Raw genomic sequence first — 66,840 nt, forward strand, 5'->3', positions numbered from 1 at the left:
GTGTGGGATTTGATCTGATCTGCTGCACTTTAAAGTTGTCGGTTCAGTCGAAGGTTCAGGTTTAACTGGAGATCCAGGTCAGCATTGACAGACTGAAGAATCTGTAAACACACAGGATGTCCCTTTTCCAAGCTGCTGGTGTCTGTAAGTTGTTTGTGCAGCAGCAGGTTCCTCTGGTGTTGGTGGGGGGGCGGGGGGGGGATCAGAGCTGCTCAGTGTAAACACAGATCTGAACTGCTGCAGATGCTGACGTTCCCACTCGATATTCCCCAGTCCTCACATCCATTTACAGGCATCTGTGTTTGGGACAAAATACCAACCACTGGGAGGGAGGGGGGTTCATTGAGTCCACCAAGAACTATTATTAAAGAATTATCTCAAAAGTTTAAGGTCATTGAATGTAAATGAAGTATCATGAATCATAACCTGTCATTGATAAAGAATCTATAATCTATAATGTTGGTTCGTTGGTTCAGAAACTACTGAGGGAACAAAGTTCATTATTATTGTTGATCATTAGATTCATTCATTAACGTGTTCATTATAATTATGTATCAGCTGACACAACCCCCCCCAAACCACCCCGTGACATCAGCTATGGCAGACGTGAAGCGGAAGCTTGAGGACAGAGATTTGACTCCTCATGGGGGGGGTTAGAGACGGCCCACAGTTGTGCGCAACATCCTTGGTGGTGAACTTGATCCGGATTCCTGGAAAGCTGCCAGGCCGCAGATGCCAGAGAAAATACCCCAGCTGCCTTATCTGCCCCTGCAGGGGGTTAAAGAGGAAACGCGCTCACGTCTTTCCCAGACTGCAGGAAGCCCCTCCGGGCGGGTCCGCATGACGCCATGGAAAACCAGACCTTTACGCACGGATCCGGATCCGGCAACCTGACCGTGGCGCAGAACCAGATCGCGCTGCCCATCCTGATGTTCGCCGGGGGGGCCGCCGGGAACCTGATCGCCATACTGGTCCTGTCGGTGTCCCGGCAGGACAGGAAGTCCTCGGCCTTCTACACGCTGGTGCGCGGCTTGGCGGTCACGGACCTGCTGGGCACCTGCCTGGCCAGCCCGCTCACTATCGCCAACTACCTGGACCGGCAGGTCCTGAGGTCGGACCGGGTCTGCGGGTTCCAGTCCTTCCTGCTGCTGTTCTTCGGCCTGACGGGGCTCAGCATCATCTGCTCCATGTCTGCGGAGCGCTACCTGTCCATCTGCCGGCCCTACAGCCACCAGCGCTGGGCCGTGGACCGGCGCTTCGCGCAGAGACTGCTGCTGCTCATCTGCGGCAGCCACGTCCTGTTCTGCGGGCTGCCGGGGCTCGGCCTGGCCGGCTCCGTCCTGCAGCCGTCCGGGACCTGGTGCTTCATCGACTGGGACACGGACGACCCGGCGGCCGCCGCCTACCTGGTCCTGTACGGGGCCGCCAGCCTGCTGTTGATCCTCGGGACCATCTTCCTGAACCTGGCGGTCTGCGGGGCGCTGCTGCTGATGAGGCGGAGGGTGGTCCGGCGGCCCGTGACCCGGATCAGCGTCCGGGACCGGTGGACGGCTCTGACGTCGGCCGCGGAGACCCAGATGATGACGGTGCTGTTGGTAACGTCAGCGGTGGTTCTGACCTGCTCCGCCCCGCTGGTGGTGAGTCCGACTCGGGTTGGAACAGGGAGAGAGCACAGTGGTCCAGATCCAGCTGATCCAGATCAGGATGACATTTAACCGAGCTCGGGGTCCGATTCACTCACTGATGTCGATAATTGACTCAGTCTGAGCAGAGAACATCCAGGACCAGGTCCAGGTCCAGGTCCAGGACCAGGACCAGGACCTGGACCTGGACTTCTTCCTGACTGAGGAACAGACATTGAAGTCTCGTTTTTCTCAGTAACTTAAAGGACCTGCAGGTCTCAACCGGGTCTCATTTGTCTCCTTCAGGTCCGGGTCTTTGCAAACCTTTTCACCCAGCTGTCTGACCCCCAGGCCGACCTGACCGCGATCCGGATCGCCTCGGTAAACCCGATTCTGGACCCCTGGATCTACATCCTGCTGCGGAGGTCTCTGTTCCGGCGGCTGCTTGGTCTGTCCAGACGGACCCCTCGGCCCTGATGAACTGTCAAATTCACTTCCTGTCGCACACCAAGTCTCGGACCTGAAACCGATTCGGGGCAGCCACAGGGGGACTGACCGGGACCAGCTGTCACCCAGAGCCGGACAGAGGTCCTGGACCAGAGAAGGATCCTGCACGGACACGGGGCCTACTGGACTGGGCAATTCTTGCAGTACTGACCCGCCGGTCCTGAATCCAACAGGAGAATCCTGTTGGACCTGCAGGTCTTCAGACTGGGTAAGACCAGCTGCAGTGAAGACCAAGATACATTTCTGCAGGACAAGACACCGAGACACAGAGACACAGAGACAGCAGGACTCTGAGACACCGAGACAGCAAAGACAGCAGACTCTGATCTGAGCTGAACTTTGAATTAAAGACTCATTTAAACTGAGTTTGTGTTAAATCTCTTTGGTTCTGGACAGTCTGTGTCTAGACAGACATGGTCTTTGGATCTGATGCTGAAGAGTCTTAAAGCTTCATGCTACTGACCATCAGAGAGCAACGCCTCTGGTCAGACTGTACTGAAGTCTATGGGAAAACGTCCCTCCTCCTCAGTAAATGTTTATGGTCTCAGTCTGAAATACAACTTGATGTTCATTAGTTTAGAAACAGAGCAGGAAGGAGGGGAGGGGTTCGGGGGGAGGCTACTGTGTGACTGACATACTGAACCATCCAATCAGGACAGAGACCAGAGCAGGCAGATCCACCTTCTCCTCCAAAGATGATTTTGATTGGTCTAAAAAAATGGCTAAAAGACAAATTACAAAGTGTATGCTTCAGATAGTGATGGTGATGTCACTGTGTGTGTGTGTGTGTGTGTGAGAGAGAGTGTGAAAGTTTCAACAACCCTTCAGGAAACCAATCAGACTTTAATCAAACTGAGTCCGTCAGCCACTAGAGGGCAGAAAATTCAAGGACACATGAACCATGATCTTTCTCCTCTTCATCATTGATAGGGAATCTAACTCTGCTAAACACATTCTGTAAAACTGAGTTGATGATGTTGGATTAGGACGTCACTGTTCAGCCGCACATTTGTGCCTTTAAATATTTGAGTGGTTTGTGTGAGACCTGTTCCAACTCCGATGGTGGGAAACCAGTTAAACTCAACAACCTCCGAGGCAACAGGAAGCAGCTGACCGTTTATGTTTAGTTTTCATGATGCATTTATTCCCCAACATTTAAAAATAGTTTTGACTAACATGAATAGACGAGGCCGTGCAGAGCTGCACCTCCGTACACTTTAAACCCCAACGTCATAAATAAAAATCTATAAACATCAGTTCAGTAAAAATTCTGTCTCAAGAATCATTAAAGACACAAAAATAATAATTATACAATTTATCTTTCTGCACCTGTTAACATTTACACCAGTGCAGCTTTACAGCAGAGTGATGTGACCACACAAACAGGAAACCCAACCAGAGGGAAAAAACCAAACGTCCAACAGGAAGCAGTTTAACAGCCTCACTTACTGTCTCATCAGCTGATGATTCCACTGGACGTTTTTCAAGATGATCTTTGAACAAACAGAGCTCCATCACTTCCTGTCATGTTTCACCTCATCATCAAACTCATCATTTTTAGAGATGATTTAAAGTTGGAGGTTTAAAACCATCAGAGTGTGAAGGACATGAAAGCAAAAAGCCACATGAATAAAAACAGAGTTGCACTGTTGCCTCTCTCTGAATCTACAGCTGAAACAAAAACGAATGGCACTGAAACAAAATTTTCTTCATGTTTCCACAAAAACCTACATTGATTCTACGCCTTTCTGTTGCAGCAGGGAGACACTGAGAGCGTCAACGAGAACAGCAGAAAAACTCTAGCTGTTTCTTTAAGAAGTGAACAATTATTATTAAAGATATCAATAATCATTAATAATAATAATCATCATCATCGGGCATCAAGTCCAACTGAAACTACAGCTGAATCTTCAATTTGCACAAACTCTGATTTCATGCAGGTCTCACTTTAAATGATGCCTGTCCGGTGACTGCAAACAGCAAAAGTTTGTTCACAATGTGAGAAGGAGACAATGACAGAACTGCTTTGGTTCAGGCTAAACACAAAAACCTCTGAGTGAGAAACTTTGCTGATCAATAAATGATCAATGAAAAATAATTATCCTGTTTTAACTTAATGTTTGAAATAATTCAGGATCATGATTTTTCTTCAGGCTTTTTTTTTTTTTTTTTCTCAAAAGTTGAAGTTGGAGCAGAACTGGCCTCAGTGAAGTGGATTCATCCTCTGGGGATCACGAACACAGTTGCCAATATATTTGAGCCTGGCCCAAAAAGCTGGACTCACCTGGTCTCAGTCTGATCAGGTTCTCAAACCAAAATCTACAAAATAACAAAAAGTCTACCACTGTCCAGACAGAATTGATCAGACTCCGTCAGAGTCCATGTCTGGACCAGCAGCGGATGATTCATCTGAGCTCGTTAAGTTCCTCCTCTTCAGGAGGAAGAATGAAGCTGAGCTCTTTTCTGCCAGGATCCTGATGTTTCCTCTGAAGACATGCTTCAGCGTGAGACAAACAGGTTTTAAATGTGTGAATCTCTGATGGACGTCCTCCATCGTCTCAGCTGTCCCACTCGTACCAGGTGACAGGAAGTGCAGTTTGGACAAGGAGGAGCTTGGAGTGTCATCACCACAGTCTTCCTGTCATCAGTCGTGAAGCAGGTGGGAAGACCGGGGAGGGGATGGATGTGTGTATGGATGTGTGTGTGTGTGTGTGTGTGTGCGTGTGTGCGTGTGTGCGGTGGGGGGCTCTACACAGTAATCTTCATGACAACGACTCAGAGTGAGGACAGGCCCCCCACCCCCCTACACCACGTACTGGGGACTGCTGTGATTGGCCGTGTAGGCATGCCTGCTGTACTGGAAGTGGTCAGTCAGCACGTTGTTCCAGCCGTGCTGCTCTGAGCTGTGGGGGAACGCCACTGAGCCGTTGGCTTGGACCTTTTCCAGGGCGGGGTTATCGAAGGACATCAGGTCCCGCTTGGAGCTCGGCAGCAGACTCTTCTGCTTATTAGCATCATATTTGGCCTGTGGCGGGAATTGAAGTGAAGCGTCAGTGTTTTATAGACAAACAAACTTGACGTGTGTTGAAAATGTTTCCCCTTAAGACCGAAAAATATCAGGCTTCTGCCCAATCAGCATTCAGACCCAAGTCACATGACTCTGCACAAGACAAGACATTTTAGCTGCTTCCTATTCAGCTCTTTCACTTGTCAGAACAGAGACACTGTGGGTTAGGGTTAGGGTTGCAACCTCTGAGCTACAGCCACCTCCCTCCACCTGAGGTCACAGTGAGCATGTCATTGCCCCGCCCCCTGACTGTCAGGAAGACTCACCTTGTTGTAGAGGAAGACGCCAACTATGGCTGTCATCATACCCAGGACGTTGGTGAAGGAGACAGGGTTACGCAACATTAGCAGCGAGATACTGATGACCATGATCCTCTTGGTGGCATTGGCCACTGCGTAGCTGAGGGGACTGACCAAGCTGAGGATACTGAAGGCGATGACGTTCTGGGCAAAGTTGCAGAATCCACTGATGAGCAGGAGGATGAAGGTGCTGGTCCATCCCGACATGTCGGACTGAGAAGACATTTCATCAGTGGTCACTAATTTAACTCAAACTGAACACAGCAGATTTCTGAGTGGCATGTGAACATGTTTTTTTTTTTAAAAAAAAGGCTCCAAATATTCCAAATCTTTACGGAATGGGACCCCCCCCACACACACACAGTTCAAACTCACCAGGTCTCCATTGACCAGAAACACCGACAGGTCCACCAGGACCCAGGTGGGCAGCATGAAAATCACAGCGTTAAAGCCCAGGATGTTGAGGAGCCTCAAGTGGTGTATCCGAGTGTCCCGGAGCACCTTTTAATGAAAAAGTGAAACTGTTGGAAAGAAGTTTTTTTTTTTTTAAAGGTTCAACAGCACAGAAGACAGATAGTCTGAAGGAAACTGCTTATTCTTGTGTTTCTGCTCGACAGCTGGAAAAGGAGAGACCGTTAATTAAAAGTTAAATACCTACAAGAAAATGAATTGAAAAACTGATGAATAAACTTCACATCATCACTTAAATACACAATACCAGGATGCCCCTGCCATCCCTACCTCTAGCAACCGCAGTCCCACCCTGATGACTTACCTTCTTGGAGAAAATATTCTGCAGAGAGAAGCAGAGCGTAGCAGCCAGAGCGCTGATCAACCCGGACACATCAAAGGACAACTCGGTGACGGTGGCCAGCAGAACGCCGCCGATGATCGGGATGAGAGAGACATAGATCTGCAACCAGGACCACAGAGACCAGGAGAGTCCAGATTCAGCCAGAAAAGACCAACAACATTTCAGAGCTTAGTATTTGCATCAACACTGAAGAAAAAGATTTTTCCAGGATGTCCCGTTAAGATAACAAAGAGCTGGCTGAGTCAGCAACCACACAAACACACCACAAATAAAAACACAACCCATAACAGTGATTACCACACGGACAACAGCAGAATCAAAAACAATGCAACCCATCTTCACAACGTTCTGAAAACATCACTCACTGTCAGTTTGTCTGCAGATTCAAGTCAAAGATCTCATGACAAGCTGAAGGACCTAACTGAGGGGTCAGAGGTCAGCTGGATGTTGAGTTGACATGTTGGTGGCTGAGTTCACATTCACTACATCCCATAATAAACCTCTGGTTGGCTGTTTCTGAAACTGAACACCTTCTTTAAACCAGAATGACCACTCAGTCTGATCATCAGGAGCTTAATGGAGATGCTGAAGGTCAGTGTGACTTCAGCTGGTTCTCTGATTGTCACAAAGAACCAAACCCAGACCTGCTCAGAGTCCTGAACTCACTCAGGTTTCATCCCCAAAACCAGAAGCAACCAGACTGGAACTGATTTTAGCCAGAAACTAGTGCTGATGCACAAAACAGGAATTTTTATGGTCAGGATGCGCAACACGGAAGTAGACCAGCTGCAGGTATTGACTTAATAACTATGTCAACATCTCCTCAAACTGGATCTGTCTCCAACATATCTGACTCACAGAGGAGACGGAGGCGTCTCCTTGTCTCACCTTGGTGGTTTGTTTCTCCCTCATGATGATTCTGGACAGCAGGACGACCCAGATCGGCATCGTGGCTTTAACTAAAGGAAACAGGAGAGAAAAAAAAAAAAATCAGACAGCTTCACTTTGTTTGCTTTTTGTTTTGACTGACATGAAGCAGCAGTGACGTTTGGACCTTCCTGCTGTGACGTCAGAGCCCAGCCCTCCGACACGCCTCCATCTTTGATTGTCTGACGTCAGCTTTTATTTTCAAGAGATTGACACATCATTACCTTCGATCCACAAAGGAACGAAAACCTTCATGAAGTTCTTTATCTGGACCAGAGTCTGAAGAAGGATCCAGGTTGGACCTTCTTCAGGACCGGGGCGTAAACTGGACTTTAAAGTTTAAAGTTCACCTGGTTGAACCGGAGCAGGCCTCATATAGACTCGATGAGTCAATCAGATAGATTGATCAGATTGATTCTGTTACTGTTGATGCTGTCTGACTCCGGTGAGAAACTCGGTGAATAAGTGTTTGTAAATAAACGTTTTTAAAGAGAAAAAGAGAATGAGAGGAGTGAACGTAGACCGGGTCCAGGACCGGACCCTCAGCCCCGATCAGGCTAACAAAGAGCGAACCGAGCGGGGCGGCCGGACCGTCCGCTGCCCGCACAGTGTCCACTGCGGCCGCGGCCTCAGCGAGCGGGGTCGGCCGGTGTTAGCACGGGAGCTAACGGACACATCACCGGGTCACCGCCTCCCTCAGCGGCCGGACCCGCCGTACTCACCGGTGTGGGCGTACGAAACAGGGACCTTCCAAATGCTGAAGTGGGCCGACACCGAGGCGAAGTACTTCCCGAAGGCGAGGGGCAGGATGTACCAGCGGTAGTACCGGCCCGGCAGCTCCGTCCGGGGGACTCCCCATGCCCGCAGCAGCGGCGGCAGGAAGACGACGATGGAGAAAATGTGGAAGAGAGAGACGGTGACCGGATACGGAAACCCGTTCAGGATAATTTTATTGACCACGTTTCCCCCCGAGCTGACCGTATACCAGCACACACACAGGGACACGATCCGGATCCCTTCCCGGACCGGGGTCCGCTCCACCGCGGCCATCTTCAGCGGAGTGACGAGTCACCGGTGCGATGAGAGCGAGTGTCCGCTTCCGCCGCACAGCAGACAACGAATCAAGCGCTCCTCTTCCGGCCGGGCGCTCCAAAATAAGAGCCAAGCACTTCTAAAATGGAACTGCTGCTTCTAAGATGGTAGACTGCGCTCACTACACCGATCATTACATATTTAAAACACACAGCATACAGCAGGCAAACAACCCAGACAAAGTGGAAATAATACAGCCAATATAAAGAGTTTTTTTTTTCTTTTCTTCAGCCCCCCCAATACGGTGGCCGGGAGGTGCAAACGAACATTACAAATTCTGAAACACTTTTCCAAAACTTGAGACAAATTTACATTTTGGAAAACATTTTCACACATCATCACATCACATCACTACCATAGCACATTTACATGTCCCGAAACAAATTTACATTTCAGAGAACAAACCATCATGGAGCTGCTCTGTACTGATACAGATTGGATGGCACGGTCTGTCAGTCACACAGTAATCCCGCCCTAACCCCTCTATTTGCCCCGCCCCGTCCGAAAACTTTTTTCCAAAGACTCCAACATAAGGGAGGAGGAGGGACATTTTCCCATTGACTTCAATGCGGTCCTGCCGGTCACGTCCCCCCCCTGATGGTCAGCGGATGGAATGAAGGTTTACAACAAGCTGATCACATAAACAGAAGCTGCAGTTACAGAAGAGAAATTGTAATGAACAATGAGAATTTTGTTCTGGATATTAAAAGTTCAAGAATGTCAAGGTGTCCAACTCTGCAGGAATAATCAAGATTTATTTTCAGACATCTGAAACAAACAACAGAAAACAGACAGACAATCACAGTTCTTGATGTTTTTTTATTAACACATATTAACATGTCCACTTAAAGGACTAAGTAGCAAATCTGTTCTCTTCCGCATTCGACTGAACACAAAAGGTTAATTTCTGTACATTCACTAAGGCTCCATCTTTAGGGAAAACACAGGTTTCCATAAGGCAAACAATATTTAAAGGAATGATATTAAGTACTTTATCCAGCATGTCAGTTTCTATCAGTTCTTCATGACAGTACAAAGACGAAGCTTGTAGCCTAATCTGTCATTTCAGTCCATATTTTACAACCTAAATACACAGTAAAGGGAGAAGCAGGTATAAAATAACAGTTTTCCTGTGTAAGATAGGTTGGTGCATCAAGTCTTGTTAATTCTGAACATGAATATAAATCTTTAAATGAATATGTAAATAAATATTATACACAACAGCCTCATGTCTTTATCTGCACAGTCAGTCTCAAGAGCATTCAAACAAAGACACAAAAACAACCCAAACAAAACAAAGTTGTTGTTTTCTGCTAAAAGTCGTTATAGTCGTGTGACGGAAACTCTAAAAAGGTGTGATAAGATCATTTTTGTGGACAAAAGAAGCAGAGAGCAGCTTTTACAGATAGAAGTTTGATACACAAAAGAAAATACCAAAATAGAAGTCATCTACTTCTTAAATCTATGTTCATATTACATCTCACTAAATTAGATTATTTGAAACCTAAAATTCAAATAAACTTAAAAACTACTGCTCTGTGACCTGAAGGTGAACTGACTCAGTCACTGTCCAGGAGACGTGTTGATAATATCAAATGAATGAAATGTGGCTCTGCGGTTTAAAGAGCTCTTCTAGAGAGTTCTTCTACAATGAAAACAAAAACAGTTGGTGAATCTTTACAGTTACTGAACAATAACTGAACAGGCCAATGACGAAGATGATGCATAGCCTCTTTCCTCCATGCTGTTCTCAGCCCATCAGGCAGCTCATTTTTTCCATTTTTAGCAACAGTGCAAACAGCAGCTTGCACTTACAGAGACACCTTCACATGTGTGTGATGATGGCTGCTCACCTTCTGACCTCCTGACCTCTGTGTCAGTCCAAACAGACGTACGGCAGTATGTTCAGCTGGCTCTCATCCCCATGAGGGTCTAGTGAGATGCACTCGGTCCAGTCGTACCAGTTACCCTTGGTGTCGTAGCAGCCGTTGACCCCGGACCAGTGCTGTGTGTGTAGCCTGCTGAGGTCTTGGCAGCTGACCTCTCTGCTGACCCCTGGGAGATCCTTGGCTGGTAGTTCTGTTGCTAACGCGTGTGTCTTCTTGGTGTCTTTACTTCGGTGTTCCTCTTTCTTTAGAAACTCAGTCATGAAAAAGTGTGCACCGGGAGTGTTGGTGCCCGATGATGTCAGCACAGTACTTTGTTGGCTGAGGTACAGCTGAATGATTTCGCTCCTCGACAGCGCTTTCCAGTCGGTCTGTTGGAAGGGACTGGGAGGAACTGGTGCATTCTGCTTCGGCTGTTCGGACCACTGAGCTTCAGGCCGATGCCCAAGTGTGACCTCGACCTCCTGGTCAGACTCCTTATGGTAGGAGGGCTTGATCTGCCCTGTCACAGGGTCAAAGGTCAGCCTCCTGTCTTTTAACCTGACTGGTTTCATGCTGTCATCTACAGTCTGTCCATCTAAATTCACCCTGTAGTCCTTCGGCCTGTATTTCTGCCTTTTTCTTTTCTCTGTATTGCTGACAGCATCCTCATCCTCCAAGCTGATCCCCCCACTGCAGGACGAGGGAGGTGAATTTTGAAAAGTTGAGGAGGCTGACCTGCTGTGAGAGTCCAAATCTGCAGTGTGCAAAGTGTCAGTGTGTGAACCCTGAACACAGATGTTTAAAGCCTGAGGAGGCGGTGCCAGCCCAGAGACATCCACAGTCCTGATCCTTGGGCCGGGGTTCGGGAGACGATGCTCACATTGTGCTTGTTGTGCAGGCTGTTTGATGACAGCGTCCGGCATTGGAGTTTGAGGACTTTGGAGGGAACAGCGAGGGCTTCTGGGTCGATACTGCCCCCCAGAGGCAGCGAGCTCCCGTCGGGCTTGCTGCTGCAGAACTGATGCTTTCAGCAGAGAAGAAGTGCTCAGAGGCTTGCTGTGTCCCAGGGCACTTGAATGAGGTTTCACAGCATTCACAGGGATTCTATTGATCCTGTCATTATCCAGAGGATCTGAGTGCTCCCTGTCTGAAGGCTGATGTCCACGCGAATCTGTAAAAATATCTGAGTGACTGCTAATTCCAACGACTGGCAGCGGTTTTGAGTTTTGGATTTTATCGTTGAGAGATGTTTTGGAGATCTTGCCCTCCTTCTGATCAGCCTTACGTTTCCTGCTGCCTGGTTTCTCCAGCCTTGGCTGGTAGCAGTTGTTGAAGTCATTCCTGTTTTTCAGCTCTGAGCCGGTTTTACCTGATGGTGTGGTGGCCGCTGGAGAGGAGATGCAGGGATGAGCACCAACATTGGAAGACCACGACGCACCAGCGTGTCCTTTGGAGAACATGTCAGCGCTCCCAGGCTCAATCAGCTTCTGCCAGTTCTTCAGAAGCTTCTTGGCTCTTTTTGCAAGATCCTCATTCTTGGTTTTCTTCCGGACGTCGTTGATGAGCTTTCCCAGACGGGTTTCCTTCAAGGAGACAGGACTGGGGTCAAAAGTTGATTTTTGAAAAGCTGGATTGTGCTGCTGTGCAGAGGCTGTGTGTGTCTTACCTCCAGGGCCTCTTTGGTGATGGGATATTTCTCCAAATAAGAGATCACCTCCACAACTACCACCATGTTGCATATCTGCTGAAAACACACACAGGATTTATACATCATCAGTGTTGTGTGTTACAGCAGCAACAGAGTCCCATAAACTACACAAACATCATTTACACAATAAGACAAAGAGCTTGTGAAAACCTTCATTTGAATAAACTTTCAAAGGTGCAGCTGTAGGTCCTGAGATGATGCTCTGAGGCTGGTTTCAGGATGACAAACTGAGACTACATGCAAATACTAACAGCTATTTTAATCCCAGAGAAGTCACATCTGGGCTGGTTTGGTGACATGATCGATAATATCATTCAGAATAATATAATATTAACTGCATGAAATTAAGATCCACCATTAGAGTCGTGGTCATCTCTGGTTGTAATGAATCATTGAAATCAGTGATCTAATAAGAAGAAAGTGATTGTTCTTCATCCGTCAGTCTTTACAAATTGAGATAAGGCCTGCAGAGACAGAATGATCACCAAAGACAATCTGCGTCAGATGAGTCCGAACAGGTGACTCTGACTGAACCTGCAGCTCAGATGAGTATCGATCAGGTAAATATTGATCAGAGGACTGATCAGCAGCAGCTAATTCGTGTTAGCTCGGTAGCCGCCGGAGCAGAGCTGTGCCGGGCTCTTTGTCCGGCTCTCCCCGGCTCCGGGCCTCGGACACCGGACACCGGGACGTACTCACGTTGCTCTGGCCGTCGATGGCCTGCAGCAGCCGGTCTCTCATCAGCTCCGGAGTGGCCGGAGCCGCTGTCATCGCCTGGCGGTGCGTCGGCTCGGTCTGGGCGGACTGAAGGCGGCGGGCTCCCCGGAGAAGTAGAGCGGGGCGGGGCGGGGAACCTGCCGACTCTCACGGGCCCGACGGAAGACGCAGAGCGGTCGACATGTGTGCTCATGGTCCGGTCGGTCCTCGGGAGTCCACGGTCCACACGGCGGCGACGGAAGACCCTCCCCGAGAATCGGCTACCCCCCCTCGGCTGGCAGCCTCCTCCTCCTCGGCCTCATCCGGCTTTTTGTCAAGCTGCCGCAAAGCACGATGGGATATTTTACGTAACCAGCGTAACCACATACGTCATCGCGGCCGTGAGCGAAAGTTTGGTCCGTTATTGTTTTTATTATTCAGTTTACTGGAGATTCTAACAAGTTAATTTGATTATTGATTCATAACGGAATGTTTTACTGTTAGAAAGAGCTTCACGGTTTAATCTGAAGAGTCCTGAAATAAAAACCACCCATTAAAACACCGAATAAATATACACAAGTACGAGAATAATCAAGAAAAAGCACCAAGATTCACCAGTGACGTTTAAAACTCTCAATTTGACTGCCTTCTTATTCTCCTGTATTCTGATTTGTCTTTATGGCAAATAAAGTAACAGTCATTTATAAGACAGTTACTTGCCGAGTTCTTTTTTAATTAATATTTTTATCTCTTTATTTTAGTTTATATTTAACAGAAGGACTGACAGAAAACAGGCAGTGAGTGGAATGAGATGCATCAGAGGTTTGAACCTAGGACCTGTAGCTATGAGGCATAGGATCTAGCTACTTGACCAATTTCTTGCAGTCAATTAACCGACAATGGATAAGAAAACTGTATCTTTAATGTTAAGAATAATAAGGACACATTTACACTGTAGTGCATATACATTTACTGACAATACATCTGAACCAGAATAAAGTAAATATCTTTTTTTTTATCTGAGGATGCACATCACACATTTAACGACAGATGAGTAAAACCAGATGTTTGCACAATTTTTCATTAAGTATCAGGTTACTCTGGTTTGTCTCTTGGATCCAGATCTGAAATCTGAAATCTGAAAGTCATGCAGGTCAAGGAATCAAATGAAGTTTCACCAAGATAATGTTGGCGAGTCAAAGGTTCATCACCAACTTTAATTACAGCTGTGAGGTTTTAGGACAAAACAGGATCCTTTAATGATGAATGATGGTGTTTCTTTAATAGACAAACCAACATGTTACACTGAAGCTCGAGCCCAAACTGACATCACACTGATGTCTCCAGCACAAGACTGCTGGTTGTCACAACTTCTATTAGACAAATAAATACAGACTCATTGATTCCTTTGGAGACATTGCAGAAGTGACATGGTGAAGAAAATGAAGCACAATTACAGTTAAAGGGAACAGAAAAGTCCCACGAAGAAGCTCAGAGTGTCCATCCTGAAGAAGTGTGGTCTGTTCACAGCACGTCGATCATGATCCAAATAACCTGTGCACAATAAAAAAAAAAACCATCAACCAGATGAAAATAATCTTCCCAGCATACTCACAGCTAAACTCTAACAGAGTCAAAGCACAAGAGGGAAACAACCAGCATATATCAATTTAATCTTTCTTTGTGTATATTCCAGTTGGACAAGATCTGTCAATTAATTTCAGGGTGACATCACATTCTACATTTGCTTTACAGCAAACCCTTACAGGACAGTTGCATGTCTTCCATGACATTATTCCACTTCCAAAAGTCAGCAGAGGGATTATTCTTTATGGGTAAGTCTCATCTTTCTGTTTTACCATTTGAGCTACTTTCAGATGTCTGAATATTTTTTCAAACAGGAGTGAAGAGTTAATTTGACTCTTTTCAGTTATTGATAATAAAACCAAACAAAACAAACATCTGCTGCAGCAGAGTAAATGGTACTAAGTGGTGCAGGTGGGACTCAAAGTAAAGGGCACACAGGTCACATTCCTCATTATGTCCCATTACAAAAATTTTACAGAATATCAAATATGGAGCTTTGTGTTACTCACAGAATCATACAGAACATAATGAAGATGTTCCACAGGGCGATGAAGATCCGGAAGTATCGCAGGCTGAGCAGGAACTCTCTGATGTTGTCACCTGAAGGATGAAGTCATCTTTAACTCTTTAACATTTGATTTATTCCATCTGTCCATCTCTAAAACTCAAACACACCTGTCGTTGGTGACCTGGACTCATCTCCAAACCCATGAGACTCCTTCCTTTTGCTGAAAAACACCCACAATCAATGTCCTGCTGTCACATTATTGATCTTATAGGACGTTTAAGTGATAATGTGCTGTCTCTTCTTCTTCTATGGTTCTGTTTATGTTTATCTTCTGCGGTTCTCTTTTCGTTGAAAACGGTACACAGATTGTATTATTGTATTCTGACTCTAATAAACTTTTCAACATTTAACAACTAAGACTTGTGTTTCATTAGCTGGTAGTTTTGTGCTTCGTGAATTTGAAACCAAATCTGAACTTTATACCCACAGTTTGAAATTGAGCACAGCTCCTGCGTTCACCAGCAGCGTCCTGAGGGCAGAAGACAGACAGGTTGTCTCCAGGTGAGTCATTTACCTGACAAACATCTACGTTAGCATCGAACTAGTTAGCCCGATGCTAACGCCATTTAACCGACACAACCGGAAACGGAAACTCAGACAGAAGCATCGCCGTCAGGCTGAAAACGTCTGTCGGTCTAAAAACGAACCAGAAGAGACAGAAATTACCCGAAAATCAGCAGATCAGCGATCATTTTGTCCTCACATCACACTCTGCACTTCCGCCTTCTGCCACGTCACCAGAAACGTCACCAATGGCGTCTCGCGACACTCCGGCTTTTTGCCCTGAGTTTGTCTGCCAGGCAGGAGTTTTACCTGGAAGACAAATGGTAGGAAAATTACAAAAAAGGACTTTTTGTTTATTTATTTTTCCCCTTGAAAGTTCTATTCACTGATTCAGCGAGACCAACTCATGACATAGTGAATGTTTATTGATATTTATAACCAGCTGCTGGATCCGTTTCTTACACAGAACTTTCTCCATTGACAGAAAACATTGGCTGCTGATTTATCACAAATTCGAGTTCAATTTCACATGAAACTGAAATTATAATTTGTGTTTTTAGCTGCTAATTTTGTTTCAAAAACCAAAATAAAGATAAATATAAATTCAAAAAAATGTCCTTTTCATTGTAGTTGAGTCACACAAAGCAGAAACTTTTGTGTTCATGTGGAAGTCTGTTTTGTACCATCTACATTATATTCTGTATTTATCATAACACACACGTGTTTGTATGTAAACAGCAGAAAGTGGTGAAAAAACTGAACAAAAAGAATAAGAAGGTCAGATTTATCCAACAGCACTTGCCGGCGGCAATATAATAATATTATATTTATATATTAATTGAACTAATAAATTACGAGTTAAAGTGAAATTAAAAATGAAGTGACTGTATAATTTCGGGCTCATTTAGGTCATGACTGTGGATCTGTAGTTTTCATCACTTTATATTTGTTTACATTTATTTTTCTCTTCTGACGTCACTGGATATTCTGGAGGCTGTGGTCTCTGGCGCCCCCTGGTGACATCATTCCTCTGTTTAGTCTCCTCAGAAATGAAAAATAAAAATGAAAGAGCATTTTGATGAAAACACAGATCTATTAAGTTGCTTCTTCTCTGTTCGTTTGTGAGCTTTAATTTAAATTTTAATATTTATTTCTGTGTTTCCGGTTGGGTGATGAAGGCTCCGCTGCTGCGGGACAGTCTGGCTCGATGCGGGGCCTGGTCCGGACCGGAGGAGGGTTTTCAGCTCGTGAGGAGATCCCGGACAGGAGGGGGGGGGGGGGGGGGGGTGGAGAGTGTTGTGTTTGTGCTGATATTGTCCAGCAGCTGACGCTCCGGAGCAGCTGGGGCAGATGATGATGATGATGATGATGCTGAGGCTGGAGATGGGGGGTATTAATAGGAGCCACTGTGACTCTGCGGCTCTCACTGTCAGACGGGGGGCTTGGTGGAGAGTCGGTGTACCGGGTCGGGGGGGGTCGGATCCAGACTGCGCAGTTGGAATTAAAATCGGTAGTTTCCTTGCGGACTCAACATGGAGATCCTGTCGGTTTTGAATTTGGGAGATTTCCCTCATACCTTCTCTAAGCTCGGGATGTTTCCTGTGTTTGATGTGGCCTATTACATCGTGTCCATCCTCTACCTCAAATATGAGCCAGGTGAGTCCGACACCTCCCGAACCTGTACCCCCTCAGATGATCAACAAGCTGCAGCTGCTGCAGATAAAAATCCTAATTCATTTAAAGTGCGAATCATCAACGTTGAGTTTTGACTGAGGTCATAAAACCTAATATTATATAATATTTGGTTTTTCTCTGCCGTGGCTCTCAGCCCAATAAAGACTGAGCCCCCCCCCCACCTTATCAAGCAGAGCTGTTATATAAAGGCAGCATGTCTAGGGGGTGAAGTCTGCGGCTGCAGCCGCTTGACCTGCTTCACTGGAGCAGATTACTTCTCAGTTTTGGTCCAGATATTTTCCAGGATTACTGGTTTGAACAGCAGATATCTGTTGCAGGAGAAGAAACCTGAGAGGACATTCCAGCTCCAAGCAGCTCAGGAATAAATAGAAGATCCTGAAATAGAACTTCAGCCTCGAAGCTGCTGCTGAGCTCCAAACATCAACTTAGAAACTTTACTTTTAACAAGAACCCAAGTGTGAGCTCGTTCCTGAGGGGGGACCTCTAAATGTCACGTCTGTTTAAATGAAGCTGGGGGGGTCATTCCTCAGCTGAATACATTTTATGCTGCTCCTTTAAAGTGTTCTGTTCATTCCTGACTTCATTAACTGAATGAATGAGTTGACACTAACCTCTGAGCCAACCGCCTGCTGTCCAGTTGCATTGTGGGTAGCTGCTTCTGCTGGAGTTACAGAGCAGTAAAGTTAATGTGGATGGCGAAGCTTTGACCTGACTGTCGTCTTCTTGTTTTGTGTTGTGACATCACTATGCTGTTGTAATGCGACTTCCTTGCATCCTGCTATCACAGATTTAGTGTCATATTAAATGAGAAAGAAAGTTTGTCTTTAAGTATAACTGTGAAAGACGCAGATAGGACAAATCCATAACATCATCAGTCCTCTGGCCAATCACAGCTCATGTTTATTTACCTTCATGACGCTTTAACATTATCTCACATCAAAAGATTTTACTGTGAAAAGACTGAAACCCCTGACCGTAAATCCACGTGTCACATTAGTGAGCTCAGGGGTTGGGGGTCAGTACAGTGCGGGCAGGTCAGAGGTTAAGTTGCGCCTGACAGTTGCAAGGCAGGAGGAGTGGCGATAGATATTTATAGGGCGACATGTCTCAGGATCAGATTCCCCTCCGACACCCCCCGCCCACCTGTTGGGGCAGATTTACTGTCTGTTTCTGTCTGTGAGCAACAAACATATCTTTAAGGCGTTCAAAACTGAAGAAGCGTGAATTCATTTTACTTTTACTCACCTTTGTCATGAACTAAAGTCAGATTTTATGGCTGCAGATTGGAACTGAATAGATGAACATTCAAATCTGCATGTCTCATGTCAGAAGAGATACCCACTGAGGTCACAGGTCAAAGGTGAAGAGAGACTTCTGTTAGCCGTCACAGGCTAATGGTTGTAGCAGCTGCTGAAGAGATGAGTATTACAGTTAATTAACGTGTGTTTTAGTTCTCATGAACAGGATTATTCTGCTTGATCTGACTGATTTAATAAAACTGGTTTGCTGATGTAAGGTCTAGACTCTCCTGTTCAGATCATCCTCAGTTTTAGTGTCACTCATGAACCTTCAGAGAAATATGGCCAAACTGTGAACTGGAAGGAAGGTGCCGACCAATCAGAAGGAGTCAGAGTCACATACAGAGGGAAACAGTAAAGTGTCTGTATCAGCGATAAGACAAATTATCAGGGTGTGGAGGACGATGTGGACGAGGACGACTGGGTGAGGACGAGTTTAGAGACACACAAGGGATCGCTGATAAAGACGTCTCTTTAAGTTTCCACTTAAAAAACGCAAAGTTTAAAGTTTCAGTTGGTCCAATATTCATCAATCACCACTTTCCTTTATTTCTCTGAAATGAGCGAATGAATCTTTTTCAATATAATCAATACTGAACAAACTATTTAAAAAACAGACTATAAAAAGTTGAAAACCTTTTTTATCAACCCTTCACTTCCTACCCATCATTTATTAAAGGCCATTCTGTATTTCAGGTTCGGTGGAAGTCTCTCGTCGGAGTCCTGTGGCGTCCTGGCTCTGTGCCATGCTCTACTGCTTCGGTAGCTACATCCTGGCAGACATCATGCTTGGAAGCAGCCCCATCGACTATTTCCAACACAACAGTCACATTGTTCTGGCTTCAGCTGTCTGGTGAGGAACCTTCAGGCCTCCGGGGGACAGGGGTTACTGTCCAGGACCGGATTTAAAATATAAGTTGTGTTGTTAGGAACCATCTCTTTTCAGCAGTTCATGAGAAAGACAGAGCAGAAATAAGTTAACAAATCTTTATATTTAAAGGTTTGATGAGTTTGATGAGTTTGATGTTGAAGGATCAAAGCGGCCCGTCAAACTTCAGTCACTGAGAGGAAGCTCTGTGTTATTTTGTTAAAACATTAAAGCTGAATTTAAACTGCAGAAGAAAAATGTATTGCCTCCTGATCCAAACACAGGTACCTCATCTTCTACTGCCCGCTCAACCTCTTCTATAAATGCGTGGCCTTCCTTCCTGTTAAACTTGTGTTGGTCGCCCTGAAGGAAGTCGTCCGCACCCGCAAGATCGCTGCCGGTGTTCACCACGCCCACCACGCCTACCACCATGGCTTCATCATCATGGTCATCGTCGGATATGTCAAAGGTCAGTATCTCATGTTTCAGGTGTTACAACAAAACATGTTGGACTTTTGTCCTTTAACCAGTGACCAAGGGACGAGGCTAGAAACTGAAGAGCTGCACAAAGAGACAAATCTCATGTGAAGTCATTTTTTGGGGGGGTAGTCTTTAATGTTGAAGGACAGTGACTGGAAATAGGACAGCGTCCAGCTGTTCCATCCTCCTATCCAGGACAGCAACCCGCTGCAATGCAGCTCTCCTCATTATGCACAAGGTTAAATCGAACCTTCTGAAACGTCACAGTGAACCTGCAGTAACAGGTCCTGTGGGTGGCCATGTTGAAAAGGGGGCCGGTCCACAAAGAACTCAGACTCAGATGTTTTGTCCTCATTTTTTAATGTCCATTTATTTTTCTCTCTCAGGCTCTGGAGTCGCTCTCATCTCCAACTTTGAGCAGCTGCTGCGTGGCATTTGGCGGCCTGAGACCAATGAGATCCTCAACATGTCATTGTAAGTTTGAATAATCTCATCCTGACCTGGTCCCACCTGTTTCACATCAGGGTGAACTGGGAACTGGACATTAGCTCCCCTGGTAATGTCTGTTAGAGAAAATAAAACAGACTTAATGGTTTTAATTAAAACAGAATTTGTTGAAACCAAAAATCTTAAATGAAAGCATGTTTCAATGAAGAAAATGCTGCAGATAACAAAGAAATCTCATGTTACTTGACTGTGTTGTTGATAAAAGTGAACTGAGCTGAAGTGAACGATGGTTTGTGTCCCTGCAGCCCGACCAAGGCCAGTCTGTACGGCGCCATCCTCTTCACCCTGCAGGAAGCTCATTGGCTGCCAGTGTCCAAAAGCACCCTCATCCTCCTCTTCACCATCTTCATGGCCACAAGCAAGGTAACAGGCGGGAATATTATAAGAGAAAATAAGATGAAACCTTCCAACAGTAGCCCTGCCCCCAACCCCTCCCCTCTAAATGGAGCTTTTAAAAAATGAACATCATGTTGTATTGAAGTGGAAACTAGAGACGGTCTGCCCCTGTAAAAGATGGTGTGCTCTAGCTGTGGTCTTCCTCCTCAGGTGGTGATGACGGCCCGTCACTCTCACGGTTCCCCCTTCACCCTGGTTGAGTCCTGGGTCTGCCACTTGCTGTTTGGCTCCTCCCTGGGTGGCTCCGAGGATGATCACCACCATGCCGCCGCTCCGTCCCCAGCCCCCAAATCCAAGGAGGAGCTGAGCGACGGCACTCGTAAGAGGAAAGCCAAGAAGGCCGAGTAGGACACCATGCTGCATGGATGAAACTGCATCTGACTCTCCGTCATGGCCGCTGCATGACGGGACGTCCTGCTCCTTTTCTGGGGGGCCAGGCAGTTTGACGTTTGACCTAAAGAGACCCTTTCAACAGTTCGAGGATGGAGCCCATGTCTTACAGCCAACCTGGTAATTTGACCTGCAGCATGATCCACGTCCGTCTGAGCGGCGTGCTCGTTTCAGGACGACCTTTGACCCTCACCTGTAGTGGTGTCACCTGGCGTCAGTGCCAATCAAACTTGATTTTACTAAAGAAAAAGAAAATCCAATTGAATGTGATCAGAAATTCAAACGTGAAAAAGTGAAAGAACTTTAGCTTTTTACATGAAAACAGAGACAAATTCACGTCTCTGAATAAAATCAACAGAAACTTTGTGTCCTGGTTTTTTTTTATAGTTTTGTTGTCAAACGTGGGCATGTTGTCATGGTAATGGCGTCTGGATGGTCAATCATGAACCCTGTGATGTCACAGGAAATAACTGAGGTCATCCTGAGGTCCATGAAACGGGCAGAATAACATCACTAATGATGTTTGCAGGCCGCAACCTTTGAACGTGGCATTATTCAGGTCATGAGTGTTTTTTCATCAACTGTTACAGGCTGGTTTAAATAAAGTTTGATTTAAATCTGACATCACACAGCACAAAAAGGTGAGAGCGTCCTCCACGTTTCCCTCCAGTATTCAACCTGACACTCAGATCATTAAACACAGACAATAAACTCTCAAACTGGGTTTGTTCCTTCGAGCAAGGCAGCAAGGAGACGGTGACAAAAACCAAAGACCTTCAGCAGCTGGAAAGAACGAGGCGACATCTGCTTATCCCATCACTGAACATACAGACACACACACATTTACTCCCTGAGCCTCTTTAATGGCTTCCTCCAATTATTTCAGATTTTTTAATTCAGAAATGTTTTTCTGAGTCGGAGGAGGATTAATCGTTTCCTCTGTTGCAGCTCATTTGTTCTCTGAGTGGTCGAAGTTTCCATAAGTCAAGCTTCTGAGCTCTAACCCACTTTAATGCTGCTGGTCCAGTCTGAGGACTTGAAGTCTTAACCTGGAGCTAGTTACGCCTCATTCCGGTCCTGTTCTGGTCCCGCAGTGTGCAGACCTCCTAGTCTGTATCAGCCCTGAATGGAAAGCAGAGGTGGATGCTGGGACGGTGGGGGTGTCTCTTGTTGCGTAGTCAAAGCTCTGGTCTCCTGGACTTCCCAAAGAAGTGATTTGTTGGACTGTCTTTGGGGGGGTGGGGGGGTGGTATAAAACCAAAGGTGGGGGAGGAAAAGACTTAAACAGTGAAGGGGGACCAGCATGTTGTGGATTCTGACTCTGAGCTGTGCTCTGGCTCTGGGGGGCCGACTGACCGATGGACAGAGAGGTGAGTCAACGTCATACTCTGTTTTAGAGGTTTGTTTGAAAGTTCAGAAAACAACAAAAAACCTAAACAACATAAACAAACTTCAGGCTGGAAAGTTGACTAAATCTGAAAACACTGTTGGATTAAATTCACATTCAGATTTTCTGTAATTATATTTAACGACCTCATCGGGTGAAAAGGAGTTGACTCTTTCTGAAATAGAAACCAGTTTGACTTTTACTCCAAAAAAGAGTAAAAGTGAGGAGATAATTCTTCAGTTTATGCTACAGAGAAAAGAATCAGACAGATATATTTTCTCTGTGCTGAGGAATTTATTCAGTAAACAGAGACGCTGCTAATGAGGAGAACACATGTCAGAGCTGCCCCCATGGGGGGGGCTGTTAGTAAAGCTGGAGGTTTATGAACCTGACATGCAGGTCTGTAACCTGGGAGCTTCATTCATCAAAGATTATGTGGTATCACAGATAATCATTATGTTGTTTATGTATTTACACTTATTATTTACATATTTACATATCTACATTGGTTGCAGTGATATTCCCTGCAGAGAGAATTATTAGTCCTTCAGTGTTACGTTGGACTACCTAAGAGTCCAGCAGAGGGCGAACTGAAGTTGTTAGATTTGCTAAGGTCAACGTTAAGAATGCCGAAGAAGACGTAGAAGGCTCAAAATGAGCGTGTGATGTTGTGTTAAGTATTTATGAAACTAACTCCACCTGTGGACCTTGGATCATTCTTAAGGTCTAAAAATGTGTGAAATTAAACCTGAATAATACTCAAATTTCTGCCTGAACTGACTCAAACTTTGTCCAGACTGATTAGTTTAAAGTGTTGAATATTGTTTCCAGATGGAGAAATTATCAGTCAGATTAAAATGACGAATTTGGCTCTGGATGAGATTAAAGAGCTCCTGAAGCAGCAGGTGAGTTGGCATGCTTCCTCTCACTGAGCATGAAGCATCAGCACTAACAGATGTTCACATCAGACTGGAAACTAGATGGTCTCCCTGGACCAGAATCTCATGATGTGGTGGTCTGTTGTCTTCTCCAGATTAGAGAGATTGTGTTCCTGAAGAACACAGTGATGGAGTGTGAAGCTTGTGGTGAGATCATCAACTTCCTGTTTCCTTGTGAACGGACTCTGCTTCCATGTTGAAGCTGATTGTTGGTTCATTTAACTGTTAAATCTAAACTTGTTGTCTCCTCAGGGATGGGGGGGATTCAGCCTCGTCCTTCCTGTGTGCCCAACCCCTGCCACCCAGGGGTCCGTTGTATGGAGACCCCTGAGGGGGTGAAGTGTGGTCCCTGTCCCGAAGGAATGGAGGGCAATGGGACCGACTGCAGGGACGTAGACGAGGTTTAAATTAAATTAGATAATATTATTATTATTATTATTATTACTGTGGTGGACAGAGGTGGGAAAGAGGAAATCAGGTTGTCCGGACACAGGTGTCAGATGGGGAATCTCTTTATTCACATCAGCCCTACTAACAACGTAGTCAGAGACAGAACCACCAGAAAAACATGTGACATGCTTCTTATACCTAAGACAGGTTATGTGTGGATTGCTTTCACCCTCATCTTGAACTTCAACCACAGTCATTGTGCAGTACTATGTGTGTGTGTGTGTGTGTTGTGTAGTTCTCTGTCCTGACACACCAGATGTCTTCAACTTATTATTTTAAATTGTTCGGCGCCAGAGCAGGTCCTGATGACCTGACTCTCCAATCGACGCATGAACAGAGACAAGGCCTCTGGACCCTGTCTTTCTGCTACATTATTATTATTAATAATAATAATCAAAAATTATATATATTATTATATATATAACTTTGATCAGACGTAAACAGGTGAGTGTGTTGATCTATTAATCAGATGCTCTGGTCACTTCCTGTTGCGTGTCTGTTGTCATCAGTGTACAGTGATGCCGTGTCACATGGGCGTGCGTTGCATTAATACGTCCCCCGGTTTCCGCTGTGGTTCCTGTCCAGCTGGACACACCGGCCCCCAGGTCCAGGGTGTCGGCCTTGCCTTCGCCGCCGCCAACAAACAGGTCAACAAACACACACAGTCCAGTCCAGTCCAGAAGAATTCAAAACCCTCCGTTCAAACATCATGTCATGATTCTTCTGTCTTAGATGACTCCACTTCTTGTTTGTGTCACCTGATGGTCACTTCCTGTTTGTGCTGTCCAGGTGTGCAAGGACATCAATGAGTGTGACAGCCCCAACAACGGCGGCTGTGTGGAGAACTCTGTGTGTCTGAACACACCTGTGAGTATCAACGCTGACTTCAAGAGGACTAGAGGCCTCATGTGGACCATGTGGACTCTGTTGGATTCTGTTGGATTTTGATGGATTCAGATGGACTCTGATGGATCTGTTGGACTCTGTGTCATCAGGGCTCGTTCAGGTGTGGTCCCTGTAAACCAGGCTACATTGGCGATCCGCGTCGCGGCTGCAAACCAGAGAGGGTGTGTGGGAACGGCCAACCCAACCCCTGCCACGCCAGCGCAGAGTGCATCATTCATCGAGAGGGGGCGATCGAGTGTCAGGTGAACCATCACACGTCACACCAGGTCACATGACCGGGTTAGAGAGCCATCAGAGTGAGCTGCAGCTGTTCCATGTGTTGTGGAGCCACAGGCCTGTTAAAGGATTTTAGAGTCAGCTCCAAAAGAAAACGTGTGTTCACTTCATCAGGCTCTTTTCCTCCACAGTGCGGAGTGGGATGGGCGGGAAACGGATTCCTCTGTGGTCCTGATGTTGACATTGATGGCTTCCCTGACGACAAGCTGGACTGTCCTGAGAGAAGCTGCAACAAGGTAGACAAAACAAGACGCTTTCTGAGATAATCACATGTAGTGATGAAAAAGCATATGAAGAGTTAAATTAGTATTGAAGTATAAACATGAAGCTGCTATGATCTGTAAAAACTGGAAAATAGTTTCTTTCCCTTTTTTTAGAGAATTTAACCAGAGGTGGAAAGAGTACACAACTTCACTACTTAAGTAAAAGTATTTGCTTGAAAAATTATTTAAGTATAAAAAAAAAATACCTCAGGAAATACAGGAAAGGAAAGTAGCTTTATTGTCATTATACAATACACTGGTGCGATTCTTCTACAGACATACTCAAATCAAAGCTGAAAATACTTTAATAAAGTTAAAGAGGCCCTACAAGAACCGGTCTCTGGTCTCTGGAGGGGTCCGGTCCTGGGGAGCTACTGTCCTGCATGTTTTAGATGTTTCCTGCTGCAACACACCTGAATCAAATGATCAGCTTGTCATCCAGCTCTGCTGAGGTCTGATCAGGAGGGTTAGGGTTAGAATCATTTGAATCAGGTGTGTTGCAGCAGGAAACATCCAGGGCTGAATTTGGAGACCTCTGGTCCAGTCTCTCGTCTGTACAAAACATATTTTCTGTGAAAACAATAGACAGTCTCAAACTGGGGGTCTGCCCTCTGCTGGTTGTGCTGTCTCTGTTGTTCACCTTGATTAACAGACTGTCCTTTGTGCTCCATGTCTGGTCCCTCCTCTGCCTTCTTTTATGATCGTACTTCTTGTCATAGATTCAGGGTGACGGCAAAAATGATGGCCAGAATTAGTGAGTTAGAGTCGCAGCTCCAAACTTTAGCTAGCCCAGGTAGCTGTAAAGCTTGGCTTGTTGACGCTGGTAACCATGGTAACTAGCACACACGGAAGAGGAGAGGCGGACTCGTTTAACACATGGACCAGCTTTATTCAAACATCACAACACAGTACTTTTGAGTTTCATCACACTGACTATAAGGCTTACAGCACCGTTCACCGCAGAAAGGGACAAACACACAACACAACATGGCTACGTGCTGACTACGTCACACATTACCCAGAAGGCCACCTGGTTAAAGGGGAACGCTCAGGCCAGTCACACTGCGCAGCTGCCATGAGACAGGTGAACGAGAGACTCAGGACAGAAGACCCGAAGAGTCGGATCTCCTAAAGTGGAGCTGTGTGGACATTAACCAGCTGTTTTAGCACAATATGTCATGTGCCACAAGTATCAACATACATTTCAGTACAATCCCCCATCGCTGAGCCTATTGTGTGTGTGTAAACTTTTCATCATCTAATCTGAACAAAAACAAGCTGTGTGTCTGTCCTTTTGGGAAGTAAAGCACATTGCAGCGTAAAGGTGAGGCAGGTCTCTGTATGTCTTATTGTTTGTCTTCCCTCAGGCTAAATAAAGTAGATATCTGTCATATAAATAAATAATAGTTATAGTAAAAAAATGTAAAAATATCATCATGCACCTGTATATGAACTGGGATGTAAATCAAAAATGCAGCTGCTTGAGTAGCATGGTGGCGCAGTAGTTTGCGCAGTTGTCCTACAATAAAGAGGGTGGGGTTTGATTCCCGGTAGGGGCAGATGGTTAATTGTGGTTAATGGTGACTCAGCTGCAGCAAGTAAAAAGCAGATCACAGAAAGATGGTAGAAGAGACCAGAGAGATGCGTTTTTGATTTCTGGTGTAGGCAGCTGAACACGGCTAGGTAAATTGTAATGGACTGGGCTAATGCAAGATACAGCATTCCCCCAGCACCTAGGCCAGGCCGGACTGGACCAGACTAGACGGTGACGGTAGGCGGGGGTCATTAAATTATGGAATACATTTTCTAAATTTCTCAAGGTAAGCCTGTTTGTGGAAAAGATTGTGTAGTATTTGAGTTACATAAGCTTCTTATTTGTTTTGTTACTCAAGTACAGAGACTCAAAAATTGTATTTAAGTATAGTACTCATGTAAATTTACTTTGTTACTGTCCACCCCTGAATTTAACTAACAGTGAGAATTTCTTCTAGGATAACTGTCTCACTGTTCCCAACTCCGGTCAAGAGGATGCAGACAAAGATGGCGTTGGCGATGCCTGTGATGAGGACGCAGACGGAGACGGGATCCCCAACATGCAGGTGAAACAAAGTTCAGATCAGATAAAATTAGTGTAAAAGAAAGATGGAGACACTGAAACAGCGTCTCTGCAGGACAACTGTGTGCTGGTCCCCAACGTGGACCAGAGGAACATTGATGAGGACGACTTCGGCGACGCCTGCGATAACTGTCGTGCCGTCAAAAACAACGACCAGAAAGACACAGACGTGGATGCGTTTGGTGACGAGTGTGACGAAGACATTGATGGAGATGGTGAGTTTGATGTGTGGATCATTCAGACTTCCATCAATGAGATAAAAGGCCCGTAATGTCAACATCACCTATGACCTCAGGGATCCTCAACCACCTGGATAACTGTAAACGGGTCCCCAACGCCGACCAGAAGGACAGAGATGGAGACAAAGTGGGAGACGCCTGTGACAGCTGCCCCTATGTCCCCAACCCCGACCAGGTTGGACTTTTCCCCCTCTAAATGGAGCATCATTTAAATGAACATCATGTTGTATTTCAGACTGAGACCATAAACTCACCAGGAACATTTTTACTGTGGAGGAGGAGGGACATTCTCCCATAGACTTCAACACAGTCTGATTTCTTTTACAGACCCTGATGGTCAGTGGATAGAATGAAGGTTTAGGAAAGCAGCTGCAGTATGTTGAGCCTTCAGGGGCGCAGTAATTCTCTGAAGTCTGTGGAGATAAAAAGTTAGATTCTTTTATTTTGAAGGTCAAAGGTCAGAGGTCATGGCGTTGCCTCTAACTGTTGTGACTTCCTCAGATGGACGTGGACAACGACCTGATCGGAGACCCCTGCGACACCAACAAGGACAGGTATTCAGTCCGCCTCTGTCTGGGTGTCTCTGCTGCAGAATGTTCAGGTTAACCAGGTCTGTCCTCTGACAGTGACGGCGATGGACACCAGGACTCACGTGACAACTGCCCCGCCGTCATCAACAGCTCTCAGCTGGACACCGACAAAGACGGCAAAGGAGACGAGTGTGACGATGACGACGACAATGACGGCATCCCGGACCTGCTGCCACCCGGGCCTGATAACTGCCGCCTGATCCCCAACCCCCTGCAGGAGGACTCTGATGGTGGGGCTGGGTTAGAGGGGTCAGGGGGGTCGGATTAGACTCAACCCAACACAGACAGGTGACCAGCTCTTTGTCCTCAGGTGATGGCGTCGGAAACATTTGTGAGAAGGACTTCGACAATGACACCATCATCGACACCATTGATGTCTGTCCAGAAAACGCAGAGGTCACGCTCACCGACTTCAGGGAGTACCAGACGGTCGTGTTGGATCCGGAGGGAGACGCACAGATTGACCCGAACTGGGTCGTCCTGAACCAGGTCACTACGGTTCACTATTTCTTCAGTTTTCTTCGGACTCAGTTTCTCTTCAATCAACGTTTTTGTTTCATTTCAGGGAAGAGAGATTGTACAGACGATGAACAGTGACCCCGGATTGGCTGTTGGTGAGTCCATCAACCTGTCAGTCAAGATGGATGCCACCTTGGTGATGTCACAACTGGACACGCCTGATATTTAAAGGAGAGTTTCTCATTTAGGGAAACTTGCTCATTAGTTTAATTAGCCTAGCATAGTAGCAAATGTGTCGCAAGGCAGATTTAGCTAAGCTAAGAGGCTGTGTCGCTGTGTGAGCGTCCATCTCTGTCTCTGGAGTCTGGTCTGAACAGCTGCACTGGTTGTAAAAAGAAGTCAGATGTATTGAAGTTTATGGGAAAATATCCCTCTTCTCCTTGAAGGAAAACCTTTTTCTTTCTTCCTTCCTTCCAGGTTACACAGCTTTCAGTGGCGTGGACTTTGAAGGGACGTTTCATGTGAACACAGTGACAGACGATGACTACGCTGGCTTCATCTTTGGCTATCAGGACTCTTCGAGCTTCTACGTGGTGATGTGGAAGCAGGTGGAGCAGATCTACTGGCAGGCCAACCCCTTCAGAGCTGTGGCTGAGCCTGGTATCCAGCTGAAGGTATCTGCGCCGGCACCACAGAGGCCGTGACGTCATTTACTGTCTGGAGTCAGCTGATTAACGTTGAGGGTCACTGATTTATGGCTCAGTCGTAGCAACTGCTCCAACAGACTTGACCTAAACAAATTATTTCACTTCTAAAGATAATTAATGTAATCCAATTCAAATTGTCAGGATTTTAAAGATGAACAAACTTTTTCCTCTTTCCTTTAAAGGCTGTGAAGTCCAACACGGGTCCAGGTGAGAACCTGAGGAATGCCCTGTGGCACACGGGTGACACCAACGACCAGGTGAGGCTCCTGTGGAAGGATGCCCGAAACGTGGGCTGGAAGGACAAGACGTCATATCGCTGGTTCCTGCAGCACCGGCCGGCCGACGGATACATCAGGTGCTAGAGGGTCGAACCCTTCGACCAGTTGACCTTTAATCTGGTTATAGACTGACAACTAAACGGCATCTCGTTGCAGGGTTCGTTTCTACGAAGGTCCTCAGATGGTGGCGGACACAGGTGTGATCATCGACGCCACCATGAGGGGGGGTCGGCTTGGTGTCTTCTGCTTCTCCCAGGAGAACATCATCTGGGCCAACCTGAGATATCGCTGCAACGGTGAGCCTGAGACACGCCCGGCCACTTCCTGTTTGTGTCATTAAACGCATCATTAGTGTCATATTAAATTTTAACAGTCTTTTAGACATCGTAATAAAGGTGACTCACTTTCCTGCCGTTTGTCTCAGACACTCTTCCAGAGGACTTCGACTCCTACAGAGCGCAGCAGGTCCAGATGGTGGCCTGATCAACTGGCCCAGGGAATTCTGGGAATCCTTACAATGCACACCTGTGTCTCAGAAAGAACATCACTGTGATGAAAATTCAGTGAATCAGAGCAAAGTCAAAGGAGGAAAGAAAGTGATGAAGAAGATTCTGTCTAAAATAACCAGATGAAATATTACCAAGATCAGTTTTTATAACTTTCTGAAGGAAGAAAAAATATTGACTGTCAATATTAAGTAAATATGGATTTTACCAAATCATGTTCAGGATGTGGATTTTTTTTCTATTTTGTCTGTGATTATGATAATTCAGATTTAGAGAAAATAACTGACTGTCGAAGTCACAATTCACAGAGATGATTGATCTGGAAAAACAGCTAATACATGTTTGTAGAAATATTCAAATTCAGTTACAGCCAGGTTCAATCTTCGACCTCAACAAGTCGACCAATTAACAAACTACAATGAGCGATTTGTTAATACTTCGCACTGTTCTCAAATCACAACCACAGCGAGGGGCCTCACGGATATGTGCCGTTGAGCCAAGTTTCAGTTTTCTGGCTCATTTCAGCTCAGGAGAATTCAGCAAATCTAGTAGAAAATTTTGATAATACTAATAATATTAAATCTGAGCACAAACAACCCAATGACTGAAACATCAGCTTCTACAAATCAGCTCAAACAGTTGACTTTATCAGACTCAACAGTTTTTAGTGGAAATCAACATTCGGAACATTTCACAGACATGCACATATCCAAAATAATCTTTTTAAGTTTGCATTTTGAAATACAGATTACAAAATAGAAACGATAGCAAAGACAATATACAACAGGATTGAAACATCATGCAGCAACGTTGCAAAAAGACACTGGAGAGTGTTTTTATTCTGCAAATCAGGACTATGTGCAGAGAAAAATCTTCCACATTCAATTTAATTGACATTTTGGTCATAAACAAAAGGTCACATGAATAAATAACTACAGATCGTTACTACGACTCACAGGACGACAAAACACTTTCACTCTCACGAGAAGCTTTGAACTGTTTGAGTCTCTTTAGAAAACCCTGTTGTTAAAGGGACAATTGGACCCTTAGACCCGGAGCAGCTGGGACTGAGGATCCGGACCAAACCAGATTCTGGTCCCAGACTCAGACTGAAACATGCAGAGCAGTCAGCTCATGAGATGTAGTGAAATAAACTGAGCTTCTTTCTCCAGCTTCAGTTCCTGGGCCTCAAAAGTCTGTTCCCATATTCAGTATTGAAGACTCTGCAGATCCCACAGAGTCCGAGTCCTCCGAGTCCTCAGACCTGAACCTTCAGCTCAGAAGCCCAAATTGTTCTTCAATTCCCAACATTACATTTTTTACAGCTGATTATTTTGTGTCATCACGTCTAATGGCTGGATACATCTGGTCCTGAAGACATGCAGCATCACACTTAACCAGGACTCCATGTGGAGTTCTTGGGGGGGGGGGGCACACAAATATACATCTGAAGTGCCTTCTTTTCCACCTCAACAACGTGAGCTGCACTAAAATAAGCCCTTTCTAGTTTTGCATTCTCTAAAATCTTCACAGATGAAACGAGAACAGACAAAATTTAAATGGACACAAAACTGTCTCATCTGTCAGACAGAAAACAAACTGCTACACAACCAACAACACAGCCACATCTGAATATGCCACCTTGGCACCACAGTGACCTTCATCTTCAGTCAAAGATTCAAACACAAACAGCTGACTGAACCAGAGGGGGTGGGGCTAAAGAGTCCTGTGCTTAGCTGGTTCAGGACTCAGGACGGGACACAAGGCTTTAACTTCTGAACAATCTTCAGTTCCTGGTTTGAATCTCCAATCTGGCTTCTCTCTGGTCCACCTCAGACTTAGCTACAGTGACACGAACAACTGACCCACCGATCTCATCAGGTCCTTCAGGATCAGACAGGAAGCAGCAATTTACAGCGAATGTCAACAACCAGCAGAAATGAAAATAACAGATGGTTCAGGAAAAGGAAATGAGACCCTTTCAAAGTAAAGCTGGATTGATGCCTCTGTGATTCAGTGTTGATTGTCAAAGCATCACCGCACTTGATCTCACACAAGAACTGACCCAGACTTCTAACAGACAGATAACGGAGGTCACGACCTTCATTACCAAACCCAGCAACACATAACAGACCAATCAGATCTGTCCCCAGGCCTCGGTTACCATGGCAACATAAATCCAACTGAACAGCTGATCAACAAGTTTTTGTCTCATTTGCATAGAAACCACAGAAACTGTAATGGGATGACAAACAGGAAACACTTGAAAGCCACACTTTGTTGGCAGGGGGGGGGATTTATCACTAAACACCAAACATGATCCTCAAACCGACACTAAGTGCAGGGAAACCATCAGTGTTGTCATGGAGACAGATGATGTGACGTGTCAGACCAGATCCCTGCTGTTTTAGTTCAACACTGAATGGAACGTGGCCGATCTTGGTGCTGGGGAGAAAAAAAAAAGCAAAAAAAAAAAAAAAAAAAAAGCATAAATACTTTAAAAATATAAATACACGCATTCTCTGTTTAACAGGACATTTAGCCTTTAGGTTCTTTAATCAGGAGATCACCATAATAAAAATATCCATATAATCATAAACTCTGCATCTACTGCAGATACTGTTAAATATCCCACAATCTACCACGAGCATTCCTCCATGCTGTGTTACTGTCATGGTGAACATCAGTAGTGTTTTTGTTAGAGCTTCCCATTAAGGAGCAAAAAGCTTCCCCATAATTGCACCATTTCAAACTCATCCTTTGAATACAAAAAAAAAACCAAACAAACAAAAACATCAACAATTTGGTTATAAACTGTACCGCTACAAAATACAGTACATTGATTTGTCAAACTTTACACGACAGAACCACGAGAAGCACTGATCCAAAGTGAAGTTTCTCTGAAATACAAGAAAATGTTACAATAAGTTACGAAAATACGTTTGTCAAATTTGACACGACAATTATTCAGGTAAGGCAAAATCAGGTGAGTTCACAGTGAAACAGACTGAAGATTTTCTCTGGTTTAAAAACAGACACTGCACTTCATGTGTGCGTGTGTTAACATCTGTATGTGTGTAATTGTGTGTGTGTGTGTGTGTGTGTGTGTTAGTCTGAGTGTGTTTTGTCACTTTTCACTGGCACAAAATTAATTTGGACATTTTTTCCTTGAATAGAAAAACCTGACGATTTTCTGATAACAAGATTAATTGGCCCTTGAAGAATGGAGCGTTCTGATTGGCCTTTGGAGAATTGGGTGTTCCAATTGGCCCTTGGAGAATGGGCAGAATGGACTGTTCTGATTGGACACTGAGCTGCAAGGACACTGACAGCACAGAGCAACTATGGGGAGGTTTTTCACTCCTTCACTAACCAAGCAGCTGAACAAACACATATTAAATATGTTAGTAATTCATAAATAGACACAAATCACATCAGTGCAATTGTACACTTTGCCTACAGAGCATTTTGGCATCAAATTTAAATTATGAAATGGAATATAAAATCTGAAATGGAATATAAATAAATAAATGTATAAATACATAAAACATACAGTACATGATGACATTTGGTTCAAAAATAAAGCTTTGAGTGGGAAGAAGCCGCTGTCACGGCGAGATGGGAAAACCTATTCTCTGACCCGGAATGAGCAAACTGGGTTGTGTTTTTTTGTTTTTGAACATGGGACCGCTTTAGCCCAGTGTCCGAGCAGCTTCCTGCTACGAGCAAACATCAACAGAAACCAAGTTTAAGGTGGATATGAAACAAAGAAAAAGTCAAATGTGCGTTTTTTAAGTATAAGTGGCGTGTAATGGACACTGTAAACACAGCAGGCTAGCGAAAGCGCTGAGCGACCAATCTCATTCAAATTGACGGCGAGGCCCCTGGATGTGTTTCCTGGTGTCTTTTGGCGGCGCATCATTTCAGAGGGCCGTGGCGAGTCGAGGGCTCGGTCGGACAGCTGGACAGCCATGCATGAGGGAGGGGGTTCGTCCTGCCCTTTGCTTCTCTCTGTTCAGAAGTTAGTGTGGTTTTTTTTTCTCCTTCTTGTTCTTGGACACTACAGCCTGTCCATCCTGAACGTGTCCTCGGTGGCAGGGTCAGTGAGCACCATGTCGGGGTCGTTGAGCATGTGCAGTCCGTCCAGAGTGAGCGGGTCAATCTTCAGCTCGTCCAGAGGAAACTGAGAGTCAGCATCGAAGCTGACATCGCCGACGCCGACCAGAGAGTTGGTGAGCTCTTTGGAGAGGCTGGGAGGAGACTCACCTGTGACTGAGGAAGAGGAAGATGGGACAGGTTTGACACGGGGTGGGGGGTAAGAATACTCCAAACTGTTATCTGAATGAAATATTATTATTTCAGTGTGAAGAAATGAACATGTGATGTTAAAAACATCGAAAACAAACAGGAGTTGCTGTGATGTCACTAATCATCATTAATTATCCCTTGCCATCAGTCTGACCTTCACAAAAGAAAGTTTCATTGGGTTGTGACTCTTGTGATGTCACTAACATCACAGCTCTTCCTGTGGTCCAACTCACGTTGCCACCAAACTGATCAGCTGATCTGAGTCAAACTCAGCAGGTTCCATTCACCTTTTATCAGCTGGAGGATTGAAATCCCTGTCAATCCCTGTTCATTATCCATAACGCTGCGGTTAACTGTTTTGGCAATAACCAGCACCTTCACTCTGATGACAGAGTGATCTGATTAGCTCAGTGACGGCAGGTAGCGTCATTAGTCTGAACTGAACGTTGTGTCACGGTGGTACCGATATCACGTTAAACACACGTCAACAGGTTTATTGATAAAAGGTCAGTGCGGCCGACATACTCTCACATGTGTCTACCTGTCAGGATGATGTTCGGGATGTTGCCATGGTTACTGTAGGCAAGCTGCTGGGAGTCCTGCAGGCTGCTCCCAGTCAGGCCCATCATGGCGGCCTGTGTGTAGTTGAGGGTGGAGCACTGGCTGTAGAGGCCGGTGGAGCTGATTGGGCTCTCAATCATGTTGAACTGCTCCAGCTGGAAACCAGATGAGCAAAGGAGGCCGTGAGTCAGACACCACCTGATGGGAAACGTGACGACGTTTCTGTGCGTCTGCATCACCTGGTGAGAGAGAGCATTGGTCTGCCTCGACGTCAGCTGCTGATCGTAAAACGAGTCACCAAATATGCTGCCAACCACGGGAATGTGCTGAGGAAGAGGAGCAACCAGAGTCAGACCAACAGGAAGCAGAGTCTGAGGGCAGGTCATCTGGACCCACAAGGAGGAACAGAAAACACAAACAACACAAAGTAACACAACAGTCACACTGAGCAGTGACCAAAGCAGATGGTTGTCTGGACAAGAGGCAGAGCTGAATATTATTCAGTGACACACCGGATCTCCTCAACTCACAATCATGAACATGTGATGGGACGATGATGATAATGGTGGTGTTGGTCCGTTCACAACCACACAAACACAAAACAACATGTTTAAGGGAAATTCTGGCTCAGGTCAAAGAGGTTCCTCTTACATTTTACTTCATTCACTTTGAAGAAGATGCAGCCCCCCCGTCCCCTTGGCCGGCCTCCACACAGAAAGCAAACAGTGAGAACACAAGCTGACATGCAGACGCCAGGTTTTCCCTTTTCAACACCGTTTAACGGAAGAAGCACCAATGAAGCAGGCGGACTGGCTTCCTGTTAGAGTCCCAGTCAAACTGTTCCCTCCATTTAACAGCTCACACCCCCAGCAGCTGAATGTAGCTGGTTCAGATTTGATCTTTCCTGAAACATGCAGATGATTTTTTGGGATGTTTTTGTGGTTTTCAGCTAGGCTGCTGTTTTTTTACGAAGCTCTGGGCCGTTGACATATCTGATCCCTGCAGACATAAACGACAGTTATTTTACTTTTCAAACTGTTTGCTACATTTATATTGTCTCCTTTCATTAGTTCTCCTTTTTAACATCATGTTAATGCTGCTAGTGATGTCAATAATTGAGGAGCTGAGTCTTTGCCTTCTGTTTATTTGCATAGCTGGTGTGATTCTGGTCTCAGAAACAAGTCCTGATCTGAGACCAGTCTGTAAATGTTTACATGTTGCTAACAGCTAATTATATGCTGTTGGCATGCGGCTCTAATCTGGAGGGGAGGGGCCAGTGACATCACACAGCAAGTTCACCAATGAGAAGAGGAAATTTTTAAACTTTGTGTTCTGTTTGAAACTGTTATTGAATCACATTTAACTTCACTTATTTGAAATAGACATTTGCTTTTATTGTCTGACTGTATCAGTTCAGATGAAAACAACCTGTTCAGGAGACATTTGGACCAATAAGTTACTTCACAGTGGACACCGTCCACATCGTGTCTCCTCCTGCGGTTCATCACAGTCAACAAACTCCAACTTAAACCTTTGAGTTCTGACATATTGACAGGAACAAATGCTCGGGGCCTCCATCAACAAACTGCCGCCATGTTGTCATGCACACACTGACGGGTGACAGCGGTGATGAAGAGATGAGGCAGCCGCTAACATCATGAGTGGTTAACAGCTGAGACAGAATGAGAAGCAGTCTAACTCATGGACAGTTAGCTACCCCAGGCGCTTAGCCCCTCCCCAGACTACAACTCGGTGGGCGGGCCTTACTTGAGGCGAGCCGCCGGGGGAGAAGCCTTGATTGGAGACGGGGGAGGTTGGAGACTGAGTGGCTGGGGAGCCAGTCTGATTGCGATACTGTTGGAGGGAAGAAGGTTAGCCAGCACTACACTTCCTGTATGGAACATTGGCCTGCTCAGTGTATGGACATCATCTACAAGCTCCAGATAAAGTGTGACATGTTAATTTCAGGTTCATTTGAAGAACTTTAACATCCAGCTCCTTCTGAAAACTCAAACATGGAAGGAAAAAGGCGGCAAGACTGATGTTCGTGTCATCATCATGGACGTCACAGAAACATCTGCAGCCTAAAGGAAATGACACGTCAAAATGAAAGTGTCTCTCTTTTTCCCCCCGATTAGCAGCTGTAGTGTCTTACCGAGCTTACGCTGATGCTGGCGGTGGTCTGGCCCTGGCTGTCGGGGGAGGGGCTGCTTGCGGTAGAGGCCGGCGTTGGCACAGTGATGAGCTGGATGCCCTGCAGCAGAGCCTGCTGCTGCTTCTGCAGGTCGCTGAGCAGCTGGGCCTGGGCCTGAGCCGTCAGCTGGTTGAACAGGGGGTACTGGGCCAGCTGCTGCTCCAGGGTCAGCGGCTCCGTTGGCACAGCCTGAGGACACACACTCCGTTAAGGGTGGGGGGTCTGGCCTCGGCCTCAGTCCTCACCGCGGCACAACACAACTTACCTGTGTGATGTTCACAGGCGACGACAGAGTTGGTGAGAGCTGCTGTGGGGACTGCTGCAGGTGGAGGTCAGAGGTCAGGGTGAGCGGCACCACCGGAGGCTGCCGGCGCTGTGCTGTTACCGTCATGGTGGGCTGGGAGGAGGTAGGAATCCCTGAGCAGGAGGAAATACACAAGAGTCCACATCAGACCTGCAGACTGGCATCAGCTATGAACAACAATCAGATTCCCAGAGAAAACCAGACTGACACTTTTCACTGAGACCTGTAAGAACCAAGAGCTGAGAAACTAAGTTTAACCAATCCAATAATCCAACCAGCCCTGGTTTCCAAACTGAGAGATTTAATCTTCACTTTGGTCTTCAAGAGACCAAGACCCCAATCCAGAATCAGGCATTTAGAAAATATTCATTTAATTGGACATGAACTTCAACAAAATGACAGACGCCGCCAGCCACCGTTACCATGGCTGGCGGCGCTGATGCCCAGGTGGGTGAGGTTGGTGGTCAGGCTGCCCGTGCTGTTGGACGCGCTGAGGGAGGGGAAGGACACAGCGTCCTCGGGGTCCAGTGGGGTGGACAGTGGAGGAGGGAACTGGATGTTGGTCAGATCAGGCAGCGAACCACCGGTGTTGTGAGCTGCTGGGACGGAGGGAGTCAACTCCTGGTCTGGTGACGGGAAGATACTTCGGAACAAACAAAAACACAAAACACAAAATAGGATTGTATATCAAGAATTAGAGAAATAAAAATGATCTGAGTTAAAAAGTCAGCCGATGCTTATGTGAATGAGTCTTTAGCCTCTGAACCTGGATCTGGACCTTCATTCTATCTACTGACAATTAGGGGGCGACACAACTGGTCTTATAAGAATTTACATTGTATTGAAGTCTATAGGACAATGTCCCTCCTCCTCCCTGATTTATTAGCTCAGTAAACAGCCTGTCTTTGAATCACTCACTTGATTCCCGGGACGTCACAGGGATTGGGCTTCGATGCTTCATCCTGTGGAGAAAACACAACCATGAGCGTCAGGTCTCACACTGTAACCCGGTTTGCCTCATGGCACTGCCCCTCGCCCATCTTTACCTTCTTATCGTTCCACAGCTGTTTCTGTGTGTCCTTGTCTGTGTGCGTCTCGGAGTCTGTCCCAGGAACTGTTAGCAGCAGTACTAATTAGCAAAACAGCAAGACACAGTAGCTTGCTGTGACAAAATACATAACAATTCAAAGCAGTGCAGGAAGTGAGTCACTGCCGTCCCGCCTAGTCATGCAGAGCACAGCACTGTGCACCAGATTCCCCTGGCTCTAAAAATAGCAAGGTGACCACCAGACAGACTGAGGACTGCAGCCAATCTGGGCTTCATTACAGCAGAGCTCACACATAAAGACATAATCCATGGGAAATCAGTGAGATATTGATCCTGTGTGGATCAGAAAAGTGACCTCTTATAGCCCGACGGCTACACTCAGGAAGTTCAGCAGGATCAGGATCCATTTACTCTACATCATCCCTGCTGGCTTGCTGCTTGCGTTGACACACGAATAAGTGAAGCTGCTCAGTGTCTTTGTAAGTGGATCATCTGTTACCTCGTTTGGGCTGCAGCTCCTGTGAACCCCCAGCAAACACCTCCTGGGGTTTTGGGTTCATGGTGCTCTGGTGTAAGGCGGAATCCGAGTTTGTCCTGTGCGTGTCAGAAAGATGAGACATCAGCAAAATCACAGCCAATTTGCCACGTCCGCTCCGTCAATCACATACATACACATAATCACATTGTGTTGAGGATTGACTCAACATGAATTGTGCAGGTGTTGTGTAATTTAATTTGTGCTTCAACCTGAGCTGCATCATGCTTGTGTCTCAGGGGGCGGGGCTTACCTTCTCCAACTTGTGTCTGGCGGTGGGGAGAGGTAAACTGAGCTGTAAGGACAGCTGTCAATGTGAAGTCAGTTAAGGTTCATGAAGCAGGTGGGATGAAAAATGGATCCCAGATAATCCAGACTCCTGCCTCTCTGGGCCTGACACACACTCTGATGTTACCTCCAGTGAGTGTCTCCTGATCTCACACTGGCACTAATTTCTAAAAATGATCTGTCAACAACTGAAACACCAAACACCATCGTGTCATTGATATCCCGATTTCATCACCTCTCAGTTCCATCAAATTCTGGAGATGAGAACACGTCACCTGGACCACAACCGGAGGTTTCAGTCAGTCAGATCTGGATCAGGTCTCACTGATTGACTCTGATCTCTTTGGACAGACGCTCAGCTGACTAAAAAATTAATGGGTTTGTTTCATCACAACAAAGAAAACTTACTCATTACTGCATTTACTTTCAGCTGGTTGACAACTCTCCCACCAAACATGATGTCTTCACACAAGAACAAAAAATAACCAACCACATTTTATCATCTAATCTATAAAACACTAAATGGTCCTGAAGAAAAACACATCTCTGATCTCCAAGAAGCTTCTGGACCTTCTGATTTCTTTGCACCTAACCTGAGGAACAAACATTCTAGCGTCACTATTTCCTACAGCTCAACAAAATGCATCCTCCATCAGACCTGACTGCATTTGATTGCCACTTAATGTTCTATTTTTAATGGATCTGCTGTATAAATAAACTTTGTTGCACTGAATCAAAGCCAGAGCTGCAGGACCCTCTCGTACAGTTCACATCTCAAGTTCCAGTTTCTTTTAGATCACTGGATTTGTGTCTGTGTGAACTAGTTAAAACCTGCTCAGATGGTCTGATTGGGTTTGTCTCTCCAGGTGTGAACCTGCAGCTCTGTTGAACACACAAAGGATATTTGGCGTCCGTGTTTGTCGACTGACAGTGGCCGGCGGTGGGGGGAGGTGATACGGTTTCGGTCGCGGTAAACTCGCTCCACTAGCCCATGATGCCGAGTGGTCCGACTGGTATCCAGCACCGAATTCTAGAGTGAAGACACCGAGTGAAGGAGGCCATCGAAACCATCACACAGCAGAGTCTGGATCAGGTTTTAGGATTAATGGTGCAAATGTGTCCATTTCAAAATGAGTCACGCCATGGGCCCCCCATACTGATGCTCGAGTTGGCAAATGTATTTAAAGATGGAAAGCCATGACAAGCAATGATATACTTAGAATTTAGGAACCAAATTACACTGCAGGGTAGACCTGGTGTGGAACATCTCTGGCTTCCTTTCAGTCCTGCACCAGGACACAAACCTGGTGGGACCTTTAACTCAGACCAGCAGGTCTCTAGACACGTTACTGCCTTCACAACCTGAACTAAGCCTGCAGACTTTCTTTAAAGAATTCACTGTTTTGAACCAATCTGTCACCAAAACTACAGAAAACTGCAACCATTTATGTCTAATGTTGAGGCCAACAGCTAAGAAAGGAACAAACCTGTGATTTTCCAGCCGAGGGGCTAAGGGCTCACCTGAAAAGGCAGGTCAATGTTGCCATTTCCAATCTGATTGACATTGGGCAGTGAGCCTCCATAGTACTGTCCACGATTCTGCCCTAGTTGCAAATACTGGGTCTTCTGTAACTGCAACTGTGCAAAGTAAAATTGCATGAAAGCATGAGTGAATGATTGATCTGGTTCACAAAAAAAAGTGATGCTGAAACGAACGAGGCCTCCCGGTCCGCAGGCGTGACGTGAACTGGTAATGAGTCCGTCAGGTGACAGATGACACATGATGACACGGGCAGATGTGGCTGTTCATGAACAATCGAGAGGCAGACAACAACGTTCACAGCAAAGGAAAGTCACATCGGCTGATGTGAGCGCCACCTGACTGACAGTTGGTGCCATCAGAGTTTCCATGTGACACATTTGGCTGCTATGACAGCCAGAGTCTCAGAAACACTGATGGAGCCTCCCGACCGGTGAGGCCGACCGGAACAAACGCAGTGATGGATGTTTGGATGGAAACACAGAAATCAGAGACCACAGATCTGAGACATTAGTTCGGTTAGTGACAGGGCGGCACAGCACGAGCTCGCCATCATTTCCAGCAACAGGGACAATTAAGACAATTAGCTCTTTGGCAACACTGCGCTCTCCTTGTGTGGTTAATTCAGCTAAAACAATCATTTGACTGAATGAAAATTGGCAACCACAAAAATACCTCATCAGTTAGTTCTCAGGTTACAAGCTAAAATATCAAGATTAGCTTAATATCGCCGTAAGTGATGGTTAAATTAATGTTTTTGGAACGTAATGCAATAAATCTGATTACTTGTTATTTTCATCAATCATCAATGAATGATTTTCATTCAGAAATTTTTTTGTCTATAAAATGTGCTCTCGCCATTTTAAAATCTAAACAATGAAATCTGATCCCAAAGTTATTATTTTTTTTTTTTTCAATCAGAGTGAAAGAACAAATCCTCATGTTTTAGAAGTTGGAGCCAAAGTCACAATGTTTGTATGAAAATTAGGAAATTAACAAATTTTAAAACAGAAACTAATTAACTAACTGTCTGAGCACTAAACCGAATTAATACCAATAATCCCAGATAAAGGAACTTTCTATAAGTGAATAATTCATTTTATTTCATACATTTATAGCAGAAATAACAAACATTGCTGGTTCCAGCTTCTCCAAGTCTCATCAGTCAAACAGGAAGTAAATCTCAACATCATTACACTTTCTGAAGAACAAACATTAATCTGAGTTTATTTCCAGCTCTGGAGCTCCACTCATCTCTGTTCCCACAGAGCTGCTGCTGCTGATCCTCCTGTCCCTCAGTGGTCCAACTGTCCCTCAGTGGTCCATCTGTCCCTCAGTGATCATACTGTCCCTCAGTGGTCCACCTGTCCCTCAGTGGTCCTCCTGTCCCTCAGTGGTCCACCTGTCCCTCAGTGGTCCACCTGTCCCTCAGTGGTCCAACTGTCCCTCAGTGGTCCATCTGTCCCTCAGTGATCATACTGTCCCTCAGTGGTCCACCTGTCCCTCAGTGATCATACTGTCCCTCAGTGGTCCAACTGTCCCTCAGTGGTCCAACTGTCCCTCAGTGGTCCATCTGTCCCTCAGTGGTCCAACTGTCCCTCAGTGATCATACTGTCCCTCAGTGGTCCACCTGTCCCTCAGTGGTCCACCTGTCCCTCAGTGGTCCAACTGTCCCTCAGTGGTCCATCTGTCCCTCAGTGATCATACTGTCCCTCAGTGGTCCACCTGTCCCTCAGTGGTCCTCCTGTCCCTCAGTGGTCCTCCTGTCCCTCAGTGGTCCAACTGTCCCTCAGTGGTCCATCTGTCCCTCAGTGATCATACTGTCCCTCAGTTGTCCTCCTGTCCCTCAGTGATCAGACTGTCCCTCAGTGGTCCACCTGTCCCTCAGTGGTCCACCTGTCCCTCAGTGGTCCAACTGTCCCTCAGTGATCATACTGTCCCTCAGTGATCAGACTGTCCCTCAGTGGTCCACCTGTCCCTCAGTGGTCCACCTGTCCCTCAGTGATTAGACTGTCCCTCAGTGATCAGACTGTCCCTCAGTGGTCCACCTGTCCCTCAGTGGTCCACCTGTCCGTCAGTGATCATACTGTCTCTCAGTGGTCCTCCTGTCCCTCAGTGGTCATACTGTCCCTCAGTGATCAGACTGTCCCTCAGTGGTCGTCCTATCCCTCAGTGGTCCTCCTGTCCCTCAGTGGTCCACCTGTCCGTCAGTGATCATACTGTCTCTCAGTGGTCCTCCTGTCCCTCAGTGATCAGACTGTCCCTCAGTGGTCATACTGTCCCTCAGTGGTCCACCTGTCCCTCAGTGGTCAGACTGTCCCTCAGTGATCAGACTGTCCCTCAGTGGTCCACCTGTCCGTCAGTGATCATACTGTCCCTCAGTGATCAGACTGTCCCTCAGTGGTCATACTGTCCCTCAGTGGTCCTCCTGTCCCTCAGTGATCAGACTGTCCCTCAGTGGTCCTCCTGTCCCTCAGTGGTCCACCTGTCCCTCAGTGGTCAGACTGTCCCTCAGTGATCAGACTGTCCCTCAGTGGTCCACCTGTCCCTCAGTGGTCCTCCTGTCCCTCAGTGGTCCACCTGTCCGTCAGTGGTCCACCTGTCCGTCAGTGATCATACTGTCTCTCAGTGGTCATACTGTCCCTCAGTGATCAGACTGTCCCTCAGTGATCAGACTGTCCCTCAGTGGTCCTCCTGTCCCTCAGTGGTCATACTGTCCCTCAGTGGTCATACTGTCCCTCAGTGGTCCTCCTGTCCCTCAGTGGTCATACTGTCCCTCAGTGGTCATACTGTCCCTCAGTGGTCCTCCTGTCCCTCAGTGATCAGACTGTCCCTCAGTGGTCCTCCTGTCCCTCAGTGGTCCACCTGTCCCTCAGTGGTCCACCTGTCTGGTGTTTGCTTGTGAACTGTCACAGCTGGATCCAGCCCGGGGGGCGCAGGTGCACAGATCCCGACTGGAAGAGCTGCTTTCGGCCACACATGCTAACCCTGGCTGGGGATCATCGGGGAGCAGACACATCGAGGACATTCACGGTAACTTTAGCTACTTTAGCATCGGAGCGCTCCGCCTCAGCCCGCAGCTCCGTTAGGCGCAAACATCGATGCTAAAACATGAAGGCGGCCGCGGACGGCGCCTCTTACCCGGGCAGCTCTGGTGATGTTCAGGTCCTTCATGACCTCCTCGAACGCCGCCGTCTCTTCTGCCTGCTTCTGGTTGTGCAAAGCGATTTTTTCGCTAAATTTGCGGGGATTATTAGAGGACGCCATCTTTCCCTCTTCTTCTCAATGGAATTTGACGTTACGCGCTACGTCGCGGCCTTGTGGTGTCGTCATCACGCACACTCAGCGTGTCCGCAGACGGAGGCCGCCGGTTCGTCTAAAAATAACTTTATTTGTCATCGTTTGTGTACAAACAAGCGATCATTCGAACGAAACAACAAACAAACAGCAACACACAAACTGCGTTAAGGGGGCGGTCAGTGACGTCATCATGACGAGCAGTCCCCCGTCATATATCCCCATCAGCCCCCGGTGATGGATCAGGATAAATCGGTCCGTTTTTAAACTCCAGCCCTTCTGATGCAGATCACTCATCAGTCTGGTTTAAGGTCCACGTTAGTTCTGATGCTGAACCAAAACATCTGTCAGTCCGGTTCTTCTAAACCTTAGAGAAGGTGGCTCTCACCTGTACTGGAGTCTATCACTGATTGGGTGGTTCAGTCTGTCAGTCACACAGCAGCCCCGCCCCCTAACACCCCCTCTCACCTTCCCTCTACATGAACATCATGTTGGATTTGAGACTGAGACCATCAACTCATCAGGGAGGAGAAGGGACATTTTCCCATAGATTCAATTGTGACTACAACCGTTGGTGCCGCCCCCTGATGGCCAGTAGAGAGGGTTAGAGGCCGCATCATCTGATCAAAGAAAGACAAAACTAGAAAAACAAATGTCACTGCAGGGATATTTTTTAAAACACACTTTTAATCGAAGATTCTCAAAGAACACAAATGTTACATTCCCCTGTGACAACAGTGCTTTCCTTCTTGTCGAGCATGATGTGCTTTTACAGTTTCAGGTAGAAGAACGCATTAAAACATTAAAAGCGAACAGGAGACAGCTTTAAAATGCTGGACGGACGGTCCGTTTAAAGGAACCAATGAGAAGCCAGTTTCTTACGCACACAAAGTACAGATGAACCTCAGCAGCAGAATCTGACTACAGCACTGCAGTCCAAAACATCAGACATCCCAGAACATTAACGTTGGTGTGTTTGGGACAAAAGTGTGGACTGAACGTTACACTTAGACATTCAAACTGACTCAAACATTGGAGAGGCGGTGGCGCCTTGAGACGTCCACATCAGTCGGTTATGACCAATACAAACATGGACACCATCCTGTGGAATAAATGGACATGTCCAGTGTTTGTGTTTGCTTGTGCGATCGATTATGTGCATTGATCTGTTTTCTTCATCAGTTTGTTCTTGATGGGCAAATAATAAAACAATTAAAAAAAAAAAAAAAAAATCACAACTATACAATCAAAAGGGTCAGTCTCTTTACATCTTTGCACTGCAAATTTGAACCCAAACGCTTCCCTTGAAAGTGAGATTTACACCTGAAGCTTCAGCCCTTCACTCTGTGGAGAAGCCTCACCTTCACTTTATCCGCCATTTTCCAAGAGAGCAAGTCCAATAATCAAAGACTGATCAGAAATTATGACTGGCTGCCAATAACATATCAATCAATCAGTTATTGAATGCAAAGAGGAAGCATCGACCTGCGGCAAGCTCTTATCACTGCGACGGATCAGAATACGTGGGGGAGTCTTTATACTTCAAAAGCTTGTTTTGGTTTAATAAAAGTTTAATAAGTTTATATCATCATTATTTATGACTGTCTTTTCAGTACATTCACTCTATCACGATTGCTCATGTGATGTTGAGCCAATCAAACAGCAGATGGAATAAAATGGTCACAGTCGCAGGTCAGACTCAGCGTTGTGTCGTGTTCTGTGGAAGTATAATCGGTGTACACGCAATGCCAGCAAAGGATTCTGGGAAGTGCAGATCCCTCTCCCACTCGTCCGTCTCCGTGTTGTACACCTGCACGATGCTGGTGACGTTGTTCAGGTGCCAGTTGTAGCCTCCAATGATGTAGATCTTCCTGTCCAGCAGACAGCAGCCCGCCTCCGACTGACCCGCTCTCATTGGACTGACGGTCGTCCACTGGTCGTTCTCTGGGACGTAGTACTCAACTGCCAGCACGTCAAAACAGCGGTCCACATGGTCCATGCGACCGCCCAGGGCGTAGACCCGATCCCTGGTGCTGATCATGGCATGCAGGACTCTGGGTTCGTTCATGGGAGCTTTGAAATCCCACTGGTCTGAGCCCGGATCGTAACAGTGAAGAGTCTTTTTGTCATCAAGCGAGACACCGTAACCTCCTGAGACATAAAGCTTTTCTCCACACGGAGTTCCTGCATGACCCCAAATCCTGCGCTTCATCGGCTCCACATAAGTCCACTCGTTCTTCTTCGGGCAGTAACATTCCACAGACGACAGGCTGCCAGATCGATTGCGCCCCCCAGTGGCGTACAGCTGTCCATGCAGCACATTGAGCTGAAACTGGATGCGGGCCTCCTGCAGGGGTTGGATACGCAGCCAACGGCTGAGGTGTGGGTCATAGCGGAAACAGCAGTCCACGGCGCCCTCGCCGCTGCGGTACTGCAAGTGCTGCCCACCGACCACGTACACAAAGTTATCGAGCACAGCAACGCAAGCATGACTGCACCCGGCCTCCATCTCTGTCAGCTCTTTGAACTGGCGGGAAGCGATGTCAGGGAGATAGAACACCTTGGTGCTCACCGTGCGGTCGTTGTCGGTGTACGGTGTTCCACCAAAGGTGATGAGCGACATGACGTCGGAGCGAATGAGCGTCCGTGCAGACTGCATCTCGTGCTGTCGGAAAGGAAGGATTTGGTAATTGAAGCCCTCAAGGAGATACTGGCGGCACAGCACATCCTCCACCATGATGTCCACAGTTTGGACACTGTCCACCAGCTCTGAGGAACGCATGAGCGGGAAACGGACAAAGCAAAGGACGCTACTGGCTTGAGCTCGACGAGACTCGTCATACTGGAGCCACCGGATGGCAGCGTGGAAGAGGTCAATCTCGCTACAGTTTTTCAGTTTGTTGCTCTGCAGGAGGAAGGTAAGGCGCTCCATGGGAATGTGCAGAAAGTCCTCCTCTTTGGCGATTTGGAGGAAGTGACGAAATGTGAAGGTGTCCACCGACTCCTTAAGGGAGGACAGGCTGAAGGCGGTTGCCATCTGACCGATGTGCAGGCAGGTCTCCACGCTCATCGCCGACTTAAGGAACTCTTCACAGAGCTCCACAACCGGGACCATCTGCAGAAACACGGCGGCTCCCAGGACGTCCTGGATACAGTCCAGGTCTAATGTGACCTCTGCACTGTAGGCAAAGTCGATAATGTGTTTCAGACCTCGGGCAGACAACCCCTTCAGCTCAATGGTGTCCTGATTTGACTCCCTCATTCCTCCTGTAAACATCGCTCTGAAACACAAGAGTCAGTCAGTCATGTAGCTCATGTAAGTCATTTATTCTGCCTTTTTTTTCACCTCCAAACTAAACTGACCGGCTGCTCTGTCAGCTCTGTCTACTCTGGTTAGGAGCATCAGCTAAGTGTCTCTGATGTAATATGTAGATGGTAAAGTCCACAGAGTCTTCTGACTCCACTAACCTGAAGTAATCACTGCAGGCAGCCAGGACGGCTTTGTGGACCTGGAAACGCTCCTCGTTGATGGCCAGCACAACGTCCAGGAGCTGGCCCTGAGCCCGAAGGATGGACAGGCCCTGAAGGAGCGTGGTGCTGTGGCTCGGGGCTGAGAAGGTGCAGCGCAGGGTGCTGTTCTTATTAGCCATACTGGAAGAGAAAAACAGCAGGAAATCAGATCTAAATTACTAAAACAGAAGTTAAGCTCCCAGTAGAAAGCAAGATGACAGGAGGTTTAAATGTCGGGGCGCTGTAACAACACATGGTGAGTTTAAGGGCAAACGCTGCAGCATCCTCCCCCCAAGCTCCACTGCTCAGTGGTTATTGCTTTCTCCTGTAATGCAAAGGAAATGGTTACATTTTCAAGAGCTCTTCTCAGTCGCTTCCTCTTGCTATTCCATCAAACAGCATCTCTGTTGATGTTTTGGAGTTAGATGGTCCAACAGCCAAAGCCAAGTATTCAACGTCAGTCAGTGTCACCATGAGGAGTGTACGACAAATAGACGCTGTCTGACAGTGATGATTATATCCATTTATTGTATATTCATGTATTACATAGCTGTGTCAGAGAAATGTAATGTAAATGATAGAAGAAGATGTTACATAACACATTACATGCTCCAACTCCACAAAGTTGATCCAGAAGAACTGAATTGTCTCCATTGTTTCCTGATTGTTATCTGCACTAAATTTGAATTTGTTTGGTTGTAAAGTTGAAATGAATTGATTGACAGAAAAACTTCTTCTGAATAAAATTCCAGTTTCTTCATCATGTGATCAGAAAATAAAAAATTTTCAGCTCATTTTAACACAATTCAGCATTTTTATATCCAACAGACTAATAAAAAAAAAAAAAAAAACAAAAAAAACAAAACAAGGTAAACTGATGAAGACCGGAAAATTTCGACACACACACACACACACACACACAATGCACTTTTATTAAAGTTTTAATCAGCTGATCGTTCATCAGCTTGTTTTCGCAATGTCGGTGTTTTTAATCAAACTGCTGATTTCGGAGTTAAATTTGTTTTTCTTTATTTTCTACATTAACTTTGTTTCGGCCGGTGGGTCACCGTCCGTAGGCCTCGACACATCCTCGGTGTTTCCTGCCGTCGCGCCGCGGCGCCGTGACGCTCCGCCGGTCGGGGACTTGGCCGAGGGGCCGCGGAGACTTCCGCCGAGCTCCCCCAGGGGACCGGCCCCCGTCCGCGGACACACCTGCACCCCAAGCCCGCTTCACTCACCCGTTCTGCGGACGATTCGCAGCAAAATCTCCGCCGTCCGACTCCGCCATCTTCGGGCTTTGGGCAGCCGGCATCTAGCATCTTCCGGCCCGTCAGCAGCAGCTCGGCGGCGCCGGCGGACTGCTCATGGCGGCGGACGGAGGTCCAGGACGGAGACCGGTCTGTGTGCGCTCCGCAGTCCGGACGGTGGTGACCTCCTACCGGCCTGCTGCCATCCGCCCCCCGCACCGACGGGCTCCGACCTCCGGGGGGCGCCGCCAACATGTGGCGACTCTCCGGAGGAGCAAAGTGGGTGAAAGCACAATTTAAAGATGTGAAACAATCACAGCGCTTTTCAATTATTATTGATTATTACAGTTATTATTATCGTTATTATTACAATTATTACAAGAATTTCAATGCAATTTTAAATCATTTTCAATGTTTACATTTTGACCGTGTGATCAAGGACCAACAAACGATCACACATAAAACCAAAACCGTTTTTAAATCTAACTTTAATTATGTTCAGAATTAAAAGCTATTACCGAAACCATCGGCTACAGTTATTCAAACAGGGAAAAGCTCATGGATCTTTTAAAAAGAAGAAGAAGAAGAAGCTTTTTATGAAATTTTAGAAATTTCATCAAAGGTCAAGTTTTAGTTTCGTTGTTGTGACCACTTCCTGTGACATGCTCACATAGTTCCATCACAGAGGCAGGTTTTTACAGTTCGGCCTGCAGCTTCGTGTTTATGTTTGGTCTGTGTTTAAAATCCTTGATGGCTTTTAAATCCCAAAGCTAGTTTTTTCAGTTTCGGGAAAAGAAATAGAATCGTGAGTAAAAGTTTGTTGTTAAGGTGAACAGTTGACAAATACTGGAATTATTGTTCAAGAATAAAATACTTAAAATAATAAAAGTCTGGGTCTCCATCCTCCTGATAAATGAAGTGATGTTTCCTGTCTGTGCAGTCAAACACGCACATCTTTTCTAAGGCGACTCCGGCTTCACGTCGAAGACCAGACCGTTCTTGTAGATCAGCAGAGCGATCTCATGGTCCAGCTGCTCCTCGTCCATCACATCTCCATCTCTGGAGCTGCTCAGAGCCCGGCCTGTAGAGTCAGGGCCCTCATCGTCGCCCTCGCTCCCCTCCTCGCCCCCATCACCCCCATCACCCCACTGTCCTCGGGGGATGGATGTTTCCTCCATGTCCTTCGGTTGCAGCTGCAGCAGCGTCAGGTTGCTCACCTCCTCCTTCCCCTCCAGAACTTCCTGCTGGAGTCACATTAACACAGAGTGATCAACCAACGTCTCACTTTGTGTAACAGAGATGACAAAGTCCTCGGTCACCACTTGATTCCCCGTTGAGAAATTTAGGAAAACATTTATTTCACCAAAGTCTTGTTTCTACAACTCCTCTAACAACCAAAGCAGAAGCAGCCCAAAGAAAAAAAAAAAACATAGAAAAAAAAGTTCATCCTTCTCACCACCTTCAGGTGAAGATGGATGACCCTGATTTACTGAACTCTGAGGAAACGAGCTCACAAACAGCACAAAGTTCCCATAGAAATAAAGATATTTACCTGATTCTCTGGATTGAAGAGGCTGAAATCTGGAAGCACAGGTTTCGGCACAGAAGGAAAAATCCTCTTTTTGATTCTAAATGTATGAAAACAGTCAAAACAGGATGGACAGCAGGTTTCAGTAAATTTGATTTAACTATTAAGCATCGGAGTGATGTGAGCAGTTGGATTTGAAATCAATCCTAAACCCTGAAACTGTTTTTCTATAAAACCCCTTCAAGAGCAGAAAAATGGAGATGAGAGAAAAATCTTCCGGGCTTCCGTACATTTGAGTAAGACTGCCCTGTGTAGGAGCAGAGTGTGGTGATAGGTGTTAACTGGTTTCCCTTGTGTGATGCTCTGGCCTATTTAATCTAGGAACATTTGTTGGTTCAGCAGGCGTGTTTCCGAGTTGAAGGAAGAAACTGTATTTGACTGCATGCTGGTGTTATGAAAGATGTAAGTTTGATAATGTGAATACAAATAAATGGAGTTTATGTATTAGATAGAACGGAGAAGTGGACTTTGGAGTTTATTAGGAACCTGGCATCAGAAAATGTGGGCGCATCAAATAGGTTTCCTGTCCTGTACCTCAGTGGTATAAAGCGATGGCTTCACCCCGACACCCTGAATATTCTCTTTGTTTTTCTTTGTCTGCTCTGACCGTTAACCTACAGCTGCTAAAGTTAGCTAAAGTTAAATTTTCATTTATGAACAGTTTCATATCGTCTTTCCAAGATAATCTGATTGTGAGTATCCTGAAGCACAGGTATGTGTTTTATTGATCCTATCTCTCAGAGGTCTCCTACCTCTTCAGGATAACGGTGCACGTCGTTGTGCCAAAGAAGAATCCGATCAGCAGCCCTAAGCTCAGCCACACTGAGGACACATGAGGGAAATGAGCCTCCGACAGCAAACCAACAAATGTGTTTCCAGGAGAGCTGCGTTGTGAATCTGATACCGTTCACTTGTTTCTCCGGCGCTGTGTTGAAGGTGACTGAGGCTTTAGGCCCTCCTCCTTCTTGAGTCACTCCAGCGAGGCTGATGTTGTATTTTGCTCCGTGCTCCAGGGTTTCCAGCTGATACATGAGCAGAGAGGATGAAATGTTCTGACACTCTGATGGGACACAAAGACAGCTTTCAGTTTCTCACATTATGGAAAAGTGAAGCATCAGCTTTTGAAATGTGATTGAAGTCAATATAACTGTTCAGGTTACGTGTTGAGAATAAAAAGTGTCTCCCACCTTCTGAGCTGACTTGTGGGCTGATTTTCACACTGCACAGTTGGTAGTGTGTGAGGAAACCTCTCTGCTGCAGGGGGGGAATCGGCCTCCAGGTCAGGACGGGCGAGTGAGAGTCACTGATGATAATAAGGTCCTGAGGTTCAGACTGTGGAGCTGAAGAAAAGACACACCTTTACCGCTCAGGTCTGTGGTTTGGTTTGGTCAGGAACAGCTACGGTGGCCCTGAAGGCTCAGTGCACTGCGACTCAACAAAGCACAAACATCTTCTACTTGACAGCGCGACAAACAGAGGAGTTTCCAGGTGACACAATGAAATCACAAACAAGAAGTTCACTGTTAAACCCTGTGTCTGCTGAAGGACACGTTCAAGTGTCCATGGGACATCCCAGTTCCCTGGACAATGTCATTTGTCTAAATCAGCTGGAGAAAGTACATGAGTGAACATGGTCCAAAAAAAAACAAAAGGTCTGCGTTCATCAGATACATTCACACAACAAATTCAACTTATGATTATGAGGCAGCACGCAGAGAAACTCACCTCCCTGTTTTTTGTAGAAGAGGCACATTCGAACTGTCCGTGGTTTCCTGTCCTCACAGATGTGTTCAAAGTAAAAGTATGGGATGAAGTCCTGTAAATCTGTAACAAAGACTAGCTAAGTAAACTAGGAAGTTATATGTCAAGGGAAAAGTGCTTTTCTGAACCGAATCCTGTTTAAATGTCACTTAACTCTTCTTTGGTGTGGACTCTGGATTTGGACCTGTATCTTGAAGTTTGTACCACTGTCTGCAGCTTCTCTTGTGTAATTTGTGGCTCAGTGTCACGTTGTCACAAGCTGCCAAAAAAAAGCCAGTTGGTGATGGAGAAGTGATGTGTGGACGGTGTCTTGACCTCAGACTCACCCTTTAGATCTGCAGCAAGTTGGGCGGGCAGGTGAATAACGGCGGAGGGGGAGTCTCTCATTGAGTTTCGGGCAGTAACAAAGATGTTGACGGTGGAGTAAGACACATAGGTAGTGAAACTGGTCTTGTTAGTAGTCAGATTTGTCTTTGTCTTACATGCACAATTCTGAGATGATCCTGAGATGTTCACCAGGTAGGTCACCCCCCCAACTGCTGCTGCAGGTGACACCCCCTGAAGGGAGGACAGACAGGAAGTAGCACCAAGCAAACTGGACAACGGTCAACAAACCAGTTAAAGTATAAAACTTTCATTTTGCAGCAGATCTGGATCATTTGCTGTGAATTAGATGTTTTCTTCCTTCGTTTCGGCCCTGAACATAAATATTAAAGACTCCAGAAGTTTTCCTTTCTGACACTTTGATCCGTCTTTTGTTAGCACTTTGAGATGTTAGGATGCGTCTTTCAGGCTTTACCTTCCAAGTCAGCGTCACCTCTCGTGTGCCGTTTAAATCTCTGGTTCTTGTCTTCACTTTAGGTTTGTGATCCAGCTCTACAGGAAAAAGCAAAAGATAAGTAAGCAGATAAATCTTCTTTAAGCTCCGGCTGAAATAAATAACTGGAGTTGACCTGCAGGAACGAGGACCACAGGAGACCAGCCGCTCCACAGTGGGCTCCTGGCCTGAGTGGACCGTTGTCTGATCTGAAGCCGGTAAGATGAACGCTTGGAGAGATTCTCAATAGTGACCTTGTCTGTGCAGGAAAAAGAAGAACACAGATGTTCTTGGCCTCTTTGTAAGACTACAGAAACACAACGAGCAGGACGTGATGAGAGACTGAAAAGATCTGTTAGGCCACAAACTAAACCTGGACCTGGATTCTGGATCTATCAAGCAAAGTCAATGCTGAAGAGCCTTAAACCTTTATTCTACCTGCTGATCTTCAGGAGGCGACGCAATCTGTCAGATAGCTTTGAAGTCTATGGGAAAATGTCCCTCCTCCTCAGAAAACGTTTTCCTGATGAGTTTTTGTACTGAGGGTTAGGGTTAGCCCTAACCCTAACCCTTTCAATACAACATGATGTTCATTAAGAGGGAAACAGACCAGGAAAGAGAGGCAGGGCTACTGTGTGACTGACAGACTGAACCACCCAATCAAGAAAAAGGACAGATGAGTTCAAATCCACCTTCTTCCAAAGAAAGTTTTTACTGGTTTATAAAAATCAAGATGGCCGTTTCTTTGGGTTCCCACCATCATCGTCTTTTCCTGAAGTGTAATGGCGTCAAATTGGAGATGATGTGGCAACAGTGGAGTCATAATATCCATCATCCTCTTTGATATTTGGGAGTCATCTTGTCGGGTATCTCTTTGGTGTCTGGGCTCGAAGGGCAGACTGGTGGTTCAGATGCAGATTATATCAAAAAGGAGAAACCCAGGAAGTAATTTAGATACTCACGTTTAGGATACAGCCCATTTCTGACAGACAAACAGAATGACGTATGGACGCCTGCGGAGCTGTCCCCTGTCCCTGTGGACAGAAACAGGAGTTCACTAAGAGGGAGGAAACAAAGCAGCAGCTCCAAACTTCAGTGAGAGTTCATAGAGGACACAAACAGCAAATCTCTGATCAGGTCTTTGGACCTGGATGGTGAGCAGCCCTTACACTTGGTGATATTCATCATGATCTGGAACAGAAATGTAGATGTGAGGTCAGTTTTTTAGGAACAGAAGATGGCACCGATTCAGCAACAGAACTAAAGGTGCTGTACTTTTTCCCATGATTCTGAGTGGTGGTCATCTCGTTGAACCCAGATCTCAGCTGAAGCTGGATGTTCCTCTGTGGCTTTCCAGGTTAAGTTGAGGTTGTTCTCTGACCACAGCATCGAAATGTTCTGAGGTGCTTCATATTTGACTGTTGAATCGAAACAAAAACCTCAAATTAAACCTTGATGTCTTTGTCTCCAACACGTCGGTTCAATCAGACTGTTCCATTACCGATGTCCCGGAGAAGCACGGACCGCCTGGGCGATGTGCAGCTGAAGTTCCTTCCACGAGCTTCCACCGAGATGTTGACGGGCCGATGTTGGATAAGACGTTCTTCCAGGACCTCGTGGTGAGTTTCCTTTATGTCCCGAAATGGTTCGTGACTACTGATTGGCACGTTCAGGTGTCCGCGTCACCATGGCAACAGAAAAATAACAATAATAATAATAGAATAAAAATCATTCAGTTGTCCTCATTAGTGTCTGTTAGAAACACCTTTCAGGTCGTCAAAGGTACAGAATGTACCTCCTCCAACAGACCAACAACAGACACACAACAGACCCAAAATAGACCCAGAACATACAATATTCCAACAACATTAATGTCTTAAACTTCAGTCAGTCCAACAGAAATGATTCGACACACGATGGAAATATAAAGATAAAATAAATTCTCTAAAAACCAAACAGGGAGAAAATCCATTCAAAGGATTTACTGGTGGAGTTTAAACGTTGAGGCTGAAATGAGACTCACCCAATGTGAAGGTCAAATGTCACACCAGTTTGAGTTCTGTTCACACTCCATTCACACACATAAACTGATTCACAGGTGTTTCTCCTGAAGCACTCTAGATATGAAGGACATGATGAACCTTTGGAGGAAAAATAACAAAACTCAAATGAAGGTTTAAAAATTTGCTTAGACTTTTATTTTCCTGAGTTCTATCGACAAAGTGTTCCTCTGAGATCAAGGAAAAAGCAGAAGCTTTAATTTTTAAATCGTTGTTGTAGATTCTGTTTTAAATCTAACTTATTTTTTCAGTTTAGGAAGAATTAGATGCAGGAAGTTTAGTGAAGCTGCGCAGAGCAGCAATGTGCTGGCAAAGTCAGTAACCACATGAGGCCGATAAGAAAACCGACAGTTTGTGGCTGATGTTTTACTTCTACTACTCAGACAACTTTCACATGTCTGACTTGTGTCATTCATTGTATTTTGATAAGATCAGTTTGGTAAAAGTGAATGAAAAGCTAGACTGAGGCAAGAGATTGAGTGAAGATAAAGTTTTACCTTCTGTGACTATTGTCAGCAGCAGAAACACAAAATGTCCATGAAGCAACCTCCAGCGTTTCAAAGTTTCCATCAGTGTCGGCAGATTATTGTTGCTCAGAGCTCGTCTGCTTCAGCTTCTCCTCATGTAACTCAGGTTTATTTCTCAGAAGTGTCAGAGCAGTTTCATGTCTAACCTGCTAGAGAAGAAACAAAACCACAATGTGAGGGGCGGAGAGCAGCCAGCCTGCTCCAATCAGCTTCGACCCAAAAACTTTACAGAGAATTTATTCTTAATGAGGGAAGCACCTCAACTTCAGTTCCTGCTGCAGGATGCCGTCCAGGCCGGAGAGCGGAGAGGATCAGAGAGCCCTCAGGACAGCTGGCCTTAGGCCGGGCTGAGTCAGCGGCATTCCCCAAAGACAGACAGACAGACAGACTGCTTTCATGGATGTTCATGTTTTACTGTCAATGTTGGTTCATGTGGGCCTTCCTGTGATTCTCTTCAGTTTACATCCTCATTTTTTAACCTGATTCCCGTTTTTCAATTTCATTTCAGCTTTCTGCTCACATGCCATTAAACTGACTAACACTGGCATGCATGGAGTCCAGAATTGGAGCATCCATGAAACTGACTCATGAGCCTGGTGATGTTTAAACAGAAAAAGTTAAAGTTTGTAGTTTGTCTCTGTTTGTCTGTGTGTTGGCCCTGCGATAGACTGGTGACCTGTCCGGGTGTACCCTGCCCCTCGCCCCATGTGAGCTGGGATTGGCAACAGCAGCCCCGTGACCCGGAAACAGATACAGCGGTTGAAGTTGAATGAATGAACAATAAATAAAAATGTGTAAAAGAAAAACAGGCAACAGTTTCAGCTAGTAGAAGCCAAGTGCCTCAGCTTTGAGGGGCTGCTTCTGTTCCTTCTGTCTGTAATTATTTGCTCTGTTTTTTGAAGATTCGCTCAGAGGGGACGGATGTGCCCACAATACACAATTGCTACTGCTTTAAAAAACAAAGACAGTTTTAGGCCTTTGTTCAGTCCAGGTCCAGGTTTACTGGTCTAAGACTGTAGAGGGTTCAGTGGGGTACTCCAGAAGAATCCTGAACCTTCAGACAGGAGGGAGGAAGGTGAAGACAAAGTACAACAAGATGGAGGAAAGACTTCCATCCTTCAGGGCTCACGGCGTATTGTCATCAGTCAAGCTGATTGTCCTAAAGATGTGCATTCATTGTGAACAGCAAAAAAAAGAAAAATAATAATTGTACAGGGAAACACGTTACTTGACTGTACATGTGACTTTTCAACACTTTGAATGTTGAATGTGGTCAGTAACGGCGGCAGCTGGTCAGCCAATAATTATTTAAAAGAAATTAAAAAACATGGTGTTATTTCAATCTGTGGGTGACTGTCAATCGTAATTAAATGTTTAAATATTTATTTCATTCTAAAATTGTTTTTATTTTATTTAATCACTTCCTGAAGTGAAGGGCGCCAGTAAAACAGAATCCAGCTCTGATGAGCACATGACCTGAGGCTCTCTTTTAATTGGTTTGCATAGAACCTTTTCACATTACGTGATGAACACAGGTCCCTCAACTATACTCAAGTAAACAAGCAGAGGCACAGAAAGACAACAGGCCGAGGGACTGACTAAACATTAAATACAAACAAAAGTAAAGAGTAGCGTGCAAAAACAGATTTCCAATTCTGACAAAAAATTTGACAACCATTTTGAATTCAAACCCATTTTTGTCCTAAACTGAACTATTCCTGTTGTGATCCAGCTGTGATCCAGCTGTGATCCAGTGCGGCTCCCAGTAAGCGCGTACATGCGCTCAGGCTGTCTGTCCGATGTGTCCACCGCTGTCCATCCATCCAGCATCCAAACAAAGACGTTTTTCACTTAATACTGGCCTATTGTTCGGACGTGTGCCCAAGAAAAATGAAGTCCAGTCTTTCCAATGTTTACTATGCCTGAGTTTATTTTTCTCACCACATTTGCTGTGTGGTCCTTCGCTTCCAATAAGTTGACTATCACATTTTCATAACAAAAAAACCGAAAACGTAAATCCCCAACAGGCCCAAGTATCAATAATCAGCATATTTAATTCACCTGTGGTGAGTTAGTTATGTGTAACGTGTTACTTAACACATAACACATGTTTTGGAGGAGTATTACACTGAAACATAAATTATGGCTCTTACAATATTTGTATACTGTTATATCGGCACTGTGTTTAAGCTCATGTCTTATTTATTCTTGCATGTTTAGTTTAATTGGAGCGTATTTTGCATTTTTGTGTGATTTTCTTAACTTGCTGCTGGTATTTTGAGTTCCTGCAGGAAACCTCCCAAAAGTATTTGTCTGTCTGTCTGAAAAAATACATTTTGTGCAGCAGATTTGTCCGGTGAACCTTTTTGACGTTGCAGTCAGACAGGCAGATCTGAGCAGCTCAGAGGAAACACTGCACGTCAGACGGAGCTGTGGTTTGGACAACTCCAGGCCGTGATGATTTGGCTGGGGGAGGGGGGTTGCAGCTTCCTGACAGTCAACCGATGAATGGACGACTCTTTAGGGACAGGGACACCTGCTGGGGGGGTGGAGACATTACAGGCAGACAACAGAGGGCGTTAAGTTAGCTTTTGGTAACATTTTTGGTTGTGAACTCCAAATTATTCAGCAGCCTGTTAGCTCAGGAAGGAACAACCTGTTCGATGAGGTGTTTCACACCAAAATACACAATTAGATTTTTAATGCACTCATTTTCTCTTAAAAAAAAGAGACCAAAAGTTTCTGGAATTTTTTTCTTAGCCCAGTCATGGGCCTCGACCCTCAGAGTGCGCAGAAAATATACTTGTTAGCAGATAGCCACAATTTGAATCTGTCTAAGATAACATGAAGGACCTTTAAAAATCCAAACCTACAGAAACTGAAGCTCAGACGAGTCTTCAGTCGAGTTCTGACTTCCTGTCTTCCTTTGTGCTGCAGCTCTTCGACACTGGACGGCAGCACCTGTCTGTACAGTCACATTCTGAGAACTGACATGAAATGTTGTTTAAGGTCATTTGTTCTGTAGAGAACGACTGGAGAGATTTGAGTGAAAAAAGTGGATGTGCAGAATAAATTAACCGTTTGTAGAGATGAAGGGAAATATCAGGACAGAAAAATGTCTGCTGGAGGTTAAATAGTGCAGAAATTCAAAAGGATCCTATGTTGGAGTCCTGGACGAGCAGACATGGACTTTCTGTGTGTTCCAACCGGATGGAGTTTTATTGGTGCTCCAGTTGGACCATCAGAGTCCCACAGAGACAGAAACATGGAGAGAAGATGAAGCTGAAGAGTGTTTGTTGGACTGTTGGAGAGGAAACTTTTGTCTGATAAATAGACAGAATTTCCATGTTGATTTTGTTTATAACAATTTTCTCTTTCTATAAAAAGTACAGAGATGTGGGCTGAAGTTTCAAATGTGAAACCAGATAAAGAACTGAATAACTAATTCAGGTATGAAAGTGGAAAAAAATGTGTATCAAGTATGATGTACAAGTGAAAAGAAGTTAGCCTTGAAACTCCAGCTGAGTCTGGAGAGATGCAGTTTATGATTAGAAACAAGGCTGCTGTTTCAGGAGAATATTAGTAATAGGGATGCTTCATGTGTCACAAATGTATAATATGAGCAGGAGAGGAAACACAGACAGACCATCAGATGTTTTCTGTTTTTAATTTGGCAGCAGTTCTCATCTGAAACTCCTCAGACTTTCTGAGGTAGTCCAGGTCTGCACAGTTTATGATGACACACTAACATCAGCTCCATTGTGTTATTTCTCCACCAAATCACCTCCAAATTTGTGTTTGTTTTGATGTGTTGCAGTTCAGTGTGTGTTGCGTGGTGAGGCGGGTTTGGTTTGATGAGAAACTTACAGCTGAGGTGGGTGTGATGTTGTGCAGTGTGCAGACGTTATTTGGTTGTGATGTTGCAGCAGGTGGACTCCATCTTTATCTCTGAGGCAGTTTCACTTCAATCATCCTTCTCAAGGTGAGGCGACGCTTCCCTCCCACAGACGGAGCTGGATGTTCGATGTCTGTGCTCCTGTTTTTAACCCACATCCACGATCCACTGCGAGAGCATGACGTTAGTTTGACAAAAGAAAATGAGCTGTTTCTTTGAACCTGAGCAATGAGTCAATGAAGAAAATATAATAAAATGAGTTTATTCCCAAATAGATGAAAACAACCATACCAAAATCAGTCCCTGTTAGAAACCCAGAGGATCTCAGAGAGGAGAAGTTGGTGTGAGTTTATTGTGTTGACAGAATAAAGACGATCAGATATTTGGAGCTGATTTTTCCTCATTACTGCTCCAAAGAATGAGCAGAACACCTGATCAGATAAAGACGGAAACTTCAGATCAGCTGTAGAACGACCCAAACACATGAGAGGAACCTTTCTTTGGTTATTCTGCCTTACACAGTTTTTATCAGGAAAACTCAGTTCTAGAACTCAGTTCAACAACCCAAACACACGTGTGACTGGTGACATTTAAAAAGAACAAAGAAAAGCCTGAATGTGGGTACAAACAACATATTAAAGCAGCTGCAGCGTCATGTGTCTGGTTCCATTTCATAAACAGATCAAAAACACATCAATCTGTTAGTTTCACCAAATGTCTCCATCACCTGAAGAAGACACGACATTAAAACCATCTGTGGCCTTTTCTGTTGTCTTGATGTTTCCATGTGAAATGAAGAAGCATAGTTTAGAGAAGCTGAGGGATCTTCAGGGGTTTACCCTCCCTACACACACCACTCTTCACATAAAATGAAACTAGCTGAATGATTTTTTCAGCATTACTGACAAAAGACATGAATCAAATAGTAAAAACAATAATTCAGATGGATGTGAACAACAGCAGTCATGAGGCAAAATCAGAAGTTATCAAACAAACTTTATTGTTCTGATGCTGCACTGTTTAACATGGAGGAGATAAAACAGCAAATATCACATCTGAGCTGAACTCACTCAAACGATAAAATAACAAAATATTAACAGATAAATTGGATTCAGCAGCAGTTTTAATTCTCTTCAGGTCATAAACACGAGGAGGAGCTCAACACAACATTAACTAACCTCCTTCATAGACCTTCAGAAAGAAACTCTGCAGTGAGATGGGAAACAAAAACATCACAGTCCACTTCTTTATTTTATGACGGAGGTTTTCAGAGCAGAAAATAATCTCCAGTCTGTTTAGTTCAGTTTAGTTGTGATTGTGACTATCAAAATAAAAGCACCATTATGATTTACTGAGGAGAACTGCCATGTGAGATGATTGTTGCAGTGCAACAACACAACATAACTATTAATAGTGACATCAGATGTGTAGCAGACAGTTGACACCAAAAGTGGCACGGTGACCAGTGGCTAGTTTGTCTCCTCACAGCCAGGAGGTTCTGGGTTTTAGGTTTAAGTTCCCTCCAGGTTCTCCAGCTTCCTCCAATGACCTGCAGGTGAACTGTCAGTGTTTGTCTAATGGTTTTGTGTCTCTACATGTCAGTTCAGGTTTGACCCCACCTTCATGGCTAGGGGGTTAGCCCAGGGGGATGATGGCGTCGCCTCAGAAGTAAAGTCAAATATTCATTTTACTCTTGTTGAGGTTTAAGAGCTGTTAGGAACTTCATATATCTCTATGTTGCTTACGTTAGCATGAACAGACACAAGTCCAATTTTAAGCTGCCAACAGTTTTTAGCAGCTGCAGTGAGCTAACGAGCTACTGCTTCCAGAAAGTCCTGCCGACGTGAAGAAGACTGGAGAGCTACCAGCTTTTTATGCTTCAACATCAGCCAGCCAGCTGAGTTCGTAGGTCGGTCTCCTGATGTCGCAGTGACCTTGAAGGTGCTCTCTGTTCCCGCCTTAAGTTGAGCTGTCGCCTGCAGACTCTGTTGGTGCTTCTTTGCTGCCATACTATATTTCCTACTTATTACAGCGGCACGATAAGCTCAGTGGCAGAGCCATGAAGAGGCCCCGGCTTCAGCTGGATAAATGGGGAGGGCTGCGACAGGAAAACATTGTACAAACTGTGGCGACTCCGAACAGGGAAAAAGCCAAAAGAGGAAAGAAAACCAACCAAACAAACAAACAAACAAAAAAACTTGGAGGAGGAGATGTTAGAAGGAAGACATTTGAGTCTTCAGGTGGTTTTAAGTGAGTCTCTTTTTGTTGTTTTTTTGTTTCTATTGATCTACATAAGCCCCAAAAAACGACAAGAATAATAATAAATATTCACAGAATTATCACCTCTTCTGAGCTCAGAAGAGCAGAGAGTCACACTCTCTTCTCTGACAGGTAGCTGATGGCGGCGTACTCCGTGTTGTTTGAATTCATTTCCAGAACCGCAGAAGGTCGCTGAGGAAAGTCCAGGATGCTGTAAACCGGCGGGGGAGCCTCGGCACATTCCTGCAAAGACCACAAATATGAAGACAAAGACTTCCTGCAGAAGATGTAAAACTCTCCTTTGAGGTGTTCTTACCTGCACTGTGACATTAGAGCTCTGGAGCTGTTGCTGTTGTTGTTGTTGTTGTTTGTCTGTGAGAAGTGAAACAGGTGACAAATCAGTCGGATCCTTCACAACAAACTCAGACCAACTTCTCCTCACTGAGATCAGAAACACACAGGACTGATCCACAGACTCTGATTGGCTGTGACATCACCCACCGGAGCCAATAGGAGCGTCTGATGTAGAGACGTGACTCCAGACGTCACTATCAAAGATGGAGGATGAGAATGGACGGATAAACACACAGAAGGAAATAAATACTGAAGTAAGACGTAAGAGATGGATTCATGTTGGAAACATCGAAACATCATTGGTGTAGTTTATAAAGATAAGTTGGAGGTTTGTGAGGAGCTGCGATCTGAGGGTGAAGTTAGAGAGTCTGAAGTCCACCAACCGGATGATTTGCTGTGACGCTCAGTGGTTCATCTCTCTGTGAGGCGTCTGGCTGAAAAAGGGATTAATGTGAGCAGTGAGTGCTTATGTGTGATGTCAGACTGAGAGACCTGATTTATCTGCAGAATCTGATCTGACCTCAGTTCTGCTCTGTGGACACTTTGATACAGGAATGCACAGTCAGCGCAATCCTGCATTGCTAAACATGTACGGGAAATTCATCAGTGTGGTTTCTGAGGTCACGGGGGCTGCAAGATAATTCAGGGCGGAACGTTCCGACGTGAAATAGGTCGAAGGGGTTTGTGTCGGAGTGAAAGTGCAGCCATGACACTGAGCAAATATTGCAAACAAACCCTTTTCCACACAGTAGTAAGCAAATCTACATGTACCTGCTCTGAGGGAGGACTTCTTATCAGAGCCTCTGAGTCATCACACATATCAAAAGGATGTGAAACTGCAATCTGGTTTGCATTTTTCAGCATCTCACCACACAAGAGCACATTTTTTCCACAGAATAACAAAAAGCCCTCACATATTTACAACTGACTGAGTCCCTGAAGTGACATTCATCTTCACCCCAATGTCAACAGTCACATCAGGACTGAAATAAACTGAACATTTTCTTACTGTTGGCTTTGAGCTGACACCAGAACCAGGGAAGTGCCGCCAGCAGCAGGATGACCGGTAGCACCAGGAGGACGCCAGTGATGGCAGAGGAAAAGATACCTGAAGTTCCATTCAGTTCGACTGTTGTTGTGTCTGTTGGTGATGGAGGAACTGGAGGAGTTCAAAGGAGAACATACACGTGTCATGTTCACACTCATTTCCAGAAAAAAAAAATTGTCAGTGTTCAAAAGGATTCAAATGATTTTCCAGTTTAATGGGAAATCTACAACTGCTCATTGAGACTAATTCAGTATATTCTCCTTTTTTGTTGCAGATTAGAAGGAAGTTGAGACACTTTCACTTTTTTGCCAAATGAACATTTTACTGTCAATGAAAGTGACACAGCCCTCACCAGAGTGAGCCGGGATTGGCTCCAGAACCCCTGAGACCCGGAAACAGATCAGAGGTGGAAGATGAATGAATGAATGAGTGAATGAGCCCCTCATGTTGTTTTTAGCCATATTAGGATCTGAGCTGGTCTGAAGGTCAGTTTAAGTCTGGACCTGGTTCAGGTGGTCTTTTGCTGATGATCGATACATTATTGGTCCTATTATCATCAGCAGAAGAACATTTTAGTGACAAACTAATGAAAGTTGGACAATATTAGATAATTAATAACATTTTTGACCTAAACATACTAATTTTTAATACGTGTAATTGATTAGCGATTAGTACGGCTTTAAGGCAGTAATGTTTTTGATGAAGGTAAAAAAATAAAAAATATAGTTATGGTGCAATGATCAGGGTCATCCAATAATCCAACATTCATTTGGAATTTAGAACCATTAATCTGTTATTCTAAAAACTAAAACAAAATATATATTATTTTTTTGTTTTTAGAATTGTTTTGTTGAAAGCAATTTTAATTATTTAAAAGGTTTCATCAGATTTTTGATTAAAACAAATAGAAATTACATGAAAAAGGACTACATTTGATATAATTTATTGTATTATTTATCTGTTTATTAAATTTTGATTATTTTCCTTATAGATTTATTATTTTATTTCTTGTCTATCAGAAACAGTAAAGTGTTTCAGAGGAACAGAAAGTGAAATATAAAAACATTCATTATAAAAACCAAAAGGACATAAAAGCCCAAAGAGGCAGACAGATAGAAGAGAGGCTGTGACCTTTGACCCTCAGGTCAGCTGATACCTGTGCTGCTCCTGTTCTCCTCCTGGACGACCAGATGAACCTTGTTACTTTCTGTCAGGAGTCCGGAGTCAAACAAACTGGCCCAGTAGATCTCGCTGTGGTTCAGCTGGAGGTTTGTGATGTGATAAACTACTGACGTGTTTTCAGGGTAAATGCTGAAAATGCCTCCCGGACAAACTTTGATGGAGCATTCTGCAATCTTCCTCTGGCCTGAGACATAAACTGCAAAGTGGCTGTCATGCTGCAGGACGGTGTTGTTGAACCTGAACCAGAGCGTGACGTTGCTGCCGAGGAGCCCCGTGACCTCGGCTCTGCTGGAGCCTGAAGGACCAATTAAAAATCCCATCATTTCTCCTTCCTTCAAATCAGCTCCAGAACAACCCAGCCACGTGAGAGGAACTTTCTGTGTTCACCTTTTCTTTGGTTATTCTGCTTTACTCAGTTTTAACAGCAAAATAAGGAAAGGAAACATTCAGAGTTTGTTTTTAGTTAGTTCGTCTTCTGATTCCCGAGAACAGAGTACGAACTGATCAGACAGAATCAGATGAGAGTTTTTTAAAATAACAACATGACAAATTGAATGTTGCTCTAAACAGCTGACTGTCTCTGATGTCAGACCGGTTCAATCAATAAAATTTGTCTCTCCTCATGATGTTGACAGATTATGATCCAGAAGGACTTTAATAATAATAAAAAAGGTTTATAAATAAAATTAAAACCCTGCTCTGACAGTTAAAAGTACATTTGTTTTATTAAAGGATTTCACAGGAAAGCTTTTGTTGGAGGGTCTTTCCTGACAATTATTATTTTTTTACCTTTATTTAACTAGGAGAAGTCTTGTTGAGATTAATTATCTCTTTTACAAGAGAGTCCTGGCCAAGATAAGCAGCAGAAAATACAAAGTTTCATAAGAACAATTCAAAATTAAATGATCCATACTATAATATTATTATTGTAAATCGGTATTTGTCATCAGCACAGTAACGGGCAGAAAATGACCTTCTCAGATTTGAGATGGAGAACCTTACTGTTGAAGATGAGCTGAGCCGCGGCGATCAGGATGAGTCCGACACACTTTGAAACCTTCTTGTCCACCATGATGTTGGAGACGAGCTGCCACGACGTCTCAGCAGGCGGCAGGAGGAAACTGTCGACAGGAACTTGCACAAACACCGATTTATCTACCTTCAGCATCAGCGGCGCCTCCTGCAGCGGAACGCTTCATGGACATGTGGTGCACAGTTTCCTTCAGCCCTCAGGAAGAGTTTAGACAGACCTGACTGTCAGAAAACACGTTTAGTTTGTCTGAAATCAGTTAGAGCTGCTCTCTAACAGTCAGCCGTGTTCATCTGTGTCTCTCAAAGCTTCTTTAAGTTCAAGTTCAGAAGAAAAATCCCCATGTTTGTTTCTATTTTTGACACAAAAGCAGTTTCATTTTTGACTTTGTGGTGTTCATTCTGGTTTTCTGGGGTTTGTAGAAGGAACTGGCTTGACTTTGGCTGAATCTTTCAGATAATCAGTATTTATGTCTTCTGCTTTATGGGACCATACCTGTAGATTACAGCGGCGCATTGGATCAGCAGTTAGCATCTGCTAACAAAGTAAAATGTTTACAATGAGTGAGAAACACCAAAGAAATGAGACCGTCTGTGACTTGCAGGTTCAAATGTTCAAACAAATCTGCTTCTTTCCGTCAAACTGGATTTAAAACACAAAACTGGAGCTATTGAACAAACAGAAAACTCATTTCTACTTTTTGATTTGTTTCATTTTTGTTTTGAAAAACCAAAACTTTTGAATTTTAACACAATACTGAGATAAAGCTGAGGTTAACCGCAGCAGAGGAAGTTGGGGCCTTTGGTGGTGACTGACGGTTTCGGTGGTGATGGATGGGGGTCGTCTCCTGAAGTGCCTGTTTTCAGAGCATCACTGCGACCTCTAAGTCACATGACCTGAAAGCCTCAGCTCAGTCATGTGAGGCACCCTCTGCCCTCCTTGGTGTGTCCAGCTCCCTCCACTGGAGGGCGCTGCCTGTCTCTGACTCACCAGTGTGTTGTGGTTCTGCACCACCCAGTGGACTGACACACACACAGTGTTTTTTCTGTATTAACACAAAATTGTGTTACTCTCCATCAGTCTGATGTGTTTTCGCTAAATATTTTCTTTCTTGAACTGAAAAAGTCTGGTCCTGGATCTGGTCCTGGTCTTGATGTTGTTTTCAGGCCACTTCCAGTTTATTGAACTCACAGACGTCGGGGTCATGAGGTGTCAGTGGGCATGGCTAAACTGTCGTCAGCTCATCTGTTTATTTGTCTATTTATTGTTTTAAACCAGATTTGGAGGAAAAGGTGGATCTGACCTGTTCTGGACTCTCTCTTGATTGGGTGGTACATTATGTCAATCACACAGTAGCCCTGCCCCATAAACCCTCCCCTTTCCATCTAAGTGGAGCATCATTTAAAAATGAATGTTGCATTTCAGACTGAGACCATAAACTCATCAGGAAAACCTTTGTTGAACATCTTCACTGTGGGA

At 45.3% G+C, this 66,840-nt stretch overlaps 9 protein-coding genes across 17 annotated transcripts; 3 read left to right on the plus strand and 6 right to left on the minus strand.

Moving 5' to 3' along the window:
• Positions 1-848: 848 nt before the first annotated feature.
• LOC115042015 (prostaglandin E2 receptor EP4 subtype-like) lies at positions 849-2,402 on the plus strand. Its single transcript, XM_029500006.1, has 2 exons — positions 849-1,637; positions 1,929-2,402. The coding sequence occupies exons 1-2, from the start codon at positions 849-851 to the stop codon at positions 2,097-2,099; spliced, it is 960 nt and encodes a 319-aa protein (XP_029355866.1). The 3' UTR covers positions 2,100-2,402.
• A 1,869-nt stretch (positions 2,403-4,271) lies between these two features.
• Positions 4,272-8,337, minus strand: slc35e1 (solute carrier family 35 member E1). Its single transcript, XM_029500374.1, has 6 exons — positions 7,959-8,337; positions 7,198-7,268; positions 6,271-6,408; positions 5,871-5,996; positions 5,463-5,708; positions 4,272-5,154 (listed from the first exon to the last, which is right to left on the minus strand). Exons 1-6 carry the CDS (start codon positions 8,284-8,286, stop codon positions 4,933-4,935), a joined length of 1,131 nt encoding a protein of 376 aa, XP_029356234.1. The 5' UTR covers positions 8,287-8,337; the 3' UTR covers positions 4,272-4,932.
• A 751-nt stretch (positions 8,338-9,088) lies between these two features.
• On the minus strand, positions 9,089-12,931 carry LOC115042208 (mediator of RNA polymerase II transcription subunit 26). 2 transcript variants are annotated; one of them, XM_029500277.1, is made up of 3 exons: positions 12,604-12,931; positions 11,863-11,940; positions 9,089-11,779 (listed from the first exon to the last, which is right to left on the minus strand). In XM_029500277.1, exons 1-3 carry the CDS (start codon positions 12,673-12,675, stop codon positions 10,205-10,207), a joined length of 1,725 nt encoding a protein of 574 aa, XP_029356137.1. In that variant the 5' UTR covers positions 12,676-12,931; the 3' UTR covers positions 9,089-10,204. The 2 variants fall into 2 exon arrangements, with proteins under 2 accessions (XP_029356137.1, XP_029356138.1); XM_029500278.1 differs by having other exon boundaries at positions 9,090-11,779; positions 11,863-11,937.
• A 571-nt stretch (positions 12,932-13,502) lies between these two features.
• Positions 13,503-15,500, minus strand: smim7 (small integral membrane protein 7). Its single transcript, XM_029499412.1, has 5 exons — positions 15,422-15,500; positions 15,183-15,224; positions 14,863-14,915; positions 14,697-14,787; positions 13,503-14,154 (listed from the first exon to the last, which is right to left on the minus strand). The coding sequence occupies exons 1-5, from the start codon at positions 15,445-15,447 to the stop codon at positions 14,139-14,141; spliced, it is 228 nt and encodes a 75-aa protein (XP_029355272.1). The 5' UTR covers positions 15,448-15,500; the 3' UTR covers positions 13,503-14,138.
• A 1,199-nt stretch (positions 15,501-16,699) lies between these two features.
• On the plus strand, positions 16,700-21,368 carry tmem38a (transmembrane protein 38A). Its single transcript, XM_029499411.1, has 6 exons — positions 16,700-16,915; positions 18,949-19,105; positions 19,405-19,589; positions 19,987-20,074; positions 20,353-20,470; positions 20,654-21,368. Exons 1-6 carry the CDS (start codon positions 16,792-16,794, stop codon positions 20,849-20,851), a joined length of 870 nt encoding a protein of 289 aa, XP_029355271.1. The 5' UTR covers positions 16,700-16,791; the 3' UTR covers positions 20,852-21,368.
• An 823-nt stretch (positions 21,369-22,191) lies between these two features.
• Positions 22,192-30,025, plus strand: comp (cartilage oligomeric matrix protein). Its single transcript, XM_029499410.1, has 19 exons — positions 22,192-22,263; positions 23,112-23,185; positions 23,314-23,365; positions 23,471-23,619; positions 24,178-24,315; positions 24,458-24,535; positions 24,664-24,816; positions 24,982-25,086; positions 27,105-27,212; positions 27,285-27,444; positions 27,525-27,643; positions 27,970-28,022; positions 28,095-28,288; positions 28,369-28,547; positions 28,624-28,672; positions 28,995-29,191; positions 29,407-29,579; positions 29,659-29,798; positions 29,927-30,025. Exons 1-19 carry the CDS (start codon positions 22,197-22,199, stop codon positions 29,983-29,985), a joined length of 2,247 nt encoding a protein of 748 aa, XP_029355270.1. The 5' UTR covers positions 22,192-22,196; the 3' UTR covers positions 29,986-30,025.
• A 2,503-nt stretch (positions 30,026-32,528) lies between these two features.
• Positions 32,529-44,056, minus strand: crtc1b (CREB regulated transcription coactivator 1b). 7 transcript variants are annotated; one of them, XM_029500355.1, is made up of 14 exons: positions 43,652-44,056; positions 40,768-43,271; positions 40,151-40,276; positions 39,212-39,273; positions 38,923-39,017; positions 38,422-38,504; positions 38,294-38,337; positions 37,798-38,018; positions 37,337-37,488; positions 37,033-37,260; positions 36,645-36,731; positions 35,117-35,203; positions 34,858-35,032; positions 32,529-34,280 (listed from the first exon to the last, which is right to left on the minus strand). In XM_029500355.1, the coding sequence occupies exons 2-14, from the start codon at positions 41,026-41,028 to the stop codon at positions 34,069-34,071; spliced, it is 1,833 nt and encodes a 610-aa protein (XP_029356215.1). In that variant the 5' UTR covers positions 41,029-43,271; positions 43,652-44,056; the 3' UTR covers positions 32,529-34,068. The 7 variants fall into 7 exon arrangements, with proteins under 7 accessions (XP_029356215.1, XP_029356214.1, XP_029356219.1 ...); XM_029500354.1 differs by having other exon boundaries at positions 40,768-42,074; positions 42,436-44,056; XM_029500359.1 differs by having other exon boundaries at positions 38,422-38,489; positions 40,768-40,884; positions 43,928-44,054.
• A 712-nt stretch (positions 44,057-44,768) lies between these two features.
• klhl26 (kelch-like family member 26) lies at positions 44,769-49,803 on the minus strand. The gene is made up of 3 exons (XM_029500698.1): positions 48,832-49,803; positions 47,552-47,734; positions 44,769-47,364 (listed from the first exon to the last, which is right to left on the minus strand). Exons 1-3 carry the CDS (start codon positions 48,903-48,905, stop codon positions 45,783-45,785), a joined length of 1,839 nt encoding a protein of 612 aa, XP_029356558.1. The 5' UTR covers positions 48,906-49,803; the 3' UTR covers positions 44,769-45,782.
• A 10,661-nt stretch (positions 49,804-60,464) lies between these two features.
• Positions 60,465-65,423, minus strand: LOC115042451 (uncharacterized). Of its 2 annotated transcripts, XM_029500687.1 has the most exons (6): positions 65,334-65,423; positions 64,306-64,626; positions 63,111-63,260; positions 62,064-62,119; positions 61,832-61,990; positions 60,465-61,586 (listed from the first exon to the last, which is right to left on the minus strand). In XM_029500687.1, the coding sequence occupies exons 1-5, from the start codon at positions 65,401-65,403 to the stop codon at positions 61,859-61,861; spliced, it is 729 nt and encodes a 242-aa protein (XP_029356547.1). In that variant the 5' UTR covers positions 65,404-65,423; the 3' UTR covers positions 60,465-61,586; positions 61,832-61,858. The 2 variants fall into 2 exon arrangements, with proteins under 2 accessions (XP_029356547.1, XP_029356545.1); XM_029500685.1 differs by having other exon boundaries at positions 60,465-61,990.
• Between the last annotated feature and the right edge of the window lie 1,417 nt (positions 65,424-66,840).

The sequence above is a fragment of the Echeneis naucrates genome, chromosome 4 (assembly GCF_900963305.1).
Source record: "Echeneis naucrates chromosome 4, fEcheNa1.1, whole genome shotgun sequence".
Taxonomy (NCBI): Eukaryota; Metazoa; Chordata; class Actinopteri; order Carangiformes; family Echeneidae; genus Echeneis; species Echeneis naucrates.

What these genes read in the sequence shown, in the direction of transcription:
- LOC115042208 (XM_029500277.1), bottom strand. Translation starts at nt 12,675, where the DNA reads ATGACAGCGGCTCCGGCCACTCCGGAGCTGATGAGAGACCGGCTGCTG. An exon ending in CCATCGACGGCCAGAGCAAC is followed by an intron (nt 11,941 to 12,603) that starts GTGAGTACGTCC and finishes GTGTGTTTTCAG; the next exon opens with CAGATATGCAACATGGTGGT. An exon ending in TCACCAAAGAGGCCCTGGAG is followed by an intron (nt 11,780 to 11,862) that starts GTAAGACACACA and finishes GTCTCCTTGAAG; the next exon opens with GAAACCCGTCTGGGAAAGCT.
- slc35e1 (XM_029500374.1), bottom strand. Translation starts at nt 8,286, where the DNA reads ATGGCCGCGGTGGAGCGGACCCCGGTCCGGGAAGGGATCCGGATCGTG. An exon ending in AGAATATTTTCTCCAAGAAG is followed by an intron (nt 5,997 to 6,270) that starts GTAAGTCATCAG and finishes TTTCATTAAAAG; the next exon opens with GTGCTCCGGGACACTCGGAT. An exon ending in TTCTGGTCAATGGAGACCTG is followed by an intron (nt 5,709 to 5,870) that starts GTGAGTTTGAAC and finishes ATGTCTTCTCAG; the next exon opens with TCCGACATGTCGGGATGGAC.
- klhl26 (XM_029500698.1), bottom strand. Translation starts at nt 48,905, where the DNA reads ATGCCGGCTGCCCAAAGCCCGAAGATGGCGGAGTCGGACGGCGGAGAT. An exon ending in GCGAATCGTCCGCAGAACGG is followed by an intron (nt 47,735 to 48,831) that starts GTGAGTGAAGCG and finishes TTTCTCTTCCAG; the next exon opens with TATGGCTAATAAGAACAGCA. An exon ending in GCCTGCAGTGATTACTTCAG is followed by an intron (nt 47,365 to 47,551) that starts GTTAGTGGAGTC and finishes CTTGTGTTTCAG; the next exon opens with AGCGATGTTTACAGGAGGAA.
- crtc1b (XM_029500355.1), bottom strand. Translation starts at nt 41,028, where the DNA reads ATGTGTCATCTGTCACCTGACGGACTCATTACCAGTTCACGTCACGCC. An exon ending in CCAGACACAAGTTGGAGAAG is followed by an intron (nt 39,018 to 39,211) that starts GTAAGCCCCGCC and finishes TGACACGCACAG; the next exon opens with GACAAACTCGGATTCCGCCT. An exon ending in CCCGAACATCATCCTGACAG is followed by an intron (nt 34,281 to 34,857) that starts GTAGACACATGT and finishes CCTCTTCCTCAG; the next exon opens with TCACAGGTGAGTCTCCTCCC.
- smim7 (XM_029499412.1), bottom strand. Translation starts at nt 15,447, where the DNA reads ATGATCGCTGATCTGCTGATTTTCGG. An exon ending in GCTGATCTGCTGATTTTCGG is followed by an intron (nt 15,225 to 15,421) that starts GTAATTTCTGTC and finishes TTCTGCCCTCAG; the next exon opens with GACGCTGCTGGTGAACGCAG. An exon ending in GCTGTGCTCAATTTCAAACT is followed by an intron (nt 14,916 to 15,182) that starts GTGGGTATAAAG and finishes GGTGTTTTTCAG; the next exon opens with CAAAAGGAAGGAGTCTCATG.
- LOC115042015 (XM_029500006.1), top strand. Translation starts at nt 849, where the DNA reads ATGGAAAACCAGACCTTTACGCACGGATCCGGATCCGGCAACCTGACC. An exon ending in CCTGCTCCGCCCCGCTGGTG is followed by an intron (nt 1,638 to 1,928) that starts GTGAGTCCGACT and finishes TGTCTCCTTCAG; the next exon opens with GTCCGGGTCTTTGCAAACCT.
- tmem38a (XM_029499411.1), top strand. Translation starts at nt 16,792, where the DNA reads ATGGAGATCCTGTCGGTTTTGAATTTGGGAGATTTCCCTCATACCTTC. An exon ending in GTTCTGGCTTCAGCTGTCTG is followed by an intron (nt 19,106 to 19,404) that starts GTGAGGAACCTT and finishes ATCCAAACACAG; the next exon opens with GTACCTCATCTTCTACTGCC. An exon ending in GAGATCCTCAACATGTCATT is followed by an intron (nt 20,075 to 20,352) that starts GTAAGTTTGAAT and finishes GTGTCCCTGCAG; the next exon opens with CCCGACCAAGGCCAGTCTGT.
- LOC115042451 (XM_029500687.1), bottom strand. Translation starts at nt 65,403, where the DNA reads ATGGTGGACAAGAAGGTTTCAAAGTGTGTCGGACTCATCCTGATCGCC. An exon ending in GGAGAACAGGAGCAGCACAG is followed by an intron (nt 63,261 to 64,305) that starts GTATCAGCTGAC and finishes GAACTCCTCCAG; the next exon opens with TTCCTCCATCACCAACAGAC. An exon ending in GCTCTAATGTCACAGTGCAG is followed by an intron (nt 61,991 to 62,063) that starts GTAAGAACACCT and finishes TGGTCTTTGCAG; the next exon opens with GAATGTGCCGAGGCTCCCCC.
- comp (XM_029499410.1), top strand. Translation starts at nt 22,197, where the DNA reads ATGTTGTGGATTCTGACTCTGAGCTGTGCTCTGGCTCTGGGGGGCCGA. An exon ending in GATGGAGTGTGAAGCTTGTG is followed by an intron (nt 23,366 to 23,470) that starts GTGAGATCATCA and finishes TTGTCTCCTCAG; the next exon opens with GGATGGGGGGGATTCAGCCT. An exon ending in CTGTGTGTCTGAACACACCT is followed by an intron (nt 24,536 to 24,663) that starts GTGAGTATCAAC and finishes CTGTGTCATCAG; the next exon opens with GGCTCGTTCAGGTGTGGTCC.